The sequence below is a fragment of the Lonchura striata genome, chromosome 2 (assembly GCF_050655825.1).
Source record: "Lonchura striata isolate lonStrDom1 chromosome 2, ASM5065582v1, whole genome shotgun sequence".
Taxonomy (NCBI): Eukaryota; Metazoa; Chordata; class Aves; order Passeriformes; family Estrildidae; genus Lonchura; species Lonchura striata.
The window spans coordinates 139,231,204-139,303,292 of record NC_140704.1 but is presented as its reverse complement, the minus strand read 5'-3'; the positions used below and the strand labels follow the sequence as shown (position 1 = coordinate 139,303,292).

Sequence of the window (72,089 nt, the reverse complement as noted above, 5' to 3'; positions counted from 1 at the left end):
GACTGAGATGCAATGAGCTTATATCTTCACTAGAAAGCCTTTTAATTTGCAAGGAGCTCTTACACTGTAAAGGAAAAACACACCAGAAGGGTTTCCAGTGAGTCACCCTGAGAAAGCTGAACATAACCAGGAGCTGCTTTGCCTTTGGCAGGCTTAAATCAGCCCAAGGCAGGAAGCTGGACCATGAAGACAAAATAGCAGCTCAGGGGGAGATTTTAATGTAGTTCTGTAGTGTTCCCTTAAAACAGAAAAAAATATTATTTATTTTTGTTTGTCATTTTCCCTTTCTTCTCTCCCCTCAAAATAAAGTGGGAGTTAATCTCTCTGCTTTTAAAGACAGCTTGTTGATTTCACTTCATTCTGCATTCGTCGTCACAATTCATCCCAAGGTGTGCTGGCAGCCAGAGCCTGGATATTTTTGAAAATTCTGTGGTAGCTTCTCCAAGTCTAACATCTGCCCTGACTGCCCCTGATGCCACATTAACACTTCTGTGACAACCTGCCTTGGTGACACCTCTGACCTCCTGTTCTTCATCACCTTCACTGACACTCTCCCTGACCTGGCTGTGTTCATTTTCTCCTCATGTTGGCCTGTTCCACATGCCCCTTTGGGCTCTATCATTATGCAGAGATGGAACTTCCAAGGCAGTTTTCTCCCCTCAAACCTGCTCTCAAGTGAAGGAGCGCTGTCTGTCTGACTGTAAGTCAGCTCCCCTTGTTCATACCTCATCTGTGGAGATTCTCCTCAAAGTTTATTCTCAAACAGCTTCAAACAGGCAACTAAAGTGCTTGTAGCTGACTAAATACATGAGGAGCAACAAGACAAATCACACAACCCTTGGCTGCAGCCTTTTCTTCAGTCCTCACACAATTAGCTGTTTCCACTTACTTAATGCATTAGTGTATCTACTAATAACTTAATCTGTGTCATGGAAACACATGTCTGGTTTTGTAGAAGAGATCCCAGTGTGAAAATTACATTATTTTGTAACATGTCAGACTTTTGCACCTCACCTTTTACAAGTGTTAATCAAAAAAGGGCAACCTTTGTGTTTCTATTACTGCAGGCATAATATCACACTCACATTTCATGGAGTATGAAGTTCCTGCAGATCAGAAAATGAAGGATTAGTTATGGCTACTGCTTTCAGTCAAGAAAAAAACAAGAAAAGCCAACCTGAGTGGTTAAAATTAATCTTAGAGAGCAGCGCCACACAGGGAGGGGGACAAATTCTGCTTCAATCCAAGACTAAATACCCAAGGCCAAAGCTGAAATTCAGCTACTATATGTCCCAGGAGGCACTGACATTTTATATGTGTTGCAGTTTCACATGGCTAAAGGTTTGTTGAGAGTGGCTGCATGGTCCTTCTGAGGAGCAGTGAGGCCACTTCCTCAGTCCACAGTGCACCAGGACCTGCAGAGCAGGACTGGCAGTGCCTGTAGCCTCCCCCTCATCATTTCCTTGTCAGCAGGAGAGGGCACTCCCTCTGCCAGGATGCAGGAGAGTGGAGCCCAAAGTCTTCTTTCAAACATCAACTGGAGCCAGCCAAAGGAGCAGCCATATTTTGAAAGAAGGGAATGACCACAGGCTGATTTCCAGATGACTTGCTGGCAGTGATTTTCGGAGGAGAGCTGGAGAACCCTCTGCAGGAGGGAGGAGTTTTCACACTACAGGGTGAAGTGAGTGATCTGGGATGTATCTTTGCCCTGAGCATATCCCACTCACAGGGAGAGGGGTCTGCCCAAGTCAATGCTGTCCACTTTGGGAATGCCTATCCTCATTGCATGCTTTGGAGGAGAACCTAGGGATTTGATTTGGGGGTGTTAGTATGATTTGGAGATGCTATTACAGTCTGTAGCTATGGAGTCTTTAGTGGAGATTAGTGCAAAAATAATGAGATTCAAAAAGATTGCAGAATCCATACAGAGCCAAATATGTTTTTAGCCAGGGGCACCCAAATTGCACTTAAGAGTTTGCTTGTCCAAGTCACTATTAGAGCTAACAAAAATAGATATATTTTTGGTCTAGGAGCTTTAAAAGGAAAGTTGACAGCTGAGAGACAAAATATATTAATTCTGAGACTAATTTTTGGCAGGACTGGGAAGACTACTGAGATTGTCTGAAAAGTCTCTGGAAGTTCAGCACTGTCCTAGCAACCATGCAACCATGAGAATGATATTAAGGAGAGCAGATATAGACCCTGTCCAGACCACAAACCCCACATGCACCAATCCCCAGGTCCACTGGGCTCTTTTAAAACAGCTGACATTATTTTCCAGCTTTTTAAATTTCCAGATTTTTAAATTATTCCAGCTTCTCTAAACTGACATAAATCCAGACAGTGAGTTAAGCTTGGAGACAGGAGAAACATATCCAGTTCTTCAATTCCCCATTGAATGCTGAGATGGGACTTGAACTGGCAAGAGGATTGAATTGAAGCTGCTCCAGACTTTCTGTGAAGCCAGCATACCAGAAGACCTCCAATCCCTAAAGCATTTTTTTTATTACAGAGCAAAATAAGCCAAACATTAAAATCAGTAAATAGGAGAAAACTCAGAATGTCTGGATGCGACTGCTCAAGTAAAAAGCTTTAAAGCAAAGCTCCTTGTTGTCCTTGCAGATGGGATAGGTTCTGTTGTCCTGTGCTCCAGAGGTTTCCTGAGCCATGCTAGCTTATGTCATCCCCACTGATGCTCACAGCTCCTTTCCTTCAGGAGCCTCTGGGACCTTACTTAGCTGTAGACACCCACAGTGATCCTCGCTGAACCTCTAGACCCCAGCTACAGGCATTCTGTTCCCCCTCCATTCCAGCACTGCCTGGGGGTATTTGGTAGCCAGAATCCTTACCCCTGACCCTGGTGGCATGGCAAAACAGTGGCTCACATCTGCTCTCATGTTGGGAGAACTCTCACTTAGCTTCTCTCTGATTCAACAGTGCTGGGCCAAAACAGGCAGATGTGGAAGAGGGTTTAGCTTGCTGTTTCACCAATTCTGCTTCTTGCCTGAGCAGAATGAACACCTGTAAAATAGCCTGCAATGGGGGAAAGAGAACACAAGCCCTCGCTGCTTCTGCTACAGACCCTCTGGCACTCAGATGACTTTGCACATATGCAGTCACTTTTGCTCCTGGTGACCTGTGTCCATTGTCACAGCAGGCAGAGAGATAGACCAACAGGCATGTGTTGGTGGTGGCTCCCGCCTGGTGCTGATGTCCTTTCTCTGAGCTCTCATCCATGTCATCCAGCAAATGGAGACAGTTCAGGTGTCTTGGCATTAACCTTCAAATCCCAGATCCAATATGCTTATTATAAAAGAAAAAGTAGAAGACAAGGATGTAGACTAATTTTCATCCCTCCAAAAAAATTACTGGGTGACATACATCTCTTCTGTGGAGCCACAGAATGAATAAAAGTGGTTCTTGAGATGTTTCCTCTCTTTCCTCAGGAAAATAGTGAGGATTGTGAGGAGATATGTGTGTTTTATATGCAATACTAAAGCTTCTGGTGTTCTTACCCTGAAATCAAGGGGAACACCAAATCCATCTTCTAATTTTATTTGTATTAGTCATAGTGTGATGAAGCTGGAGAAGGCAAAGAAGAAAAAAAGCAGGAATTTAATCTCATAAGAGGCTTTAATCTCATCAGAGAAACTGTTAGTGGAATAAAAAAGTCATCAGTGTCCAGGCTTTATGCTAATGACTATTTAGCAAACTGATAAACAGTGGAACATAGAGAAACATAGTGGAAATATAGTGGAAACATAGTGGAAACATAGAGAAAGCAGTTCTGAGGTAGGAAACTTTGGGCTATGTCCAGTTGAGCAGACACAGATGTGCAAACCAGAGCCCCATGTCCCAGAAGATGGAATGTCCCAGCTGCAGTGGCTGGGATAAAAGGGAAAAATTTAATGGGTGGAAGAGAATTAGGTGCTCTCAGCAGCACATGATCAAGCAATAGGGAATTGTGGAGAGGAAAGGAAATGTCCAATCTGGGGCATGAGAGGTGTCACACAGCCTGACACAGCATATACTGGATGCAAAATATCAGACATCTGCCAGGCACTGCAGGCAGAGCAAGTTCAAACAACTCCCAGGGTAGAATTTTAAGTAAGTGTATTTTGGGCTTTGGGTTTGAAGCAGCCACTGTGAGCTACACGCTGGCTGTGAGGGTACAGAAAGGTACAATCCCCAGTCATTGTTTCAGTTTATCTTAGAAGAGTTTCTGTGAAAAGATGCACAAGATAAAACCACCCCCACTGGCCCAGCTGAATGCTGGTGGAGGCTTCCATTCCATATGTGATATTACATCTCTGTCCTCCTCTGTCAGAGAGTGATGACTGAGAAGTGTAAACACAATGTGTATTCTGCTGGCCTGTGCACTGCTTCAAGCAACCTTTAATACAGACAGTGCAAAAGCTTGAACTAGATTAAATCTACCATAATGAGTAAAAAAACTTCAGGAATTTGGTCTGGTGATCTTAATGAATGGCTGAAGAGTATGTCTTGGAAGACATCTCAGGATTACCTGATGGATTAGTTCTTTACACAGCTCACACACATCAATCATTTTGCTTTTTATGGATCTCTTAGCAAAGTATTCTTCATTACTTGATTTCTACTTTCTGTAAGGATTTATTATCACAACAGAATAATTAATACCAGGCATTATCCAATGTAACCCCTAAAACAGGAATTCACATATTTGCATCCTTTTCAGTATTTAAAAAAATATTTTAAAGTTTTGTATTGTTATTATATAGAAAGAGTTCAGGAAAAATATAGAGCAAGTATTCTCTGTGTCATTTGGATTCAGTTTGGTACACTTTTCCTTCACAGTGCAGCTCAGAGCTGTCTGAGACCATCAAGCTTTATAATGCTTGAAGAGAAATAAGGCTGTGCTGCTTCACAGGGAAACTCAGTGTTGGCAGAGGAATCCAGTGTCTTTCAGGGAAGGAAAACATGTATATATCATCACAGCAATGAAACAGATTCATTTTATCCTTACCTCTTACTAATTCAACATTAAAATCAGATGGGTTTACATGTAGTTCAGTGGACTTATTCCTGGACTCTGGAGATGTGAGGATGTGAGGACCACAATCAAACCCTTAGCTCCAAAAGTTGTATGAATTATTTCTTCCTTAAGGAGGGTTGGTTCTGGGTTTAATTATTTAATTGGGAGAATGTAGCTTATGGGCTGCAACTTCATCTGCTGAATATGTCATCATTCACAATGGCTTACATGTGCTACAAGATAAGATCATGGAAACAGACACTGTTTAGTCCAGAATGGAGAACAGAGGCTGAATCTCAGACCTTGTTTCTGCTTTTTCCTTGGCTATGTTGATATGATGCAAATAAGAACATTCATTAAAATGTTTGTAGTTTATGCACTGCTAGCACACAGCCATTACTGTCACATCAAAGCTACAATTCTGCTAAAATGGCGTTCAGTGATGAATTAATTAAATTGTGTTATGTGAGAAACTGGAAATCACATCTGTGCAGAACATTTATGATACAAAGAGGAGTTTGTGATGAATTACAACATCATAATGATGATTTCAGAGAGAGGCAACCATGTCCTTTTCCACATGCTCATCTGCTCACCACCTTCCTGCACCTGCACTGGGCAATGAGTGCACTGGGCACCACAAGCAAAGTGAGCAGCAAAAGCTGAAGCAAAGGAGTGAGAAATAACAGAGCTTTGACAGCACCCTCAAAGCTTCAGCCAATGCAGCTGAGAGGCTGGGAGCAGACAGTAAACTGACTCAGAAAAACAGGTAGTGGCAACCTTGTTCCTCCCCCAGGAGCAAAAGGGAGCAGGAACTGAATTGTGACTTTCATTGGCAATTTGATCTTTGCTATGCTCCCAAGGCAGTGAGCCCATGCCCTGCCCCTCACCTTAGTGTGGATTGCAAAGTCAGTGCTAAAGGAGATAACCAGCTGTAGGTCTTTCAGAGAGCCTGAATTTAATCCCCCCAGTGAGGGCATTCAGTTATGTATTTAGAAAGGAAAAAGGTTTCTACACGGTATAAATCCTTGCTTGATAATCCCCGAGCTAATGGGGAAGGCATTCAGTAGTAAACTACAGTCCTTGGACAAAGACATCTGTAACCAGACCGGAGCTCTATGATTAAACTCAAATTCACAGATTGGTTACATGCAGCTAATTTTATTCATTGAGAATACATGACCCCCCTAAGCGGATGTTTAAATTAAGTAAGAATATTGATGACAAATGTTCAAAATGTAAGACAGATGCCTGCAACTTTTGGCATGAAATTTGGAACTGCCAAGAGGTTTGGGAATACTACTCTGGGGTCATTAGGAATTTGGATTTCCAAAATGCTCCCCAGCTGCTGATCTCTTCAGAGGCTGCTATACTTGGTCCTGGAAAATTAGAAAATCAGTACAGTAAGTGATGCCATATACATTGCTGGATTGGTAGAACACATAAACTTAAATTGGAGAAACTTTTCCCTTTTTTCTAAGAAAAATGCATTTAAGAGAAGGCTGTTGATTTGAGTCTGTGTTTAAACAGACAGTGTAAAAAAATCATCCCTGTTTCTTTAAAAAAATGATGTTTGAATTGTCTGGATCTGGCTTTCACACTGTTCTGAGCCCAGGCGTGACCACTGGAGTTCAGCTGTGTGTTGTGTTGTCATTTCCCACGAGTACACACAGATCTTCTGTGCTACAAAGCCACCACTGCACCCCTGCCCCCTGCTGCCCTGCTGGTACCTATGGAAAAGGTTCTTTCTCAGGTAAATAAACGTGATGAAATCATTCAGAAAAGAGGGTGAAGGCTTGGTGTGCACCCCACAACAAACATGAGGTAGAAATCCCCAGAGTATCTGTGGGCGTTGGATCTGACACCCAGGAAGTTAAGAGAAGGAATCTCATGTTATTTTAATTAGCTCCACACTAGATCCATAATTGCAATGCTATAAACAGAGACACTTTGCATGGATCAGATGTAAGACCAAAATGGGGAATAGAATCTATGTTTCCTGACTGTACTCTGAACTGCCAGACAATCCTGGTTTTCCGGTGCAGAGTCCCATAGCTCCTTCACCTAGGGACTTGATGGGAGCTCCAGATTTTCCTTACCCATGCCAAGCTGCCATAGGTGGGGCTTCAATCGCAACCCAACATGCACCACTGCTTGCCTAACTGACCTGGGAAAATCTTGCTTCAATTTATGGAGTTATGTGATCTGGCTACACTAGAGCTAGGAATTCTAGAAGAACATTAAGGTGTTTCATGTCTCATTTTCTTGCCAACACCAAGAACAATTTATCCACACATAGTTGTTTCATAGCTATGCTGATAACTGGGAAAGAAAAGGTGTGTGTTACTAATACTGTGTTTTTCCTGAGGTTGTATGAATGTAGGCCAGAATTACAAAAAAAAATATTTCAACTTCGTGTTGAAAAAAAAATATTAAAAGGGCAAAATGCCTCTTTTTTTTAACTACTATGAAGTATTAGTTTTCCACAGTGTCCACTGGCATCTTTCTCAACAATTCCTTTTAATAGTACACACTTTCTGGCAGTAAAAAGGGAGATAGCAACTAATATAATTAAGACTGCAAAACAGCCTCTAAACTGAAATGTGTCTCTCAGCAGAACAAGCATAGGATTGTTCATTACTGTGCTCTCCAGGAATAACAAAAACAATTCCCAAAAATGCATTATTAATGGACATTCCCAGAATTAATGATAAAACAAACCAGATGTTCTCTTACATTTGCCTCATAAATGCAAAGTCAATATGCCAAACCAAAAACCCATCTTTGGAAAGCTGTAGGCTATTTATGAAGGTACTTTAACTGTATTTCTCATTATTGTAAGAGTCAGAATTCCTTATCTATTGTTTAAAATGACCTAGATATGATTCTATATCTATTAATGAAGAAAGGGCTCATGCCCAAGAGAAAATTGTAGGTGAAATGTACAATTTTACATAGCCTGCATTTACTATAGAGCTGTCCATTTCAAATTAGACACATTTTTTATAAAAGAGAAAACCACAACATTCTTACACAAAGAATACTCCGCAATCAGAGTCACAATGTCCTCCTATAACAAATGTTTTCAAAAAGTGATTTAAGACTAAAAAATCCTTCACCAAAAAAGTTTTGTCTATATTTGTAGGTAGCATTTTGATATTTATACATCACAGAACATGTTTATTCATATGGAATGTATTTCATCCCCCTGAATAAAGGTTGCAAAAGTCAACTGAAGCTGAGAGAAATAAAATACTACTGATAAAGAAAAGTACAAAGAAAATTATACATATGCTAATACCTTAATGTAATAATATCAAACATGGTGGGCCATCTGGTGTCTATCATCTGCTGAAGTCAATGAACCTGGAACAATTTGCATCAGATTAAGTTTTGGACTAGTGTACAATATTTCTGTGCACAATATTTCTTAAGAGAATTTTTAAAGAAAAACATTATTAAGAAAAATTACTTTTGAAAAGTTACAAGTGTGCATCAGGAGTGAAGAGTGAAAAGTAATCAAGAGCAAGGGCTGATATCAGAAATTTAGTATCTTTGTAAATAAAATTTGAAGAACATAAGATTTTCAAGCAAACATTAGGTTCCTATTTTATATAAATACTTGAGTCTAACCACTGTTATTTTAAATTATTGAACAGTGTGTAAGTTTTGGTTTTAGTAGCACTTTCAGTTGCCAAGTGACATACAGAAAGAAATGGCAGCATTTATGCTGAAGGATGCTGTAATGACAGGCTCTCCTGCAATACTGTGTGCAGGGAGACATGGAGCTGCAGCCATTGAGGAAAAGGCACAGGTAATTTTGTACTTTGTGAACTTCCCTAACATGCCATAAATTGCTGGGATTTTTTTCAGCATTGTCAGTCTAGTCTCTCTCATGATCATGAGATATGGCCAGGGTCTTGTCCAAAGACTTGTAGACTTTCACAGTCCTTTGGATCTCTTGCAAAGCTGCCCTGCAGGGAAGTGCCACGTGCCCTGCTGCTCCAGCTGGCTGAGGCACAGTGTCCCCTCTGTGCTGACGCCCAGGTCAGTCTATAACTCACACTGCACACTGACCCTCCCATTAACACTCCTGCACTTGTCAGGTCCCACCAGCTAAAGCCTTTCATCACTCCTGGATTGCCCTGTTGCATCTCAGCAGAGGGACAGTTTTCAGACCTTGCAATGCCATAAATTAGCATCTCCATTACCTCTGCTTTGCAGGCCTTGGAGACCTGAACAGTTCTGAGCTACAGGGCAGCTCAAACAACATGCTTTTCACTGGGGGCTGAACACCACACAGCCCACTTTGGGGGTCTCACTGCAATAGGATCTAGATAAATGGTATTTTCTTTCCAGGCCACTGTCATCTTTCCTTCTAGCAGAGCAGATACAGGAGAGGCACAGGTATGTGCTTGGGTCTTACGCTGATGAGGGGCTGAACTGCTGCCAGATTCCATGCTGGGACCTGGTTTCCATGCAGCTTTCCCATGGCCTATTGCTCCTCAGACACCCAGTCTCTTCACAGCAGGCTGAGATAGGCTGCAGGGCACATGGTGACTTCAGAAATAGCAGATCCTGCTGAGTGGTTCTGACATGAGGCCAAAGTCAGCTGCTTGTGGATTGCTGCTGGAGAGGAGCAACATGCTGTGCTTCTGCCCTGCTGCTATGGCCACGGGGCCATACCAAGCACTGAACTTGCTCAATTTCCCAAAGTAATGGCAAGGTGTGGCTGAGAAACATCTGGGACTCCCTGAATCCTTTGCAACTCCACTTTTCAAGATAAAACAACTGCAACATTAATGTCTAGCTGTGCAGATGTTGAGGTCCTCTTGAATACCATTTTTTTCTAAGCCTTCTTAAGGCCATGGACCCTGCAACTTCTGTGTGAATCACAAGCAGCAGCTCTCCTAACACATAGGTAATTTTCAGCCTTCCTCTCCTAAATTCTACAGAGTACTGTAGATACTCATAACAAATACACATGGCCTTTATTCTTATGAGTGGGAACATGGATGGGAAGATGTTAGTCCCTGTGACTCCAACAGAAGATCAGTGGTTGAAATGAAAAACATGGGAAAAGATGCTAAACAGCAGAATAATTAAAAGTGTGTCCCACCTTGGTTTGTATACTTTATATCAGTCAAGAAAAACAGGAAAAAAAGGTGGATGCATTTCTCAGAAGGCATGCATAGAGACTTTAAATGAAAATACTGAATATTGAACAAAACCACCTTATCGAAAATAAATAAGTAATAAAATCCTGTTTCTTCATTTCACAGCTACTGATTACTGCTCAGCCCTAACAAAGTTTGGAAGGACCTATGACAGTCTCTCTGTCCAAACTCTTGCTGAGAGCAGGGTTATACACTGGGGGACATGAGTTGAAGGTTAGTCTCTTCTCCCAGGTAAAAATTGACAGGAAAAGAGGAAATGGCCTCAAGTTGCACCAGAGGAGGTTTACATTGGATATTAGGAAACATTTCTTCACTGAAAGAATGGTCAAGCTCTGAAACAGACTGCCCAAGGGAGTAGGGGAATCATCATCACTGAAAGTGTTCAAAAAGCATGGAGATGTGGTGCTAGGGACATGGTTTACTGGTGGATCTGTCTGTGTTAGGTTAATGGTTGGACTCAATGATTTTTTAGGTCTTTCCCAACCTTAATGACTCTATGATTCTCTGTTGATGTATTTTGCATGCTGTAACGGCTTAATTCTCATTCTCCCAGCTGCATGATCAGTTCTCTCACAGGTGACTTTATTCTGGTGCTTTACTTGAATCCCCCAGGCCTAGAGATAATTAATAACAAATTATTTGGTAGAAGCTCAACTTTTGTGATTAAAACTTATAATGTCTTAATTATTCCATATTGAAAAATATGCAGTCAATAACACTTTTGAACAAAAATATGTATCATTCTCCTCAAAAATCTTTGTGAATTATTTATGTTAATGCCCAGAGGAACATTGAAGCCTTCCACTAAATCTTCCATAAGGACAAAGATTTCCTCCTGAGATGGAAAGGGGCAGCAAATAAACTTCATAAGAGGAGAAAATCCACCACAGCTGCTGTGGTGGCCACCACAGAAACCAGGTCTGATCCACAAACTACCCAACTCCTTGACCATGGTGAGAACACACATCACCCAATCTAACCCACACTGGGACTCAGATTCCATGTGCCACTGCCATGCCCCACAGAGCCACCCAGCCTCTCCAGTTTAAGACCAAGTAATGAACGCAATATTTGTTTTTTCTTGTGCTGCTGCTGTCTGTAATTTGCAGGCATGGGGAACTGCAGAAGTAGCGAGGTGCATTTTGTGCTACAGTGATTCCCAGCACTGGGCAGACCTGCTCGGCCACCCGCCCAGGATGGCCACGATCCCGGCCGGCAGCTGGAGCCCCGGCCGTGGCCTTGCCTGTGCCTCAGGAGAAGGGCAGAGCCGCCTGGGCACGGTGCACCCCAGCTCTGCTGGCTGTCCTCCAGAGCACGGCCAGCCCTGCCAGAGCAGCTGGGTGGGAAGGGGCTCAGCCGGGCCCCGAGCCAGACCCGGGTCCAGCACGGCCGCCTGGAGCTGCCTGCGAGCGCTGGGCGTGCCAGCAGCACAGCCAGCTGAGCGGCAATGTTCGCAGCCCTGCCCTGGCTACTCTCCAGCAAGCAGAGAAATCAAAGGTGCTAGTTTGTACATGGTTGGTTTTGAGGCACAGTTTTCGTGGGCGGACTTTACATTTTCTGACTGTGGCCTGCCGGAATATGCTTGATGAACACAGAAGTTGAGAATATTATGGTTCCAAGGTCAAGTGTCCCTGTTCTCTGTAGTGGGCAAACAGGGGCCAATGGTTTTCAGGTGCAACTCTCCCTCTGGCCACAGGTGAACTGGATACTCCTTTTCATTTTTTACATAGAGACTACAAACAGAACTTTTGCATTTTTGATACAGACGTTGCGATTTTATCACTGTTGCACACATTTAAATATAAGTCTCCAGCAACATTTGCAGTCCTGAATATATGATTTCTTCCTCTCTAAAGTGTCAGATAATTCCTCAGTCTCAGGAGTACCAACTTTTTACACAACCCTGGACTTTTCACCTTGATAGAAGTAATCTCCATGCTTATCCAAATATTTCAGAGCTCTGTCAGCAAACAAAGAATAAATCTTCACAGTTCCCATCATCCAGCCCCAAGGCATTAACAAAAGTTCCATCTGTACCTAAAATGGCAGAGCATTTACTGAGCTTTCCCTGGAGTCTCTTTAGCTGTTTGCAAACTTCCACTTGAAACACTGACCCTGTGGCTGGGACCAAGGAGCAAGAATCAGCTTGGGGGACATCTGTACCCTACAGCCCCTTGGAGGAGGACATATTCCATCCCGTCCTGCCTGCTCCAGGCTGTGACACACCACTCATGCAGGAGGGTTGGGCAGTGCAGCACAAACCCCTAAACTGTCAGGAAGCTGGCTCATCCAGTGGCTCCCGGGGAGACCAAGCAGTGGCAGGAGGTTCCAGGGCAAGTGTCCTTGAACAGTGGTACACGGGGTCTATCTCCTCTTTGTGTTTCTGCTCCCCTCCCTGCCTTACCCTTGTTGGTGTCTCGACAGGCACAGTTGGCAGCTGAGCATCTTTCAGGCAGATGGCACACATGGCACATTCCTGAACAACTTTAAACACCATTCCCAAGCATCTGCAAGAGCTTCTGTGCCATTCCTGGCTGTTGCTGTATCAACCTAGGTGGGCTGCTCAAGGAATTTCCACAGGTGTTTGGAGACTAAGCATATTCAAAGAAACATCTACATCTCATTTTTACTGCTTCTGTCCTCTTTTTGTCTGATGCCAAAGAGTAAAGAATGCAAAGATTGAAATATAGAAATTATATTTATGATATCAATACATGTTCATGCAGCCAGTTGGTAAAACCTGTGATCTATTAGTCAAAATTCAATAATGTGTATGTATGCAAAGCAGCATTGGACACAGAGAAGACATATGACTGATGTAGAAGGACACTAAAGGAATTATCGGAGTCAAAGAAACATAAGGGTTAAAATTACATTTGAGTTTAGTGGCTGGAGAGGTTACTTACAACTCTGGAATAAAATTTTTTACCTATGATCTGAGACATCATAAAGAGAGCAGTTTATGATGCAGAACTCCAGAATGGTAAGTAATTACATGTAATATGTTCATCTAGATGAGGAAATTTGCAGTACTCATAATTAAGGGGAATGATAAGATGCTAAATACCAGATAAGTAACCTCTGGCAGGGAAGGTTGTTCGTGGAACCCGATGAACCCAGGAGTGATCCATTTTCTACACACTTTGAAAACAATAAAAAGGCTTTAACTTTTCCAGATTCTTGTAATGAACTCTTTCATGACAAAAATTCTTCCTGCAGCATACCCTGCACTAGCAAAAATCATATTTGTCAGTGCTTTGGAATGGGAGTTAGCACTACAGTGACCAGAAGGAAAGCATTTGAGTATGCAAAAACACTGTATTTGAATAAACCAGCAAGAAAAAAAGCGATCTTCATAAATATCAAAGCAAAAAGAAGTGTTTTGGAAGCCTTCAGAAAAAATGCCTCATGGCAAGGTGACTTTGACTGTGCGATTCAAATCAGTATAGAGGAGACCAAATTGTTGTTAAGCTGAACTGAGCCATAGTTTGATTTGACTGGTTTTGGGGTTCAGGAGGTTGTCACTGCAGACACCCCAACTCCTTCTGCAATTGGAAGGTGAGCTAGAATAAATGAGCATGGGTTTTGGTCCCAAAATTGGAAGAAGAACTCTAATTCTTGCTGTGGATGGTGAATGTGGTCCCTGGGGTGAGGTAAATCATGGCTAAAACTCTAAGGTAGAAACACTGAATATTTCAGATGCTTTTTCTGTCTGTGACTATCTGTGAATACTGTATATGATGTGATGGCTAATGATTAAATTGTGCCTGGGTGTGCCCTCTGGCAATGAGGCAGTTCCACCTGCACCATCAAATTCTGGGGGTGATATCCAGCCTGTGACATCTCCTGCATCAGCTGAAGGGGCCCTCCAATATTTTCTGAGGTAGGGAGAGCCCTGGCTACAGCCTATTTCACTTGCATAGAGATATGTGTAGACACAGCACACAAAACTGCAGTGTGGTTCCCTTTGCAGGTGACAGTGGTGTGCACACAGCACTCAGTGCTGGGCAGCCAAACCGTTCTTGCTCACCAGTCAGATCCCTCGTAGACATAGCTGGGATCAGGGCAAAGGAAGGCAGGACTTAAGGCAGCACCACATCAGGACTCACACTGCAATCTGGGTGCCCTCACACTTTGTCTAAGCCAACCAGTGCAATACGATTAAGGGATGTAAGGTATCATTTCAGAATGTGAGTTTAAGAAGACATGGGGCCAGCCAAGAAGCAGCAGAGAGGAGAAGCATCACCCCTTCTGTTCCATCCTCAGTCCTAAGCCCTGTGTCTCTGTGGGACCCAAAGCAGCAACACTCTGTGTCTGGGGAAATGAAGCCGTGGCAGAAGGCAGGCTCAAGCTGCAGCAGGAAGGTGTCCATGCTGAAACTGCCAGTCAGCACTCGCCCAGGCAACATTGGGTCACGCTGCGGGGCCAAGGACTCATCCCAGCAGGCAGGAGTCCGGGCCATGGAAAGGACCTGCTGCCTGCCCTTGGGCTTTGGTTTATCAATGTGCTGTGAGGATGGGAGTGCAAGGCACTGCTTTACAGCCCTGCAACCCTCCTGCCTCTGCACCCTGAGCCTCTTGCAAATCCAGCCCAGAGAAGAGAAAATTATCATCTCTACATTTATAAGGAAGTCAACCAAATGTCTTCAAATGTTTAGTGCATTTCAGCTTGGCTTTGTCAGTTGTGTAGTGCTGGCACAACACTACATGGTTTTAAAAAATAAACCCTATCCAATTAGTCTTCTTACATTTATTAAGGCCATTTTCTGAATAAATAAATTTCCATTTTAAGCATGACAAAATGCCAGATTTTGGGTGAAAAACTTTAAATGAATCAAGTACCTTGGAAAACTAAGTGATGATTTTTTTTTTAATCTTTGGGAGCAAAAACAACTAAAACCTTTTTCTCTCCTGTTGTAAGCCAAAGTTCAAATATTGGAGCAAGGTCACTTTTAAACAGACACATTCCACCCAATCATTGTTTAGGTGAAACAAAATGTGAAAGTCTTTGTAGATTTATGCAGTAGCCACCAATGAAATTCTATTCGATATAAATCAAAGAAATTGGATCTATACAGATTGATGGGGATAGGGGTCAGGGAAGCATGCCCATTCCTCAGCAGTCAAAGTGACAGATTGTGTAGGTTTTCCACAAATCTGACGTGGTTTCTTAATTAGAAACATAAAGGAAGCGGATATACAAATCCCACTGGTATCCGGTGGAAATGAGAGGAGAATGCCAAATGATAAACCAATATTTATAGGGGATTGTTTCCAAGAATTTATTACATTGTTTTTCCATTTAATTACCTTGAACTGGTCCTATAGAAATACTATTAAAAATATAAATGTACTCTTCTTTTAAAAAAGTACCAAAGTCCAGTTTAAAATGAGCTAATAAGTCTAAATATGCTTGAGATCTGCTGTGAATTCCCAAGGTTTAGCCTGCTCACAGCATAATCACCTTAGCTGACATCTCTCAGTGGAAAAGTCTAAGCTTTATAGGGCACTGGGAAAGACGATCTCATATATTATTCCAAAATTTACAAATCTCTAGGGAAACTGGTTCCATTTTTAGCAACAACAACAAAAAAAAAAAAAAAAAAAAAATCATACATATTGTATGATTTGTGGTTCATTATTTGAATTGAAGAAACTAATTGTAATTGCAAAAGAAGGAAGCAAGCAGCAAGAAATCCATTTGCCACAAAAAAATCACCTTTTGTTAAAGTAACTTTTCATAAAAAAAAATTTTTGGGTAGACTGACTCTAGATTTTTTTTCCTAACAGCATTCAGAATTAAACAAGAGAAAATATGTACCATTTCCTCTCAGTCATATCTTTGAACCAGATTCTGTTTTGATTTTAGCTTTGAAACAGACATCTTGGGAAATTGCTGGAATCAACACCTATTTTGAGATCAGAAATAGTAGTCAAGTGCTTCTATTCCAGACCAACAAAAGTATAATAGTATATGCAAAACCAGACAAACACAGTGAGGCAGCAGAAGATAGGGTATATTTCCTTCAGAATGAAATAGGGTCTGGTATTTTTCCAAGTAGTGTTATTTTTAAAAAATACTTTGTGCTACAATAACACCTTAGAGTTTATTCCCAGACCTGTCTGATTTAAATATTATATCAACCGTCTTCTAGAAGAATTTAAACCCAAATGCAGAAAAAAAACATTGAGATTCATATGTCCTATTAAAATTATAGCTCTGACAAACTTAAACAAATTTGAAAACCTCATTTTTTCAACCAAATCTAAAGCCAAAGGCAATGGTTTGATAGAGATTGGCAAGACAGTATAACTATGAGGTATGGATAGTCAGTGACATTTCACATTCCTCTAGTTTTCCATAGGTAGCAGGTAAAACAAAGATGTGCATATGGCTGTAAGGAATGGGGCTGTGGATAGAGCCCTGCCCGTGCTGCAGTACAGCCAGGGAAGGAGCTTGGCTGTGTCTGGCTGAAAACCTCTCACGGGGTAATGGAAGGTGGAGTTGATCCATTGTTTAACTGAACAATGGGCAGCATGAAGATTAAGTTTGGAAAGGTTTTATGAACTGAGAGAAAGGAGCTTATTTTTGAAATTATAAATAGGGACCAGGGAAGGATTACAGAGAGAAGTGGCACAGTCAAAGCAACAGGGCTGAAGAATGACCCATGCAGCAATATGCTGATGGAAGCAACAAGCAAGACTGCATTCATCATACCTACAAAAAGTATGCAGATATCAAGACATGAGGTGGTGAAAGCTACAGGGTGAGTTTTAGCCATGCAGTTAGAGAGGACCAGCCATGTCTTAGAGAGGCTAGGCATCTTCAACCTTTCTTTCTCTCTGAAAATTCAGTCTTCTTCCCAGGAGTGAAAACTCTGAAAGATGTGGGGAGGTGATGTGTCAGTTAGAAGGGTGACAGCTGTGAGGTGCTGCTGTCTGCAGAAGTGATGACAGAAGGGAGACTCAGAGCCTGGCAGGCTGCTTTGCGGTATAAAGGGGGCAAGATATCTCAGCTAAATACAGTCTCAATGAACAGAATCAGGTTTCAACCAGAGGACAATTTTTTTGTCCCCAATGTACACGTATCTGTTGCTTATTTTATTGCATACAATGTGCCAGGGTGTGTTTTGACTTTGCACAGCACAGCTCATGTCACACAGCTGTACCCTACCCCTCTCCCCTCCAAGAGGGTGCTCTAATCTCTTCTGGCTTTTGGAACAGTTCCTTGGCTGCCCTGTTCACCAGACTGTTGGGGATGTCCTTTCTGTGGACATACTTCCATGGAGAAACAATGGTTGTCACAGCCCAAATCTGGCTAGAAAATGTGCCACCAGTTACACTGCATGACTGTGCAGCAGCGTTGTGTCTTGTTTAGTTTACTAGGAGTTGTTCAGACTAATTCAGTTTTCCAGACTAATATTACTCTGCTAGAGCCAATCTGAAAGCAACCCTACTGCTGGGGAGAGTGGACAGGGTGGAAGGAAACATGTAGAGGGGGAAGTTTGCAGAAGAAACCTGCTGAACAAATCCCAAGATTAACTAACCCACATAATCTCAAGAAAAGGTTCCCCCATGGTATATGTACTCCTAGCTGGGAAAATTTTACAAGAGCCAAGTTTCTGCATTAACCTGTGGGCCTGGCTTTCCACCCACTGCAGGCTGTCCTATAGCATGTCGTGCATATTAATCAATCAGTACTAGGGAGACATGTGCAAGCCCATCACCCATCTCACCATTAGGACAAATTAGGGCTGGCTTGTTCTGCAAAGCTGTCTGCTCATTGCATGGGTTCCACCTTAAAGCTCCCCTGATGATTAGTATTTATTATCTGCACCACAGTGCAGCCTGTGCACCCCGAGCCTCAGCATATGAGGTGCTAGATACAAAACCAGCACGGAAAGATGTTCCCATGCTCCAATGAGCTTATTCCGATCTGGCTGCTTAGCAATATTGAAATGTTTTGTTGAATATTAAGATTGAATAAGCAGACAAGGTATGTGGCATGTACTCAAATATTTTTTAATGAAAATTTCTGACCCAAATGACCTTTGAAAGGTAGAAGCTGTCATTCCAAGAAATACATAGGGACATGTGTCATCTTTTACGGCGCAGAATCTGACACGCTTTCAAAACGCTGGCACCAAAAGGGAGACTTGGGGACAATTTTTGGCATAAACGTTAAGGAAAAGTGCCTAAACACTGGAAGAAACAGAAAAGCTCACACCTTTTTAAGAATTTAAACTAATCTATGGTGCTTCAGGGTATTTTTCTCTAGAATAAGTATTTTGTCTTCTCTGGTGCTATACAGTACATACAGCAGGGAATACCACTTTTGAGAAGCAAAATAAGCCTCATGACACAAATCCTGCTCACTGCACTCAAGCAAACATTCTTCATATTGAATCCAATATGACAACTTATGAAAAGTAGAGGAGAGAATTTGGTCCATTATGTGGCTATCAGATTTAAATTACACCAATAACTGAGACACATGGGGTATCAGTGACAGGAATACGGGACCCAGAGTGTATGATTACTCAATTACTTCAATGTCTGTTGGATGCTTAAAGGCTAAAACAATTTTGGGTTCCTTCCAGTCAGTGCATATCACTGTCAGCTCTTCAGACAGTTTACCTTTCCCAAGAAGCTTTTGCTTACCTTATCACCTTCCCAGATCTGCTGCCTGCATTCTCCAATTACTGCACTTAACTGCAAGCCACGTTACATATACTTTACACTTCATCTTTATCTGTTCCATTTTGGTGATGTGATATTAGGCAAACATCTTAAACTTACAGCACTGGGCTTTAAGTCACTGACATCTTAGATTTATTTTTCCCAAAGCTTTCACTTGTAGCAGGAGCTCAAATGGAACACCGAGAAAGTGGAGCAGGGAGCTTGTAGCCACAAATGTGAATGCAGTCTGGGAAATTAATGTATTCTTAAAGTGCAAGGCAAAAAGAGGTAAAAATCTTCAGTAGTCTGTAATTCTGACTCATGAAGGAGATTACAAAATTTAAAGTTGAAAAGAAGTTAAAACATAATATGAATCAAAAAGGAGAAACATGAGAAGCAAGGGGTCTAATTGATATAGGTTATAAGAAACCTATAAAAGATAATATAATAGGTGGAAATATTTCATATTACTGTTGTTATTTCTATTTTAAAATAGTGAAGGAAAGAAGCTGTTCACAGAGTGAGTACCTGCAGTACTGTTACTTGAAATGTAATGATCAGGGTAATAACAGCCAAGACATAGATTATTTATAAAAGGAAGGTGCTTAATACTTAATATCAAAATCAATGTGTTTGTTTATTCTAGTTTGTCCCATGGGTCTTGCTTATGTGTGCTGATAAAAAATTAATTTAATAACCAAGTGGATGCTGTTTACATCAATTACACATTTTGAGCATCAGTCATCACTTGTTACAAATTCTCACTAATATTTTTATTAGTTTGTTGTTTCTCTGAACTCTTTCCTGATCCAAAACTAAATGAAGAGTTGTGTAAGACAAAAAAAATCATCAAAGACAAATGGGATACATTTATCACAGTCAATATATGCAAAAAAATCATACAAATAAAGGAAAATACTAAGAAAATCAGCAATTACTAAAATTAATCAAACCATTAATCTTTCTAATTTTTTTCATATTAAAATATGGTTGTAATATAACATAGTAACCAATACATTGAAAATACTGTCTAAAGAAAGTGGGGCTCTCCACACAACTTCATATTTCTTATCCTTATTCTTCCAGGGCAAGAGCTGAGGCTTACAAAGCACAAAATCCCACAGCAGTGGGCTAGAAACCTAAATAGCTCTTCACAGTTAGGCTACAGGCAGAACCAAGGCTCTGAAAGAAACTTTACAGGCACTGAAGGCCCTGATTTAAAACCAACTTTGGGTTACTGACATCCTCAGGAAAGCACTTCAGCATTCATTTGATTATAAGCTAATGCTTAAACAGGGCTGACTCAAAAATATGAGAAAATTTCTTTCTTGAGAGGATTTCAACCTGCTGATTGCTTAGCAGGTTGAGAGAGAAACCTGCTGGTTGCTTAGCAGGTCTGTAAGTCATGTTTTTTAAATATGATTTAAGTTCAAATCATACACATACCCCACCAATGAGTCCATAAAACATAATCATACAGATTCATGGACTGCCTTTCTCAATAAGGCCATATGAACACACTCCATTATTTAAAATTTAAAAAAAAACCCCTCCTTAGGTAATTATATTAATCATTGATTTGAGTTTTGCATAATTCAGAGCTAGTAACCCAAAACCTGTCTCAAATTAGAAAAAAAAATTATATGGTAGTAGTTATTGTTAAGGTAAAATTCTTGTGCTTGAACTATATATCTGGTAGTGTTTCAGATAATTAAACTGAGCTTTAAGTAATATGAAAGGGTAGTTATGGTCAGTTTTTATCTTCTAGCACTGCAGGGCTGTTGAGACTTGAAAATTATATGCAGGCAGGTTTGGAATGGATCCAAGGTAGACCACACTGGACTAAGTAACATCTGGTGTATATGGCTTAGGTTTTTCAGAAGTGTGTCTGGACAGCTGTAAAATAGAAATTACATACATCTCTGACTAAAGGCTACATGTAAAGCTGGCAGAGTTAACCATGTGTTACTTGGAAAGGCACTGCTCTCTTCTCAGAGCTGGGCACAACCATCCTGGAACATGTGCAAAGACATTCCAGTTATGCTGTGAAGAATTTATTTTACATCAAGTGAATGAGAAATATTGTAAAACTTTCATCTTTGACTAACATTTCTCCTACCTCTATTTCATGTTTAACAAGTTGAAAAGTAAACAAAATCAAGACACTTTTAAGAGCCTGGTCTAGCCTCAGGATGTTACCAACATGGACAACATGCAGATGACTTCAGAAACTGTCACTGTGGTATAAAGTGCTCCAGAAAGCACCTCAGCCATCCAGCGCCTTGGGTGTTACTGCAATGACACTGTGAAAGCAGGAAAGAGCATCTGACCTGGCATAAGCCTTAAAAGGTTTCTCCATTTAAAAAGAGGTAGAGGGAACCAAAATGATGCATCTAATAAATTAAGGAACTAACATGTTTAAGTACAAGTCAGGATTTTTTTTTTAAAGAAAAGCTAAACAGCACAAAAACCCTAAAAATTTTTTTTATCATTTGACATGCAAATTTTTGTTGGAAAAGAAAGAAGATTTGGCCAGGAAAAAATGTAATTGATCTTTAGTGAAACAAGTAAGAGGCGGGAAAGAAATTGTATATCTAAAATCATAGTCTGTCTTTAAAGCAAGTTACATACTTAGGTCATTTTTACCATTCCCCAAGGAGAGCTGTTTGTTCCTGGGAGCAGCCACAAGATATATGAGGCTGTAAGGGATAGCCTAAACCTCAGCTTCCCAAGATAACTTCCACCTCCCAGTTCAATGTGCTGAAGCCTTAGAGCTCACAACCACATGGTTGGTTGAGTTAGTTTTTTAGTAGAAGCAGCTGAAATGCCGATTGATCCGATTTGCCTTGTCTGTGCCAGGATGGGGATGCTGGCTGCTTTGGAGTGACTGTAAGAGCAATGCTGGTCTTTGATGGATGGGCTCTCACTCCACCACATTCCAGTGTTTCAGCCACTTTGCTGCTGTGACTGGAGGTGTGAGCACAGCATGGGATTGGGCTCTTCAGGAGGGAGAGGTAGAGCAGTGTGGCTCACACAGAGGGGCTACTTCTTCAGTTGTAAGGAAATGAAAACAAGAATTTCCTCTATAGATCACCACAAAAAATATGCTTTTTCTTTATAATTAAGCTCATAGCTAACCCAAAGGCATGCCTGAGACAGTATGAATAATATACTGTTAAATATAAATAAATAATAAATATGTGAGCTGGTGGTGCCCATAGGGAGCTCCTGCTAAAAGCAAACCTCTCCCACTAAGTATTGGGTGCCCAGCAAAGTTCCAGTTGTGGAAACTAAGTCCAGTCAATACTTCAGTAAGATTGGGCCACAGACGTTCAACATGCCAAGCCATTGTTACTCTTTGAGCCTCTAAGATTTGTATCCTTTTTTTTCTTCTTTGTATGCAACAAAACACATTTTTTCCAAAGGGATGTCTGAGTGCTGTCTCCTACTGCAGCCACCTCCCAGCATGATGAAACACTGGGCTGGGCAGGTTGGTCACACTCTGTCAGGGTGGCTGCAACACCAGCAAATTCAGCTGTCACTCCTGGCTGGATGGAAACCACTTTATGAAGGTTTGTGACCTGTTACTTTCACAGAGAGTCATACTGTAAAACTCCAAGAGACACCCAAGGACAAAGCACCTGCAAAATAGACTTACTCGAGAAATATTTTTTTTCATTTAACAGCATCTGAAACCATTAAGTAAGAAAATAATAGTGTTCCTGAAAGTGAAAAAAAAAAAAACGTCAAACCATTTTAGTTCCAAAGTCTGAAACATAATTCCTAGGCTATGAGTATTGCCAAATTTTATCCCTCAATTACATTTTTGCTCATTTTAAGTCTAAATCTAATGCAAACTGCAACTGAGATTTTATAGCATATCACCTCCATATTTAAAATTCTGTCACTAATTCCAATATGTCAGATTTCTTACAACAGGCAAAATGGACCTTTAAAAGCACTGGTTTCTATTAAAAAGGGCTTAAAGGGCCAAGGAACTCTTTACAATAGGAATGCTCATTGCAAAGGTAAAGCAGAGAGAATTAGAGTGCAAGAGTTAGAAATTGCATGATTTTGTCTTCAGAGCAGAAGGTTGCCTATACAAGTATGCCACTGGCTAGCAAAACATTTCAAGTGACCAAGCTAAAGAATGAGAAAAATGTTACTACCAGAAATGACACCTGGTTACTGGTCCTGTGGAGCTGAAATGACAGCTGGGCAGAGCCCCCTTAGAACCATTATCTGTCTGAGAGATTAAGAAATGCAGAGAGGTGAAGGACTGAAAATATAAAAGAAAGGGCACAAAAAACTTTCTGTGCAACAGTGTAACTTCCAAGTTTTCTTCTCAAAACTCTGCCTTGCTTGAAGCCATGCTTCCACTTTATAAACTGTTTTGCAGTTATTTCAGTGTGGCAGATGTTAACACCACAGTCACACAGCAGTGGTACTGATATGTTGAGCTGCAGTTATTTGCTGGCATTTTACTTCTGCTTCATCACCTTGCAGTGTATGCTTATGCTGGTTACCCTAAATTCAGCTCAGATCAGAGTCTTTAAGCAGAGATAACATCCACCATGCTTCAGTTACTCACCTGCCTGTTTCTGCAGTTCCAGTGCCATAAAAATACTTCCCTCCAAGCTCCCTTGGCAATAGCTGCTGACCTGAGGGGGAAAATGATTCCCTCCTCTGTGCTCTCCAGATACACCATCTCAAAGAAGTAATTCTTTAAAATACTAACAGTTAGTATTTCACTACTTTTTCACTTTTACATGGACAATACTATTAATTGAATTGCAAAGTACTCTCAGCTTTTCTGCATCTGAAACTATTCTTTCTGATTTAAAATATGGGCAGCACATAAGAGGTCCAGCTGCAAACTGAAATTCAGACAAACTTCTAAGTAACACAGTGGCCAGGAATGGCTTCACACTGGCCTGTAATTCAATAACAGCTTGATCAATTTTCTATATACCTAGAAGGTCAAGAAAAAGGCTAACATACTTTTTATAATAAATTTGGGAAGTTTACCTACACCCACATCGCTGGGTGATCTGTAAGTGGAGTCACTCAGGAACTGTGTGATGCAGCTGTGGACTACTGGAGGGAAAACCAGCAGACCTCTGCAGCATAGGTCCAAGGCTGTCTGAACCTACTCATTCACTGGAACTTGCCTCACATCCATGCTGGGTGGACACAAGCTAGGAGGCAACTTTTTTACTTTTGTGACTGAATGCCAGGAGCAAAGCCCTGTGTAGTGTGGGTCTAAGCACACACCAGCCTGTGCCCACCACACACGGAAACAATGTCAGGCAGGCACCTGTCCCATGCTGCCAGGATCCTTCCTTTGTATGGAAAAACCATGCAGCAGGTGACAAAAGGAGAACCCAGCAACATCTCAGACTGACTTTTGCGGAAATACCCTCCTTATAATTTAAGCTTGCTATTCAATTTCTGCTAAAGCAATATTCCCAATAAAAAAAACAGAGGAAAGGAGGATGAAGGTAATACAACACCACAAATAATGCATTGTAAAAGCTTATGGTTGCAGCAATATCTATACAATATTCACAAAGAGGTGGCGAAGCTTAGCCCAAATTCAGCCCAAAAAGCATTAGACCTGTGCTACACTCCTGCTGAACCCCTCCAGTTCCCAGTGAATCCTCTGAGATACCACAAGCACAGAGAAACATCCCTAGCCCAGCGTGCTATTCCAGGCCACCACATGTTCCATGTACTCTGACAGGACCTCAAGGAGATATTCCCCATTGGGTTTGAATGTACAGAAGCCTGGTAGGCAAAAATATCCTGAGTCTACACTTCACAAATGCATGTGGGATTTGTCCCTCAGACAAAAATCTTCTGTATGGCCTGGCTCTGGGGAGAGCTCTCTCTCACAATGAACAGGCACAGCAAGTTTGGATATACTTTACCTCATCAGGTAGATGGTTTATCAGGACTTAAGCCTGACTATACCTCATAAACATGTCCTTTAAAGAGTAACTCATAAATTAGAAACAACACATCCTGCAAAGGAGAAAGTGAGGCTTACAGTTAACTTATTTATTCCTACCTAACATACTACAGACATCCTAATTTTTTCAACATTACATGTTTTGAACCTTTTCAGTGAAGTGAAGGTTTCTCGTTTCAGCCTAACTGCTGTTAATCTGTTCCAAATGTTAACATTGCAAATAAGGTCTGGTTACCATCTCTGCCCCAAGTCGATAATAGGAACAGAGCTGATCAGCATCTGGTTTAGTTCAGAGTACAACTTGCTGCCTAATGCTGCAGAATTTGGGTTGGAAGATTGTTGCATTTCATGAACACCACAAAAAAATTAACTAACAACACTCACATACAGTCATGTGTCATTATTTATTGCTCTATAGGCTTGCTAAAGATGGAATATCACATTACCAATTTTGGCAAATCTCAGCACACATAAACAGGCCAAAACCTCTTAACATAAATTTTACCAGAGCTGCCTAATAACAATTAAAAAAAAAAAAAATTAGTCACTTACTTTTCAGACTTGTGATGGAAAAATAGTTTAAAAATAAGAGAAAATTTTTGATCAGTTCTTTATCTTATCATGTACTTTAAACACTTGACTTGTCATGTGTCCCATTCATTCCAAGGTATTTGGCAATGCAGCACCTTCAATACAGAGAAACCTAAGAAACCTAAGATTATAAATGAAAATGGTCTAACATTATTTACAAAATATAAAGTAGTATTTTAATTGACTATAATATTTGACCTAAAACTCACAGCATCAAGTTCACATTCAGATCAAAATAAAAACTTCTGCTGAGTTAAAACTTCTGCTCAGAGCTCATCAAACTCTCAATATACAGAATAATTAATTTCAGGATGGGCTGTGACCCCAGTAACATTCAGAATTACTTCTAATTTTTTTATTCAAGACCTTTTCATACTTTATTCCACATCCCTTTACTGTGTGATCTATCATTTTGCACTTGATCATATAAAAATTCTGCATACAACATATTTCAAATATATTTCTCTTGATAATCTAAATAGCAGATTATCTTTTATATAGTCAGTGAAGACTACAGGATCAAAAGCTCTTGACAACTATAGAAAATAAACCATGGATAAATAATAAAACTTGTAGGTTAGCAAGACATGCTAATTTATATGCCACAACTACTCATATTGAAGTTCAGTTTGAGCAGAAAAACTAATAACCACCTCAACTATTAAAAGACCATTTTTAAAAATGAATGCATAGAATGCTTAAAACATCTGGAGCCGGTATAAAATGTACATGAATTCTGCCAAATTTACCCTACACTCTCCTGTCACTCGAAGCACTGACTGGAATGACCCACATGACATAAATTTCTTGTTACCTGTGAGAAATTACTTCTTTGCCCAGACAGATTTAGCTTGTTGATCAGCCAACTAGTTTGTGAAGTTAAGCAGGATAAAACTGATAAGCACTGTATTAATTGCATAGTAACACCTATGAGCAGTGATTTTTTTTTTTTTGTGGGAGCAAAATATTTCATTTATTATATTTTGCATTTGAGAAATCTGAAGGAGAAAAACCCTAAATTACTGAATTGAACCAAGTTGCAGAGCCAAGTCAGTAACAAAACTCAGGAAGTGGGAGGTTGCTTCAAGCTTGTTACAGAACTCTACCATTACCCACAAGATTTTTGTCATTAAAAAAGATTAACTCCCATTGCACAAGGGAAAAATAACTAATCAAAGATAATTTCCAGTGAAGTTACCTATTTTCTGCATACAGATTTCATCAGAGGTATTTTAAACTGCCTGGGGAGGGGAAAAAGGAATAACCCCACAGGCTGAATGACTTGAGAGAAAAGACATTACTAATGTAACAAAGAACAGCATTTACACGTGTCTTTTGTAGAAGATTAGGATAATAAAGGAAATTTATCTACACAACCCTGCTAAAATCATATTAAAAATGAAAACCCACCATACTTAAGCAGGTAAGAAAAATGAAGTTATGTTTTAAGATGTCTTTGCAATGGTATGCACCTTTCTTGCCAGCACCAGTTACGTCACTTAAGGACTGAGCCAAGAAATGTGCTAAGTTAAACTTAAAGATTTGAAGATGCATCTGTATGTCTGAAAGATAATTTACTTTATTCAAGCTCAGATAACCTTTCAGTAGTTTGCTGATACACAAAGTTCAGCATGAAAGAAAGGCAAAGTTTGTCTTTTCAAGCTGCCAAGAGAAGCTGTCTCATACTGAGTTCTCCCTTTTTTCCAACCCTCTCTAGGCCAGAGACTTGACTTCACACATGATGGATAGGTCACTTGCTGGGAATACAAGAAACACAAGTTCAAAGTCTCTTGTAATCAGGTAGACAGTATAAACCCTCACCTCCTACCACACAGGGAAATGACTCAGTCAGTAAGTTACTGGTAATCCAGTGTGGAGTAAACCTTGTGGGTGCAGTTTTTTCAGTGGTGAAAAGGTTTCTGTTGGCTTTTCCTTTTTTTTTTTTTTTTTTTTTCTGTTATGGAACAAAAGCAGCAGTCAAACCTCAATTTTTTTGTAAAATGAAATTCTTGCATGCTAGCCAGTCCTCAGTGGTATAACTTCCCATCTATTTAGTCTTCTTCCTTCAGGGTGTTTGTGCTCACCTTCCTCCTACTCCCATGGAGGCACTGAAATGCTGGTCCCACAGATTTCTTCTCTGGGGTATCACTTATCACTGGGGTAGCAATAGCAGACAGACATCCTTCTGACACTTTTGATTTCTCTGGCTCATATACCTGAAATGATCAGAGGTAAGTGAACACAGCCAATACATGGCAGTCTCCTGGTATTTCTTGTTCACTGTCACAGAACACACTCTCAGGTCTCACCCACCACTGAAAAGAAAAACAGGGCAAAACAACAGACAAGCCACCCAGACATCATCTCTCCATCCTCATATGTGTCACAGCTGGCCACAGCACATGGACAGGAACCTGCCCCAAAGAACCACCACAAAAGATGTGACTGGTGGGAGGCAACAGGCAAGAGACTTTGTGTCTCCATGGACATGGAGACACAAAGAAAAAGGACTAGGGCTTCTCCAGAACTCAGCAGTGCACAAACTTTGTAACACCTTCCATACTAAAAGCAGACCTCTAACCTCACTAACATTTATTGCATTAATTTTGTTTAAAATATTGATCTTAACTGCTTTAGTCAGCAATCACTTTCATTGCTTTCTTTCTCCACTTTAGGTGCAGATGGCTGTATTTGAAATGTTATTCGTCAACTGCTTACAAACACAGAGCCAGGGTATTCAGACAACTATCTGTTCTGCTTCCACTTAGGAGTCTGGCAAATGAAGGACACTAAATAAATTAAAAAGAAAAAAAAATGGTGCCTAAACTTAAGAATAAAATCCATGTCTAAGCACTTAAGCACTTAAATATGTGGTCTGATTTAAAAAAAAAAAAAATTGGAATCAAGAAAGTGCCAGCAAGGCCAACTGGGAAGTGATGACTTGGAGAATTCCATCCCTAATTTTGTTGTCTAAATATGAATCCAGGAATAGGGCCCAGGATCTCATTTTGACCAAGATATTTGTATGTATGCTGCCTAGAGCTGGAAGGAATAAATTGGATCACCGATCTCCTCTGAACAGGGAAATCACTGGAATTTTTTTAAAAAGCACTTTCATGTTATTACATTCAGAAGATTGAATACGATGGGCATTGAAAAGACACAAGAAAGTTTGTTCTCATTCTCACCACAGATGTAGGAGCAGAGTACCAGGCCCTACTACCTCGGCACAGGAGACCCAGGTGTTATCAACCCAGAACTAGCATAAGACACTGCTCCTTGCACCGACTCCAGCCACCCACCAGCCTGTCAGGCTCGTACCCCCAAAATTCACTGTTATATAGTTAGCTGAAACACCAAACTTCCTTTTTCTTCAGCAAACTTCACACTACAAAAAAGGGTCTAAAGAAAATAAGATATAAGTCTCTTGCTAGGCTTCTCCATCCAATTCCAATGATGGTATCATGTATTGATTTGCTCTCAAAGATACTCTCAAATGAGCACATCTACATCTCCACTGAGAAGATGGTTTGGTTTGCATGTGGAAAAGCCTTGATTTTCTTTGAAACTACTCTAATAGTTGTAGCTGTTTCTTTCATATGGCTATCAGGCTCAGAATTACCTGAATATGGGAGCTTCCCAAGAGGAGCAAATTATCTGTATTAGCAAAGGCTCCTTTCTAAGTCTGGGTGGTGCCTACACTTAACCAAATCAAATTTTACTTAAAAGCTTTTTAGAGCTTTTGGCTCCATGTGGACATAACATTTCTGGGAAGTTTTGATCAAAAAGCTTGGCATGACTACAATTACAATATTGTTACAAGGCACTAAATGGTATTGATATGTTTAAAACAGAAATTCTGTGTTCATTTTATATACAATTTATCTCAATTGCATAAATACCTGAGTATTTGTAGATTAATCAGTTTTCATCCTCTCCTTGAATCTTTCAAATATTCACGCTTACAATAAAACCTAATAATAGCCAAGCAGCCCATAGAATAATCATTTAATTAAAAAAAGGAGTAGCAACACTGATTTCAGAATTGGACAGCAGCTATTGACTTTTAATAGATCTATTAATATAATTTTATAGTTTTCATTCTTGATTATAACTTAAACAGAATAAACTACAACAGTTGTCCAGGGAAAGAGATATAGTTCTACTGGGTAGTTTTCGTATACTGCTGCCCACTTCGTGATCTATTCCCATTTACATGGTTTTCAATGTTTAAATGAAACAAACATTCTCAGATGGGCAGTGACAGCTATGAGTGTCGTAACTGTATTTAATGGAATAAAAAACACAAACTAACTTGTCAGACACACCACGGTGTCAAGCTCAATTACCAAAATAAACAGAGGCAATGGTTAATTTTACTTGCTGCTCACTTGAGACTGCTTCACTGTTGATTTTTGCAGTCTCTTCCTGGGAGGATTACATCTGCCTGGTTTAAAGTTTCACTTCCAAACATCATGTCCAAAACCTAAAAGCTTGCTACAGAAAAAAAAAAAAAAAAAAAAAAAAAAAAAAAAAAAAGTATAAATTTGGGAAAAGATCCTTCCTTCTCCAGGGAAAATTAGCCTGGATCCTTAGAGGAATGTTATTTAAACAAGCCCCATCTATGAGACAAGAAGTGCAAACAGGTTGTAGCCTGCCATGATGGAAGCCCACCAGAAACTTCCCATGTGAGCAGGCACAATAAATGTGTCTTTCTCCACTGCCTTGAAGTAGATGCCTACATGCCACCCAAATGTCATGAGGAACCATAAGATCAAGTTCACATTGAGAGCAGTTAAAATACACAAGGATGATGAGAGAAACATTTTTTCACCACATTATTTTTTTTTTTTATTTTAAACACAAGCTAGCATCTATCATTATTTTGGCAATGCAAAAGTGCAGCAGATGTTGTCACCTACTGCAGGGCAGAGAGCTAGTGGATCTCTGCTTACTCACTCAAGCTGAAAAGGTGGCTCATCCTCCCTCCAGCCATTCCTTTGACTTGGATAAAGAAAGAGCCTCCCATCTGGAACTGTTTTCCTGAAGTGATTCACCCCATGCTGTTTCACACACTTGCACAAAAAGACCCAGTGACTGTGAGACCCAAACTGCAGTCTCATCACCATAACGGATCTTGCTACTTCCAGGTCATTCAGCAGAGATCACATCCAAACTCAGACACACTTTGACAAGTACCCACAAAGGGTTTGACCAGACTCAGTCCAAGGCAAAAGTTCACATGCTGACCTTTAGGCGTGCACTGGTCACTCAGTGCACTGAAGCCAATAGTGTGCAAAACCTTCACAGAGGCAGGATCACTCCAGCAACTGATCCATCTGTACCTTCACTTCTACAGTCCCAAAGCAAAATCAGAGCTTCTGCAAGATTCTCCAGCTGTGGAAATGCCAATGGGAGAAATGAAAAGCAGAGGACAGAACAGTCCTTAGCAGGAGCAAGATGTGGGGAGACTTAGGGACTCCAGGCAAAGTGCAGCCCTAGGGGCAGCTGGGCAGAGCTCAGGCACTGTGCTGGGTCTGTGAGCACATGGCCCTGAGCACCAGCTCTGCAGGCTCTGGGCTGTGCCAGGCCAGCCTCGTTTAGTCCTTTGCACCATGACTGCTGAGCTCCGGGATCCCGAGTGCAGATAAATGGCACGTTCTTTGCAACATGCCAGTGGAAACCCTACTTTAGCATTGAGTTGAACAGGCCTGTGTGCTTCTCTAGCCTTTCTTCCTCCCTGGTAAGCATTGAAAAGATTGCATTGCTTTGTACAGGAGACTTCCTCATCACAGGGCAAAATAAAGTCACCTATGAAATGCACTGATAAAGGTTTTTCATTTCACATCCAGCAGCTGAAAAACAACTTTACCAGCTTTACCAGTGGTGTTGGTGGGGTTGATTTATTTTTGTCCTTTTTTTCATTTTGTTGGTTGTTTTTGGTTTTTCTGTGTTTTTTTTTTTTTTGTTGTTGGTTGGGTTCTTATTATTGTTCTGGTGGGGGTTTGGGTTTTTTGTGTTTTTTTGGGGGGAGGGGTTGGGTTTTGTTCTTTGTGGCTTTTTTTTTCCAGTTTAAGAGGCACATTAATGACCCATTTATTGCTGGTAACTAGTCTCTGGGTAGACTCAAATAGCCTGTTGTACTACTATAGACAGTAGTACAGAGGACTACTTGCTGTAGGTTAAGCAATAGTCCTGACATTCTATTCATACACTGAACTAAGCAATATTTTGAGAAATACTAAGCCACATTAATTTTATAGACAAAACCACAGTCAAAAACTGTACTAATGGTCCTCTACTCTGACACCAACTTGAAGGAGGGTGGGCATAGTCCTTTCCTGCATAGGGGTATGTGCACATCACATAGCACTGTTTCACTATCTCTATGGTTTAGATTACAACGGAGTTTTGAGTTTAGAGCTGAATATATAGAAGCTCTTAAATTACAAGAATTATTATTGCAAACTTGACTGCAGCTACAGTTGGTGTTCTTGGAAGATGAGAGTGCAAGTAACAAGAAGCTAACAAATTCATGCCAGTAAGTCAAGTTTAATTTGCTTTCCTTTTCCCCTCCCTTCTAAAGCTGGCTGAAATACAAGTTCCACTGTAAATGCAGTGACTAGCAAACATGGATGCCATTACAAATACAGCAGTGCCAAGAGGAAGTCCTCCGTTGACTAATAACAGAGTTTCCAATGGCAACCGTAAGATATTCTGGGCACTGAACTGAAGAGATTTAGGGATACATTCTAAACAAGATTTGCTTTTTGCAGCTACATAATATGAATTGTATAACATTTGGACAAAAAGTTTTGACGAAGTTACCAATAACTTGTATCACAAAGGCAGAACTGGAGGTTTTGGTGGCTCCTCAATGACTTTTACATCATCAGGTAACACTGAGCTCTCCTTGTCAAGCCTATTACCAAAGTATGGTTGAGAAAATAAAGATAGTCATTGCTACATAGCCTGGCATTGCAAATGTCCCAAGCTTTTGCTGTCAACTGAGACAATATGAACACATAGACTTTTATTTTGGAAAGAGGAGACTGAATGCTTGATAATACTTTTGTGTAGCATTTGTCACTGTCAGAGCACAATACAGAACATAATGAAGTTCATTTGTTAATTAAGTAACCCATTCTCTGAAAACCTATTCTTTAATGCAACACAGCATCTGTAACATTACAAAATCATTTACTAGAATTGGAAAATTACTTTTATAAAGATCATAATATATGACAGCTTCTCTTCTCAGCAAGCCCTTTCTTGCTGAGTGCAGGGCATTTCAAGCAGTTACTGCCCCTGCAGAGGATTTTTAAACTTTATTTTTAAATTTCAATATGGAAAATACTCTCAATTTCCATTGCTGTAATTCAATAGTTCTGTTGGAGATTGCCCATGCATTTTCATTGGAGTAATTTATTTAACCTTTGAAGTAAACATAAATTTGTCAGAAATATTTGCAAGGTTGACTTGTAAGCTCTACTATGTGGAAATCTTGCCAAAATACAAGCACAAATCAGAGTGCTAAATAGTAATTTCAAAGAGATGCCAAATGAAAATGAGAAGGTGCTAAGCAGCCAAATGACATGAAAATTGTCATCAAATAGCTGAAAACAAGAAACAGAACAAATTTCCTTACAGAGAAACTGATATACTAAATGCCCAAGTCTGACACTGCTTTATTAAAAGCTGCCTCTGAACAAAGCTTTATATACATCATATTTCAGCAGAATGTGCCTGCTACACAAAAATACTGCATTGCTGGTTTTTAACAGCTTGGAGGTAATTGTTATGCACTAAGTAATTTTAACTTTCCCACCGAGTTTCATTTTAAAATGCAACTAAGTTACACGAGATGTAAGTGCAACAGAAAAAATTACTAATGAGGGCTTAAAACTCTAGATGGCACACTCATACAATCAAACGACTACAACAGAAATACACAGCACCAACTATGATATCTTCTGACTTTGATGTTTTCCACCCAAAGCACATATAATCTAGCCACACGTACTGTTCTGAGGCCAGTTTGTGAATTATTATTATAAAAGGATATGCACCATTTCCCCAAGTTACAATTGGGTGATTTAATAAAACATTATGCAATATCTGCAGTTTTGTATTTCAACAGCAGTGATTAAGCTATTTTATGATTCCACATACAATTAATTCTCATGTCATGGCATCCGTTCTGTCACACTCCAACCTACTTCGTGGATAAAACTGAGATCCTACATGTTTCTTGAAGGCCCAGTCTCATGCAAAAAACAGCTCGGTTATACACATTTACAAGCTTTGAAGGAAGTTTTTTTGCTGGTTTGTCTTTAAGAAGGAACTCAGCTGTATTTTATTACATCAAGTCCAGGATCATAATGAATACATTTCAATACACAGCCTTTAACCTATCCATCTATATAAATCAGGCAGTATAAAATCTAAAAGTCTAATCATCCTGGATGGTTGTAGCAGCCATGAAAACAACATTGCAACACTGGTATTAGAATTTGCCAAGGGTACATTGATGCTGTTATACAATCTTACTGAAGCTGTAGTAAATGAAATGATAGCTGTGCTTCTGAATTGCCACAGTGCACATCTGAACAACACCCAGAATGATCAGAGGTGCAAAATATTGAATTAGGGTGTTTGACTCATTATCTGAGGAAATAAACCAGTGCCTGAAGACAAAAAGACCACAGTTTTACAGTGTGCTGGATGCTTCGTGCTGATGGTGTAACAAACACTACCCCTCAGAAAGTGCAAGGCACCTGAACAAGCTCTCATGTCACCCTGTCAGTGCAGTACCCCTTGCTCCAAGTGGAGAAGCACCACAGCAAATGGGTGCCCATACCAGGGACACAGAGCTGTAGAGACCAGCACAGAGCCCCAGCGGAAATTCACCATGTGGAACACATGTACAAGAAAGGAGACAGAGAAGGAAGAAAAAAAAAAGGAATATGCATACACCGATCAGAGAATTATGTGGGCATGGAAGCATTTGCCCACAAAGCCACAGAGAAAAATGTCTTTGCCCTTAAGCCAGTACAACAGCATCCTGGAAGCAAAGTCCACAACTAAGTTTTCTCCATTTCTACAGTACTAGATATGAACTCATTAAGAAAACCCTTAACAAACTCTGTTCTCTAATAAAGTGTACTCATAATCACTCCTTGATGTATTTTCCAGAAAGTGTACCTCTGTAGCATGTTTTTACTCTTAAATGTGCAATTAAGAAAAATATTTAGCATATGTTATTCATCTACATATATAAATTTAAGTCTGTATTTTTTTAATCATTTAATAAGTTTATTTCTACAAATTATGGCTTAGAAGCAAGTACTGTACATACAAAAATCTGAGTATACTGATGTGCGGCACGTCATTTCTTTGTGTTGTTTATGTAGATAAGTTATTAATTTCAGTGGGTATTGATCACATTTCTTATAGCAGCAATAAATAGGCATTTTACTTTTCATAAAATGTTATTTTATATAGCATGTAATCAATACAAAATTAACTTTTAACAGCACTAGAGTAACATAACCCACAGGTCATTACAGGTTGAGTGTGGTATTGGAAAATTTCATATTAGTTCTCTGTGCCAAGCTAAGACTGAGTGATTTGCAGGGTCTCCAACATGTCTTCCACTGCCTTCAAGGAGTATTTAGTTTCTTTCTTACTGCGACCTGCAAACTAAACAGGAAAGAAAGAATTTCAGATATATGACAACTAACAATCCTATGTCTAAATCCTGTGGAAATAACAGTTATACACAACAAATACCAATAATTAACTCTATTTACTAAAAAATCAAAAGCACAAAACTAAACCTCAGATTTTTTACAAGAATACAAGCTTTATCACCTTCTTCTATGAAGCAAAAATACCTTCTGTTAAAGGAAGACAGAAAAAAACCCTACTTATCAAGATTTACTGTAAAATAATCCAGACAACACACAATTATATTTTATAGTTCAAAGTAGCCATGTGGGATAACATTGTACTTGACTGTAGCCTCCTATTAAAACTCCAATTTCAGAGAACATTTGAAATAAAGTCTGTCTTGATAAGAAAGAAAGATACAGCTTAACAAATACTACTAGTGGCTTTAAAAAGGAAGGAATAGAAGGACAGGAAATGTTGACCATCCCATGTTGAACTCAAAAGGGTTTTTCTAATGATACTGGCAATTGCCATCACTCATAAGCCATATCTAACAGAGAGGATTCATTGACCAGGTTGGTCTTTAGTCAAATGAAACTCCTAACCATTTTTAACACACCTGCACTAAAAAGTTTTGCATTTCAGGTTGGGAGGGGTGGTAAAGAAATTACAGAAACAGTAACTAAAACTTGCTTTTAGTAAAACAGCCTATCCTCTACTTAAATGTTAACATCTAAACACTCAATAAATTTTCAATTTGAAGTTTTTTATTTCAAATACTACTGGTGTTTTGCATAGTTAGTCCTTGATTTATAATGTGTCCCTTCTCTCTTATAATTAACTTAATTTAGCAAACTCTTCATGACCTGTTAAGAAAGATTAAGTCATCAAACTCAGGTAATATCACACCAGCAACAAGCTGCAGGACCTGTTAACCTGCTTTTGACCCCTAGGCTACAATCTAGCATTGCAATTCCCAATCAGCACTGAGTTTTTTTTAAAAATAGTTTTGGCACAGTAAATAATAAGCTATCTCAAAGAAAAGTTAGGAGAAATTTTGTTACTGTGACAACACTTTACAGCTTAGAGATGTACTGAAAACACTGTCTTTTTCATGTTTTAGATTTCCAGGTGATTAACTGGTGTACCACGTTTTGATTCTAGTAATAATATATATATATAAACCCATTCTTCAGGTTGTGCAGTTTCCAAAGTGACATGCAATAGCCAACTTCAGAGGAAAATCCAAGATTTCTTAAGATATGTCAAGGTGAAAGCAGCAACTTATGTTTTTATCTGATTGAATAAAATATCCTCTCTTTGTCCACATTAAACAGACACTTGGAAATTCCAAATCCTTTCACAAAAATAAGCAAGTTTAAAAAACACAAGTCAAAAGTTTCAAGTGAAAAATTGCTTTCAACTCAAAGCATTCAGAAATTTCAATAAAAAGCATAGAAGCCTAAATGTACTGTGGTCAAAAAGCACTTGGCAAGACACGCAGAAAGCATGCAGACAAAAGCTCTAAAATAAAGACAGATTTTACTTATTCTCAACATGGACACTGGAAGCAAAATTGACATATGACATTAGTTTAAAAAAATGCTACTTGCTAATTTCAAGAGTGGTTGCCTTCATGATGCTGACATGTAGTTTAAACTGAAAAAATAAAACCAAACTCTACGTCATAACAACCAGAAGCACACTTGGAAATGTAATCACTTCAAATTTGCCCTGACGAACAATTATTTTGTCTATTTAGCCATTACACAGCAATTTGACTGATTGAGCTGGAATCCATTTCTTAAATCATGACTTAATTTTGTTTCCCAAATGGTTAGTAACAAAATCACCTCTCTCCAGCCATAAATAAAATGTAGATTGCTAACACAGAAGAGTTTAGCAGTGTACCAAAGAAGCATGTATCTGGAAAATTACTGTGAGTAGGATCACATTAAAGATTTTTGTGAGCATTAATCAAACTCGCCTTCCTCTGCTGAAATGCTTCTACCAGAGGACATGCTAAACCAATTACCTAATTGAAGAGCACCAGGTAGCTTTATTTTGTTTTGGTTTTAAAGTAACTGTGACTCATGTCCTCAGAACAGACAGAAGTTCTTCTCAGGGTCTGCACATTTGGACTTATCCAGTTTCCCAGTCATAAGGCAAAAGTAACCTTGTAATAATAATAAACTTTAAACTAATTCTTTGAATAACGAATTCTTAATTAACTTCTGAAATAAAATATTAAAATTAAATTTTACTTGGGTCTTTTTTTCCACCCAGTCAATTAAATTTAAGAAGCCTGGAGCATAATGACTTTTTTTTAAGAGGATGTGTTAGCAGCCAGGAATTCCAGCTCCGTACAGCAGCCCTAGCTACAAAACCTTTCTGTCTTCCTGAAGAAGTTTACATTTCTCCTAGATTAGATACAGATGAGAAGTACTAATCAGCATGGATGGTTACATATTTAACATAAAAATAATTATATTATCTAGCTGCAGTGTCAAATATCTGTACATTTCAGAAAATTTTTTAGCCATTCTTTATCACCATGTTTTCCTCTAAAGACAGTGCTGCACAGTCTAACTAACATTGGTGAAAAATGTTTTCTTTCTATACTCAAAACACTGCTTTCTTTAAATGACAATAAACTAAGAAGTTCTTCTGATTTCAGACAGGAATGCAAAGGAAAACAAAAATCAAGTGCCAAAGCACACTGCTTGAATGACAGAATAAAATTAAAAAAAGGGACCGGTAAAAATATTTCAAGTAAACTGCACACAAAATACACTTAAAAATAATTAAATCATTTTTAAAAAGCAACTGTAGCCAGTTGTTTGAAAAAATAAAGGCAGTTTTCCAAAATTATTGAGCAAACTCCTGGTAATTCAAGTTCAAATCCAAACTGGAAATGGGGAAAGATCTCATTGCAAGACAATTGCTCAAAATTAACTTTTTGCATTAATAACTTGGAATTTAAAGTCACAAATTCATATAATTTGTATAGACGTTCAAATCAGGATTCTAAATTCATCCTGCTCTCTAGAACATGCACCTGAAAAAATTCATTTAGCAGTATGAGAATGTCCAACCAATAAAACAAGTCAATGTCAAACCCAACAAGCTGTTAAGGCTCTTACTGCACTTTACAGGTGGATAATGCATGGAAAGTGTGGAGAATTTACAGAGATCATATAAATATACAGCTTAAAACCTGTCTAGACATACCCTCCCACTAAGGCAGGAGCACTGTATGGGCTTCTCCTGGCACAACTGACCAAGATTTCATCCTCAGGTCCAAATGGTGACAATTTCCAACTGCTCAGCTCACAGAGCAGAGGAGCAACAAATCAACACTGACATAGGGGAACTGCCACATACTGCATCACCCAACACCTCTGGCTGTAGCTGCTGGAGGTTCTGAGTCTCTGACACAGAGACTGGGGCAGCCAAAAGCTTCTGCAGCACTGTAACAAGGTCAGGAGGGTGGGCTGGGGATGTCCTGCCCAGCTGGGCTCACTGGAGCTCCTTGTGGTTCTTCTGGGAAGAGGAATGGGGGCATTCACCCCATTTATTTGTCAGATCCTGGCTTCAGCTTCAGTACTTCCATTTTCTCAAGAGCTGGATTTCCCTATATCCCAAACACCTAACAAGAGCAGAAAAGGAGGCTATATATGTATGTACATATGTATATGTGTGTATCTGTATATGTATGTATGTACATTAGGTGTGTTAACACAGCCTGTTCTGGTAAGCATCAGCCAAAAATGCTTAATGTAGGATCCAAAAGAACTCCACAAAAACAGTAATAGGAATTTCAAACTAAAAGAGAAAAAAAAAAAAAAACAAAAAAAAAACCAACCCCAAACAAACCAACAATCCCCCCGCAAAGCCCCTAAACCCCCTGCACTTAAAAATGCCCCCAAGCACTACACCACTCCCAATAAAATTCATTTTATTAGAGACATTGTATGGTAACAGAAAGATATGAGGAGAAAATAAGGAAAAGGAAAAAAAAAAACAAACAGGTGTGCTTATCTGGATGGGAATCAGTTAACTAGAAACTGTAATGATTAAACATCCATTAAATTTAGAACTAGGAGATGCCTATTTCCAGGTCCTCTGTGCCATTCCACAGCCTGCACTGGTTTTAAATTTCCACCCAGATGAACCCTGAAAGGGACTGTTTCCCAGAAGTGCTAACAAGTCTCTACCAGTACTTTGAACTCCAGTCACAATATTTACTTAAAACATATGCAAATCCACTCTATTCTAAGCAACTGATTTTATTAAGATGTAAAACATGGAATACTGGTTTCCACTACAAATTCACAAATCTTTTAAAATCTGTTTTGTTCTGTCAATTATGAATCTGTGGTGTATTCCATTCTTTAATATTTTTTCTAAGTGTTTGGCTGTTTTGGTTGAATTTGTGTTAGGATTTTTTTCTGTTTCTTTGGGTTCTTTTGTTGTTGTTGTTGTGGGTTTTTTTTGGTTTTATTTGGTTTTAAGCCTGCAGTACTTGAGTTTTCCATCTTCGCTGCGCTTACAGGAATGTCAGGCATACCTCAAGTCAAAAGAAGCCCTGGTTATTTACAAAACATCAGACAAAGTAGTTAATTCATACACACCTTAGCATCATGAGCTGGTAAATGGTTTATTACTGAAAAACAGAGCGATTTAAAGAGCAGAAGAGAAATAAACTTTAGGCACGTAAGTATAAAATGCTTCATTGTCCCTAGAGATACAATGCTCTTCACTGTACAGTCAGAAGCTACAGGCCCAATTAGGAGAAATGGAAAATACCTCTAAGTTGGAATATATCAAAAACACATCAGCCACAAGAAGCTGCACACTTGGCAAGGAACCGAAATGCAGTTAAGTATTAAGAAAACAGCACTGTCTGTAAAAGGAAAATCTAATTTAATTCCATAATAGATGCTGCTTGTAAAAAGGCCATTTGGTAGTATTAACTGTGAAATGGTAGCAAGAAGAAAAAAATTAAATATTGGGTTCCAATACTGAAATATTGCAGGGAGAAAGAAGAGCTACATGTATACAAAGTCTTTGCATTTAACATCAATACTTTTGCTCAACAAAAAAGTTGTGGGGAGAACTGGACAGTATGCTGTTGATGTCCAGGATTACTTATGTATAAACTTTGATTGGCAGATCATTAAGAATAGCTGTAAGGGAGAAATATTTGGGAGAAACAGACAGCAGAGCCTATGAGCTACAACATGTTTTCATTCATATTTATAGAAAGAAATAGAGGCTTATAACACAACAGGAAATATAAAAGTTTAAACATAACTTTTTAAAAAGTTGGAAAGACTCCAAATCACTTCAGCAAGTTTTGATTATGGCCTACAAAGTCTACATTTTCACAACTCAATGAGCATTTCTCTACAAAACTACACAAAACCAACTTCAGACAGGAATATTAAGGCAATTAAATATGATTTTGAAAGGTTAGAGTAAACTCAAGGAAAAAAAAATCCTAGAAGTTTCATTTGTTTTCTGGTAAAGTAGAAGTGGATAACAAAGTTACTCTAAGAATTAAGACATAGCAAGTTTTATCAAAATAGCTGTAGAACCAAGTCTTGAAGGTCAATATTACAGTAATGTACATTCAGTTAATGTTAGTAGGAAAAATATGCTTAAAGCTATTAAGTAAATGATAGCAATTAGTAACTGTAAAATTATTAAGGTTTCCAGGAAACCTTAACCTTTTATTAATTAAGGTTTCCAGGAAATCAAACAGAAGCAGAATGAAAAAAATATAAGCAGATTATGCTGATTTACATGTCATATTTAACCTCTTGAACAGTAGCTGATAAAAGTGCAGAAAAGAACTATAGAGCATGTTACGAGTATCATAAAGCAATGAAGTACTAACCTGGTATGCTCTGTTTATTTGGTTTGCAGCCCAGCTGGCATATTTCATATTATCTTTTTTCATTTTTGCACTTGCTTTTGGATTGGAAGCAATATGACTGGCAGACTAGGAATACAATAAAATAAGTGTAATTATAAAATTTATGTGCATGAAATAAACTGAGAACACTGAGCATCTCCTTACAGTCTAAGCCCTATGCACAGTGATAGTGGAAAGAGACAAAAAAAATGCTAAAAGTTACCAGAAAACAGCATCCAGGTAAGAATCAGCTAGACTTTTAAAGATATTGTTTGTTCTATTTAAATGTACATTAGACTTCAGTTCAGTTCTGTACTGACTTAAGAACCAAACCTGGACATGATCAGCTAATCCAATCTTCTTTTCCTAAAGTGAGAGTTATGAATTAGTTTTCTACATTCAATTTTTTACCAGAGACAATATAAAATACATCACTTGTATGTCCAAGCTGCCATTAAAAACATTACATGTTTCCCTGTAATATCAGAAAACACATTTTAAAAGCAGATAAGACTCTACATAAAATATGCCCACCTTCACCTGAAAGAATAAAATAATATTATTTAAGAACCAAATTAAGTTTTGTACTTATATAAATAAATCCACTGTGCAAAGAACCACTGCTACTATGCTGGTGTTTTTCAGCAGTCACCTTCTAGAGAGGATGCATGACTTTAAATCCTTTTTGAAGAAGTTACCTTCCCATGCCAATAATGATAATTCTTTTGAAAATACAGGCAAGACTTAAAAGTTAAGAGCACTTCTGTAAGGAGTAGTTACTAGCACAGAATTATCCCTACTCAAATAGTATGTAAAATACTCTGTATTTTAGAACAGTGTTAATCATCTGAGCTATTAAGCTAAAAATCAGGGAAAAAACAAAACAGCAAACAGCAAAGGATAATATACATGCATAAACAAATTTAGAATGATAACATGGAAAATACCTAATCATGCTTACCATGTAAAGTCCAAACAGAGCTCTCATATTTCTGTTGTTAAGCTTCAGTGCTTGTGCAAAATACTTTCTTGACAGCTCAAGGTTTTCAAGCCCCCCCTGAGTATATTTAACCTGTAAAAATGGTAAACTCCTGAAACTTGCACGTCGTTCATACCTCAGGCATTCAATCTCAAGCAACGATACTACAAAAATTTACTCCAAGTTTGTTTCACATGACATTTCTAATCACGTGAATCCTATCAAAAGCCTATCAAAATATATATCTTTGCAATATATACATTTAAAAATATTTAACTATAGGAGAAAAAAACACAGCATTAATTTAATTAATTAATTGCTACAAGATTAAAAAGTGATTATTTTCACCTATAAATACTTGAAACCTTGGGATTGTCTCTTATAAAAAGTAGCAGAAATTTTAGATCTAAATTCTGACTACTAGAAATCCATACTGACTCTATGTTCCCACAGCATGCATGAAAACAGTTCGCAAAACAACACAATGACTTTCATTATGTATTCAAAATAGCACACAAAGTTTAGAGGATTACTCCATTATTTTTCTATTCATTTTTCCAGATATTAGATCAACAAAAAGAGGGAAAAATACTAGAAGATATGCTTCAAAGTCTTTTTATGACAAAGCTACTTAGGCTTTCAAGTTTTAATGTCAACCCAATTTTACCCATGTTAACTAAACAAATTAAACCCAATCTAAGCAGTTAACACTATAATTTAGGAAAAAAAATAATCTGGAAAAAAAAAGACAAATTCAAATGGCTAAAACCTTGAGCTAAAACTTCTAATTTTACCTCTAACTTTTACTTCACTTCCACCAGTGCTCCTTCAGGCAGAAATTAGTGGATTCAAGTATCTGAGTCCACAGTAAGAGGCAATACATCATAACCTCCTAGGCAGCATTGTTGTAGAGAAGTTTAGCTTCTCATGCACTTAATTTGAGAAGTGCATAAAGACTTAAACAAGAAGAGTTCATTTAAAATTAGCTTTTATCTTGAATAATTCCTCCCCCAACTCTTATATTTAGCTTAGTCACACTGTGACTGAGTCAGAGTATGAAAACACAATTTCCAGAACATGTTCAGTTCTATGAGATGTTAGCATTCTCTGTGAACTCTTTTAAAATCTCCTAGGGAAAAATTAAAGAAATCATTTTCACCACTTCTGTAACATAAAAACAGAAAATGTAATCAAACATAATTGATTTTTCTGAAATACCTACTTCAGCATATTGTTGACAATATAAGTGGTTGTGAGGATTAGTCATCATAAGCTCCTCTAAGCAGAAGGCTGCCTTTGCATAGCTGAGAAATACAAAAACAGTGATAAAAAGGAAACATGAGTACACAGCTCTTTGCTTCAGTTTTTTTTACAGCACAATACAAGTATTACTTTTCCCCCCAAAAAATCACATGATTCACAATTAAAATGCTTCATTTTAAAATAAAGTTTAGAACCAAGTTACTATTTTTGCATCATAAACAGAGGAAAAATACACAAAATCTAATGGAAGAGCTCACGAAAAGCATTTAACATACTAATCTCTTATTAATAAGTGCCAGTTGTTATCAGCAGGAGTGATGATAGGTATTAGGTACTGTAAGACACTGAACTGAGACAATAAAAATAATTCCTTTTTTTCATAAGAAAATTCAACTACCTGAGGATTCATAAACACAGCTACTGTTCACAGCATTTACACTGTCAGTTAACTTTACCTGCCAACAGTTAACCACAGAACTAAGACAAAAAACCAACAAACTAAGACTATTTCTAAAATTCAAACAGTCCAAATCTATGTATGAAAATAGCATCAGACCTCTCCAAAATGGGCATATCCTTATCATTTGAGACGGCTAGTCCTTGAGTTTTTTAGTGAGAACTTTCAGAGAAAATTAAGAAGTCAAGCTCAAAATGCAGGTTTATTGAGAAGAATCTTGGCTTTTTAATCTGTCAAATAATGGAACTGCATGCAGAATTTGCATCATCTAGAGATATGTGATAGCACTATTGCACAGTTTATTGCATAGGATTCCAAAATTCAGAGATAGAAGGTTTATGATGGCAGTGTGGATAGATATTTAATATTGCAGTAAAAACAATTTAGCAATTATGAGACCATATTAAGCCATATTATCTGTAAAATCTTGTATCCTAAAATAAATATGCTGTGGTTTTCTCCAGTGCATGTTATGATTGTAATGTATCTGTATCACTTATTAATCTGGAGATACAAGGGCAGCCACCTCATTCTCCAAAAGCAGAAGCCAGAGTCCTCACTGCAGAACAGGGTAGAACTGAGGACTGTGTAAACCTTGTATATCTATGTGTGCTAATGAACAAAAATGAGAGCATGGTGATTTCACAAGCCCTGTGACTTGTGACCCTGATAAAACATATAAGTTGATGAATTGCATTCTTTTTTAAAACTTAACTTTTAGTTGCTTTTAGCTAAGATCCCAGTTTTTCCCTATTAGCACAATAATAATAATGATGCTTATGGAAGTATAGAGAGGACAGTGAATTCTTTCCATGAACTGAAGTTCTACATATTGCTTTTCATTGGAATTACAGGCCAAAACAAATACAAGCAAAAGCAATTTCTTTCTCAGGTTTTATTGCACAGTTTCATAATAAAGATTATAGTGAGAAAAACACAACCCAATAATGGGATACATATATTTGAATCACTCTATCATTCACTTTTGTACTGACAGATTGGCAAGCTCAAATATCTTTCCAGAAAAATTTTTTTAGTAGCTATTTTCTTGGAAAAGGGGCTGGTAGATCTCCCCAAACAAATGGAAATCTAGGTATCAAAATTCCTAGTTTATTCCTGAAGTCATCATTTAAAAGAGTTAAATGACTATTTTCTTTGAGAATGGGATACAAGGAAAGGTGACTGGGGAACAATTTTTCCCTCACAGTGAGAATAACTTCCTTGACAATTTGATTCTTTTACTACCCTCTGAAAAGGAAAGAAGGAAACAATGTGATAGAATTCAGGCTGGCCTGAAGAACCAAAGAAAGAGGGAAAAAAAAAAAGATATGCCTTTTGGTGGAGGTTTGAATTAATGCTGTGATATTAGAAAACTTGCACTAAGGCTTTGGAGCTAATCCTCTCACACTGGGATTTCCTCCTGTCACTACAGCAATAAAAAAAGCTAACAAAAACATTAAATATCCAATAAGCAAGTTACTACAACATTCAGCATTCTTGATCGCACTGGGTTTTGTACCCAGGCGACCAGATGCCTCCAACTCTCGATCTATGTTTTGCTTTGTGGGTTTTTTTAAAAAAGGTTACTAAAAGTTCTGGGAGAGGTAAGCTAAAAGAAAATTGGAATATTGGTTACTGTGATCAATTGATTTAGAAGTAACAAGTAAAATACATAACTTGAAGAAAAAATTATGGGAAGTAAGTGCTGTCCTCTGCTGCACTCAAACCACTTCTTCCAAACATCAGATTTTTAAAAACTACTGAAACATACAGGTAATTAAGTAAACTCTTTTTGTTTGAAAAACAAATGCCTTCTTAAAGTATTTGCTAGCCAAATAAGCCCGGTAATTATTTCCAGTTGAGACCTAGTATATTGGAAATGAGACAGCATACTTTGTAACACTAGTCCTTATAAAAAAATCACTGTGGTTTTTGACGTACACAGAGTGGGTTTCAAATTAACATTTTCTATGCAGACTCAGCAAACAACTTACTCATGTTCATTGATGTAAAGTTCTGCAAGTTCATGCCAAGCTTCTTGGTCACCAACAAATCTGTATTGAGAATACAAGAGAGGGAAAAAGGAAAAAAAGAAAGAATGTGGAAGGGATTCTGTAAATGACTAGCACTGAAGCAAAAGCGTAAATTAAATGCAAATTCCACTTTAATTAAAAAGATTTATCAGAACAGCAAAACACAATCCGTATTCTTTTAAGACACTCACTGTTCCAGATACTCATTCAGCTCTCGGATGGCCTCGAGATTTTTCCCCTGGGCTTTTCGAATGGCAATCTTACGCTTTCTTGCTGCCTATGGGTTGACATTAATAAAGGATTAGGCCTCATAATTCCCTGGGTTTTTGTAAGGAAAGCAATTTGACTGTGCAAATTATTATCTCAATACCAGTGGAATTCCACTGCAGAGACACTGCCAGGTTGAAGTTTATAAACATACCCTATCAGATCCCACTGAGAGACTGAAAACCTCTTCTTACAATCACATTATGTATGCTTTTCTTTGGAGGCACAAACTGTATGCATTATTTCATTCAGATAAATGACTGTCCAGATTCTGATAATTACAAAACAGCAGGGGATGCTAATCTTCAGCCATTCCGACTACCCCCACCTTGTCATTCACAAGATCCATGACTGTAGAGGAGAAATGGTGACTGAGCCCTAGAGAATCCCACAGATGCATCTTGGTTGTCTCTGTGTAAGTATGGCTTTCAGCCATATTATTGCTGAAGTGCTGAATGGCACCTTTAACTAATGCTAAATGCACACCAATTCCCTAAACAAGTCTCTCATCATTCTTGGAGTACAAAGTAGGGTCTGCAATGAAAAGGCAATACAAAATAGCTATTTCAATGCAAAAACCAGTACTTTGATATGTGGGTAAAAAATGTATTTTGACTTAAACAATATAAAATCGAGTTATAAGAATTATAATGTATTTAAATTTTGAAATCCATAAAAGTCAGAGACCAGAAGGAAGAAAGATACAGAGGATTGTACTGGCTGATTATTCTTTATTTTAATCCAATATTCCACCTTCTGAATGATGCTGGTTACAGTTTTCAGGACCCACAAGGATCTCATTGAGTCCAGCTCTTACAAGAACGGTTCTAACATATATAAAACCTGTGACCTTAAGAGTACCACCACCATGCTCAAACCAACTGAATATCAACAGACACCTGAGGTGTGATTCAAAACAAAGGAATCTTCCCAGCCAGGAGCAAACAGCACACCTCAGCCAGCCTGCAAGTCATCAGATCAGAAATCTAACAGAATGGAAGGAAAACACAATTCCAGCAGAACATTAACTCAAAAAAGGAATGCCATTAGCCTCCTTCTTTGCCTCTAATCCCTGTGCTCATGGGTGACCACAACCACTGAGGTCAGACATGAGACAACACACGGGCTGGTGTCTGTGACATCAATATGTACACATGCCCTCTCGTTTGTCATTTCTCCAAGAGATAATATTGATGACAAAAAACATAAAGAACACTTCTCTGGTAATTAAGTCCCACTCTATCCCCTTCATAGCTCTCATACTATTTCGTATCTTCTAAAGAGTTTATATAGGTGGGTATCATCCTTTGGAAGCCTTGACAGGACAACTCTTCAACAAAATATTGAACAATTTTAATCTTTGAATTTCAGATAGCTCTGAAATACATTTCTTCATGATGTACCCTAAGTTCACAATCACATATGCCCTTCAAGAGTTTGTGTATATTTACATAATTTTAAACATAATTACTCTCCTAAATAATTTTTTATCCTTTAATCCATTTCAACAAATCAATTGCTTCCAAAACAAGAGTGGTAAATTAGTTCAAGCACCCAAATAGAAAAGCTAAATTATTAATTTCCTTTTAATTCATCCCCTTTATCTCCCTCACAAACACGTATTCAATAGAAATTCAGTGAAAACAACTCAAGTGAGAAAAAAATATTTCACCCTTCTGACTAAATGTAAGACACAGACAGAGAGAAGACGAATCAGAGGCCAAATTAGAACTCAATGAGTATGGCTGCCACTGCTTCTTTGTCAAACTGCAACCTGTGAATTTACATACATCATTATACTTTTTCTGGGAGACATCTGGCTAAAAGCCGTAACAAGAAATTTTAACTGCTGACACATTTATTACTGTAAGAATAAAACACTCTCTATTTTACTTTTGCTTTTCTAAAAATTAAGGTAACAGCATAATTAAACTTATTTTCTTTCAATTCAAAAATAATAATCCCACATGCTGATCATGTTGCTGTAACAAACAAAATAAAATAACACCACAAAACAACAAAGAAACCTCAACCAAACCATTGTTTTCTGTCACATTTTATGGAGTTCTCAAAGCATTTGTATAGCAGGTCACCCCCTTCTATGGTGGGGAACACCAGGGCAGTGTTCCCACTACCCAAGGCTGACATTATACACAGCCCAGTGACCTGCCCACTAAGCCTGAAACATGAAAAGAGGAAAAGTGGGGATAACAACGTGCACAGCCAAAGAAATGCATCAAGCAATTACAGCCTAGGAAGACAAAAGGGTTTTTGCAGGTAACAGACTATTGAGTTTACAAATGTAGCTCCTGCAAATAACTCAGTTATTTTCAAAATCTAAAGAAATCAAGAGCCTGACTAAAGTAAACCCTTGAGAACTAAAATAATCCATTAAATATATAAAATCAATCAGTGCATATGAAAACTTAATTTGCAATGGCAAACAGGAACAGTCTACATATAAATCTCTCCTCTCTATTTCTAATGCAACTCCTTCAATTGCATCCAAGTCAGTCCTCCAAGAGAGTGTGGAAAGAGATTTTTTTTCCATAGCTGCTTTATTTCTTAACCACAGCACTCATACGAACATAAATCATAGGAGCCTCAAGACATTAATTTATGAAAAGCTATTATTTTTAGTCACCAATATAAGCTGATGTTTACCTATACCAAGCACGTAATCTAATGCAATCAAATAACAAAGACAAAAGCATTAGACACAATTAACATATACCAGTGGGAGCACTTAGGAATTAAATTAGTTTCATTTACATTTGACAGAATCTCCCTGCTGCACCAAATCCCAAGAAATTTCTTCAAAATCACACTTTTACAACTTTTAGAACTGCCTTTTTTTGTCTACCTTCCTCATCACCAAAAATATAGCAGCATCTGGGCTTGGAATCTGCACTCTCCTCAGCCTCAAAATGCTGGGAGATAAGTTTATTTACAGAGAACTCCAAGTTTACAAAAGAGAGGCTCAGACAGTCAAAACAGTGCTGACATCCTGAGGAGGAACAAAACGTTGTATAGTAGCACAGAATTTCTGAAAGTCTTTTAAAAAGTGCTGGAAAGAATTCAGTGAAGATGTAGAGTTTTTTTTAAAGCAGATTCTTACTTTTTCCATCACATGAATAAAATCATAAAGCCAAGAGATATGCACAGAGGTGTTCAGTAGATCTGTGATTTGCAGAATTGATATGACAGGTGAAAAAATGAAGATATGAAGACAAACTACTATTGCTTTTATTGGTATTCACAACTCTCCTACCTGACTTCCTAGTCCAAGTTTTTCTTTCAATCATTAGGTATATCAGTTTTTAAATAAAAATAAACTTCAATAATTCCAGGAGTCACTACATTAAGAAAAATACATACAAAAAGGCCTGCATTACAAACAAAATATGGACCACAGTTTGTGTGCTGTAAAGTTCCAATTCTTGTTCTCATTTATACAGCCCCTGAGCTCATTGTGTGAGTCAGCTTAAGTGCTGCTCTGTGAGCTGGAGTTCACACAGTTTCCTGAGCATCCTGAGGACAGCAGCATAACTAATGGCATTTACACTCACAGCATCAATTTTTCTTTATTTCCACACAAATTAGACAAAATTCTTTACTGCACAGAACCACTGCCAACACTAATAACCACTTTAGCATACAAAAATAGTTAGTTTTTAAGTAAAGCCAGACTAACACCAATTCTTCAGAAGCTTTACCTAGAATTTATACCATATTTCCTATTTATTACCTGCCTTACAACCAGATGATAAAAAAAAAAAAAACAACCACAGGCAACTTCATGTTCCATTATGTTGAAGGCCCTCTTTACCAAAAACCTCACATCTCAAAACACAAACTCATTTTTTGGGGACCTATTGCAAGATACTAAAAAACTGCAAAATGGAGAGTACAAATTTGTTCAATTATTGATTTTAAGTCCACCAAGAATATTCTTGAGAAATTATTTTTTAAATACAGGGACTTGAAATTATTTTGAAGTCTAAAAAGTCTACTAAAATAGTCACAAATTATTACATTGATAAAAATTTTTAAAATAGCATTCAAAGGGTACATTTCTGTTTGTCACATCACAACAGTAAGACTTTCTAGAGCAAGCCTCATACAAAAACTAACTCAATCTTCTTTCTCCTTCCACCTTAAGTAAAAAGGAAAAGGCAATTCCTCCAATGCTGTAACAAGATCTGCAGGGTTTGACCACACAGATACTATGACACAGACTTCCTCCTCAATTTTCCAAAGTTTAAAGCAAAACACTAGAACGGTTTTTGGCTAATTCTCTAAATCCATAATTCTTTATGGAAAGATATATGCATCTTAAAGGAATACTTAAAGAATTAGTATCATATGGACTAAGCTACTTCAGTATGTACAAATTTATTAAGGAGTGAACCTTTCTAAGGTATTTCTTTTTTAAAGGCTAGTAATTCCCAATCTGGCATAAGAACTAATCCTCTATTTGTCATGATTCTTTTTAATTAGCATTAAGTAGACTCAAAATGAAGTGAGGACTTAACATTTATCAACTTCTGCATTTCATTAGTAAAACATAGCAAGAGAGAGTCTAACATTGTTCTAAATTTCACGGCTGTAAATAAAGTATTAGTAGGAGAATTTTCAGGGATTGAGCCCCCTAGGAAAGGAAGAATTTTTTTATCTGTCTAACTACTACAGCCTTAAACACATGATACTTTTAACCTTAAAAAGAAATTTTTCTTTCCTTTTAAGGTTTTAGAAAATGTGTATTTGGTCTAAGAGTTTGATCCACTGAAATATTTTCCTTCAAAATATGCAAATCAAAACAGAAGTGTAAACAGCTGCAACTGAGATACAGGGAAAAAATTACACAGATGTCAAAAAAGCACATAAGCAATGCCAACACAAAATCAGAAAATCCACAATAACAAATTTATTCCTACCAGAATTCAGACTTTTTTCAATGTTAATCATGCAAAACAGTTAAAATCTTGCAAACCTATGCAGGCACAGAGCTACTGGTTTGAAGCTGTTTGCTTAGGAGCAACCTCAACGCAAAACATAACTTTTTCTATCAAATAAACAGCCTATAAAGTCTAAGACCAGCACAGAGCAAATTGGTAGGAGGTGTATAGACTGAAAAACTAAAGCCTGGGATTGGCAAACATGAAAAATGGTATATACCAACAAAAAATAAGAACAGTTTACACAGAGTAAAGTCAGGCTTCCCTTATCTAGGGGAGTTCTTCAAGGAGTCCCTAAGTGTACATAAATAAAGAACCATGTAAAAGTCATCTTTGACACAAAATATAATTTCAACAGGATTTCTCATCTTGATGCTGAAAGCTCTGAGGGAAACTAGAGTTACCAAGCCTAACAAAGGAAGGTTTTCACATGGATAAATAAGTCAAAAGATATGAAATAGAGAAAAGAGTTCTCTGCACTGAGAATCACAGAATCACCTGTATTAAAATCTACTGCTCAGCCCTCTTGATAAGAGATGTAACAAGGGAATTAATGGTGATGTAAAGTTAAATGATAAGGACTTATTTAAGTATAAAGAACAAAAGACAAGTGCAAAGAATAGCATTCACAGCAATGAATCATAATGAATACTTTTACCAGCACAGTAAAATGACCTGTGAAATTTAATCTACATAAATGGCTGCATATAGAGTCAAACAATGCTAATTTAATGTACACAAGAAACCTGTCTGAATTTGTCCAGTTAGGAGGGAGATACTGGACTTGTAATAAACAGTTCTACAAAACATCAATTCAGTCTTCAGAAACCATCTTAAAAAATCCAAAAACCCTGCCCCAAAACCCTAAACTGAAAATACTGTGATATTGGAATTATCAGAAAAGAATACAGAAGAGATATCTGTAGCATCACTTTGTTATTTGTAAGTTCACAATGCTCCTGCATTTTTAATACTGACTGCTGTTCAGTCCTTTCATTTCTCACCAAAATATAAGAAAAAACACAGAAATTACATGGAGAACAGCAGAGTTTTAAGGCACAGAATGGCAACAAGAATAGCTGCACATTAAGACTCCTTAGCTCAGAGGCAAGAAAAGTGCAAAAGATCCCTAAAATCATGAGCATTAATAACGTGAAAACAACTGCTGAACACCAACAGACAAATTCAGAGGCATTAAATAAAATTGTTAGATTGAAGGTGTGGGAACGGAAAAAAAACACCACAAACAAGGGAGATTTACACAATCAATTAAAAAATTACAACATTTAATTTCTCAATTATGTTGTAGATGTAGGCATGGCAAACAAGAAACTTTAAAAGTAAATCTATGCAGAAATTTCATGAAGAGCTATTAAAAACAGAGTTAACATTTCTGGCACAGGAAAATTGCAACATGAAGGTGAATATGAACTGGCAGAACAGACCACAGTATATTGTCATTGCCCTGCTCTAATACACTTCTGGTATCTGCAATAAGTCAAAGCCAGACACCGGACAAGTAAAATGGACTTTTGCCACAACTGCAAAAGTACAGCAGCTCTTCTGTTCTCAAATACTTAATTTCAAGAGACAGAATCTCCATAACATTTAAAAGTGCTACACGCACAAAACATGGGACAAATGGTAGAATGCACTCTGCTCTCTCACTTCACCAATCACGACCAAGAAGCAAAAAAACCCCACAATGGTAAATGAGGCTCTGTCAAAAGCAAAAAACCAATTTTTTAGGACCACATAGGGCATTCTCAGCTTACCCATCAGGTCCCATTGGGAACTAACTGAAGCAAGAACAGCTGCTCTTCACAACTCTCACCAACTCCATCCTGTGTCAGTCAGTGCCAAGCTATCGTGTTCAACTCCCTTTAAAACTATCACTGTACACACCTATGTTTAGGTCTAGTTCTGTCTTTCCTGGCAGAGTGGCCAATATATTTCAGGAAACACACATCACCGCATAAAATTCTGCCCATTAGTAGATGCTTCATTTGGTGAGCAGTTTTCCCTTTTGCAACCCAGAACATCCTGTAGATAAATGTATAGAGTGGCAAGATCTTCACAGGTGGTCCCTGTTAAAAATGAATTCACAGCTACTGCAGCAGTTTTAAGGAATTATCACGGTTCAGATGATAAACAGATATCCAATGCTCAAATTCAGTGCTTATGATTCTCATCTGACTTAGTGGAGACAGGGAGGTAGGGAAAGAAAGGTTACCTATACAGTCAAGATGGCAGTAATGCAGAGTCACAGAAAGTGATGAACTCAAATATTCATAGTGTATAACTGCTGCCTATTTACATGATTCTAAGATATTGCTCTGAATCCTTCTAGTATTATAGAGGTCTTCTAGTATATAGAGGTCTTCAACCACCTCCTGTGCCTCTTCTGAAATAAGTCCAGCTCATCTACAAAAAGAATCTCAAAATAGTAAGAGAAAGGGTATCTTCATGTGACCACATGCACACAGTTGTTCCTGCCCACTTCAATCAACAACAGAGTTGATGAGAGAACAATCTTATTACAAAAATTTTAAATTCTTCATTCACACAATTCTATTACTAAATCCATGATGGTAATGAGACTATCCACATGTTTGAAGCTAAGAAAGCAGACAGAGTGTCTTGCATGAAAAGCTTGGTTGAAAATGTGGCAATAAAAACAGTTGAAGAATAATCCTAATAAAGACTCCAGATTTTCTATGGATTAGAATTAAGGCAGAACTCTGTGCCTTAATCTCACTTTCCCTTGGTGTTGACCAAGTGCTCTGCAATCTTCTTGGTGGTTGAGCTGAATAATCAAGAGAAACTGCAGATCCACTACAATGACAGTGCAGTGGGTTAGACACCAATCTAAGTCTTGAATACATGAACTTAATTTCCTTTCTCATCAACAAGCTTCTCTACTCTGCTGAATAGACCACCTTGAGAAGAGCCTGATTGATGAAAAATATTTAGCTGTCTAACTAAAAGGTCTCCCCCTCCAAAGCAGAGCAGGATAAGGATTTGTCAATGAAATACAAAAAGAGCAAAAACTAACAATAAAACCCTTTCTACAAACACTACTAAAACACAATAACTCTCTTTTATTTTGTTCTGAGAAACAGAATAAGCATTTTATCTGAGTATCTACAAACAAATCAGTCACTGTTCAGCATCACTAGAAACGTTTTCAATTGGACACTACATGAAATTTTAATTAATAAAAGAGCCCTACAATAGAAAATACTATGCAGCCTTAATAAGAGGAAGCTGTCAGCTTGACCTCTAACATGCCATCATTTCAACCCAAACAGACAAAAATGGAAAAGATTCTAATTCTTACCCTATTGAAATGTATGCAAGTTATGTATTGCACAAGAGTCACACTTCATTCCTTAAAATCTTTAGGAAAGAGACTATGAGTCAACATCTACATACTTCGAAAAATGAAACAAAATCTCTGAGGTGACATTAACACTATTCCATTGTCAAATAAATCATCTTTTTCAGAAAATAAGTGCAGAGTGAGATAAAACTTAGAGATGATCCTATTTTAAAAAATAAAGACTATTTTGAATTCTATCCTAAGAAATTAAGTAATTAATGTTAATTTCAGCAATGAAACTTCACACGAAAGTGTAAATGTTCATTACATAATTTGAGTTCAAACTTTACTTTTCATAATGGAAAATTTTGCTATGTGTCTAAAAGAAGTAATTTTTTGGAAAAATCTTTTTCCATACTACTTTTTGATAAGTCAATGCAAGCTATGATTTTTACATTGTTTGTGTGAACAAATATCTATGTTTCACTTAAAGCACTTGCCAAAACATCTAATGTATATAAGCAACTCCGTGTGTCAGCAGACCAGAAGAAATTTCTATAAAGTTTGGTGAGAGCCAAGACAAACTCAGCAACAGTTGCTTTTCTAAAAGCTTGAAATATTTATTTTCCTACAGCAGCCACATGTGTGCATGGAAATAATTAACAGGTAAATGACACAAAGAAATCTATACATGACAACTTATCAAAACTTTTTACTTAACTTTCAGTCTTGACATGCAAAAGCCTTACCCAACCAATTCTAGTTATATAGCAAGGAACTTTCCTTTGCATTTAACATTCGCCAATTCTATTATTAGAATGAAGAAATTCAACCACACAACTGTTCTAATATTTACAATTTATGCTTCTAAATATTACAAATTTATGGATCTTTATGATTTGGTTACAGAGAAAATTCCAATAAAAAATAAGCATGCATTTTACTTATTTAAATATATATTTTGCTTTGTAATGCCATCCAACAAAGCACTCAGATGATGTTAGCTATGTTGTGATGAGCAAAAAATAAAACTGCCAAAAATGTATACTTCGAGATCTGTTGTCCATAAAAGTCACTGCAATAGGGTGCTCCATTTTCCACCAGTGTCAGCAAAAGATCATAAAACATGTACCAAGGTGACCCATTCTGTGATTTCACTGCATGTGGGTTCCATATTGGTCCAACACAACTCTGAAGATTTCATGTCAAACTCTTTGGGCCATGTACTGATAAAATCCACCATTTACTGTGGACACCAATGTACTCAAAACTTTGTTGAGCTCAAGTTTCTACTCTTTCAGGGAGAGTGAAAAAAAAGAGTCTAGAACTGAAATAGTTCCTTTTACCCGTGCACAAAATCTGTGAGCTCTAGCACTGTTAACAGACAGACTTTAAGCTACCACTGTTATCCAAGTGCTTAACTTGGTATTGTTTCCACATGTGTTGCCTCAAAAATAACATTCTGGTGTTTTGGGGTGTTTTTTATGTTGATGCTTGCTTTTTAAATTTGTTTTGCTGGATTTTTTTTATGGTTTACTTAGTTAAAGGGATGGTGCATCATCTATATCCAGCTCTGGCATACCCTAGTTAATCCCAGTTATCTGTGTTTCTGTGGGTTTTCCCCTCCAGAATAGCCAACCACATCAAATAAGCTGACCAAGGAAAGGGAGAGGTTCAACACACACCTAGGAAAATTTATGTCAGATTGCCAAAACATCTGAAATAGCCCAAGTATTACATTTACATAGAAGTTTACCCAATAGACAGTTACTCAAAACCAAGTAACACATACACCCTCAACGATTAATAATATTTTTGATTTTTCAATAAATAATTATGTCATACAAAAATCTGAAACTCCATAGTTTATTCATTTATAAGTTTTACCCTTGTGGGTAAAAAAAAATAACAAAAATATATTGCTGCAAGTTTCTCTAGACTTTTATTTTCCCAGCTAGTAGCTCACAGTGGCTTTTACAAACAATACTCAAAAATGCTTAGAAGAACACTACAGTCTGTCTCAGATTTTTTTTTATACAACTGGCATGCTTTATGCATTTTGATTCAAGAGCTAGTAAAATGTCCCAGACATGAATCAAAATAACTGCTATTCAAGCACTACCTGAGTGTATTAATAGTTAATCCTTAAGTAAGATTAAGCATTAGGAACATAGAAGACATGTGACAGACTCTATTAGTCTTTTAAATACTCCATATTCTGAGAAATGAAAGACTTTAAAGACCCAGCTCTAAACACTACTTAGACTTCTGGAAAGATCACTAGTTATAATCTGACTTGAAAAATCAGTATTTAGGAAGTATTACATCACATCTTCCCATCATGAAATGGTAACACTGGTTATTATAACAGAAAACTAAAGGAAACAAATACAGCAATACAGACACACATTTCTTCAAACTGAAACAGAAAATATAGTCATAATTTCAAACAACACATGAGTGAAGTTTAGAATTATCTTTTAAACTTACTGTGTTAGTTGAATCTTCTTGTAAAATTCTGTCATATAACTGGATAGCATCATCATACCTGTACAAAGAAATCATTCGCATTTATTTCTGCTAAGACAGAACTTCTGACTTTTTGACTCTCCTTGCAATAGCTAATTACCCTCCTGCATTTTTTTATACTGAAATATAATATACATATGCTAAGCAAACTATATTTATACAAAACTATTTTTGGGAGTGCTTAGTATAAACAGCAGTATTTTTTGTCAACAATTAAGAAAAACACATGTAAGTTGCTTCATGAAACACTGTTTCAGCAGCAACTTGGATATTTTACACCCAGCATCTCACTCTCCTGCTTGTTCTCTTGATGTCCACCCAACAGGTTCAACCATCACATCCCTACTCCCTCTTTCACATCTCCCAAGAAATAGAAGCTCCAAAACTTGAAAAGCCATCCAAAATAATGACATTCCACTTCACTGTTGTAACTTAAAATTTCATGTAATGAAGTTCCTTCTGTTGTGACTTTAAAAAGTATAAGCAGCTGCATACAGCAAACTGAAAATATTCCTATAGGAGTCTACCAAAGATTATAACATAAATCTTTACAGAAAATATTTTCCACCATTCATCACTTTTTTTTTTTATCAATTAATTCTCCTAGCTGAAGTGTGCTTGAAACAGGTAACTTCAGGTGCTATGAGCACTTCAAACCTTTGAACCTTCTGGTAAACAGCTCTGTGTGTTTCCCAGCAAACAAACAAAATAATTCAATTCAAACCACATTTCACTACACAGCTGTTGAACTATTGCCACAGAACTAGGCTAGATGTTGTGTCTTCATGTGTAGTTTGACAAGCAGTATGGCAGAGATACTGCTGATTGATTTCTGATGCTCTACATTCCTTACACATCACCTTAGACACTCATTTACATCCCTGCACTGTTCCCTAAGCACTGCTGACACTACCACAGCTCAGCTCTCCACTCCAGCTACACTAAGGTATAGGAATAATGTGAAAGGAAGCACAAAAGCAGAAACGAGTGGAAACTGACGGCTACACACCTGAGCAGAGTAAAATGCTCTATTTGTGTTCTCTGTTAGTTGCTGCTTTGTCAAATGCATTTTAGAAAACTGAATCTGATGACTATAGTCCCAGCTTTACATGGTGAAGTTTTAGAACATTTTTTTTTTTTTATTAGCAAGTGCCTTCAGGGATGTCTCAGTCTCTGGGGATATTCTTCACTGTTTCCTTTTCCTGTTGAGGAAAGCAGGATACTCCCTAGATCCTACAAGTCACTTAGAATTTAAAAAGAAGTTCACTTCAATGGAAGTGAAACATGATGCCTGCAGCCTAAATCTTTCTACATTTCTTTTATAGTCAGGGGAGACGGACACACTTATCTAGGGCAATGGTTAGAGCACCTGCAGATGGGTTCCTGTTCAAACAACCCCAAGCTGAAGCCTCCTTCTGCTCTGGCTTCTAGAGAAAACCTATGGACACAAAACTTCAGTTTTTGTTACTTTCTCTGGTCCTTGATAGTATGATCTCAAGGATCTGATCTGACAGAGACATTTTGTTAAGAACTTTGATGAATGAGCACTTTCAGAAAACCATGGCTCAATAGTGTTTAATTGCTGAAACCACACGGTGTTTGTGCAGCAGTCATCTTCCACAAAGATCAAGTCCCATGCAGTAACATCTTTAATGTAGTCACATAAGCCTGAACAGAATTATGATCTATAGTACTTCTGAATAAGTTTCAAGAAGGGGGAAAAACTTCTGTAATTCTCTGTCTTCCTACCCTATATAAAATGAAGACAAGAGAGATAAGTTTAATGGAAATCCTTCACAAATACACACCTTATATAAAGTGAGTGTGAAACAGAGCATCTGGTTGCCCTGAGATGGCTCCTGTGAATGGAGTCCACTTATCCATTCTCGTTGATCCAAGCAATGGACATTTATCAGTGCTTCATATCAAATATTATTTTAAAAGCTAATTTTGCAAGAATATAATGGATGAAGTAAGTATGCTAAGTATCTTTTAAAAAAGCATTTAGGCTGTATTTTCAATTTATTTTTATCAAGATGGCCCAAAGGCTCAAAACTCACCAACTCTGTTCAAAACGTGGCATGGAACAGATTTCCTACCATTCAAATTATATCAAATATCATTCTTCACATCCAAGACAAGTGCCATAGAACAGAATGTTGACAACTAAGATGCATACAAGGAGAAATGTGTACAATAAAGTTAACCTGCAAGTCCTGAGGTCATTCATCTGGAAAGTTGCAAAGTTTTGATCTGTTCATTATTTTAATAATTTCTGTTGAACTTAGTATGTCATAACCCTTCTACATGATATTGAAAAAAGGTCTGATTTTTATGTTCAGCCATTCTATTCCATTTGTTTTTTGATTTGTTTCCATAACAAACTCTATAGATTTAATCTTTTTTAAGTTAATTTACCCACACTCAGGAAATAAGGGTAAAGAGCTGCACCCTGCAATAATCAGGAGTATAGAAGAACAATTAAGGCAAAAAAACCACTGGCACTGATTTTCATATGCCAGCCTACATCTCCGAGATGAAACCTACACCTCACAGAATTTGTCAAAAGCTTCTGCAGTGTTTTGCTGTATAATGAATTATGCTGTGAAGTAAGAGATCCTTCAGGTCTGTGACCTCTGATGGGAAGATTGAAAAAATGAAACACTGCATAGTATCTACAAAAATGCAATAGAGATGTCTAAAAGTCTTAATATGATCATGCACACTGTTATTTCCTATAAAGGAACTGCCCAGCATTATTTAGCCATTTTGCAATGGCTGAATGCTTTTTTAAGAAAGAGCAAACATTTTTTCAGACAGAAAGTACATTTTTTAAAATTCAGGTTTTACCTTTCCATGGCTTCAAATCTCATCCCAGTTAATCGCTTAACTCTGTGGCTCCCAGGAAACTGCCGCCTCAGTTCCTGAAGACAAAACTATACAAAGAACCAAAAATACTATTGTGAATATAATTATCTTCACAGAAGCTAGAAGAAGAAAAAAACATTAAAAAATGGACTTCACTCATAATTCAACTATCTACCATCCCAGTTCTGAGTAAAAGTAAATACCAATTTTTGAAACAAGCAATAAAATGCCTTGACAAGGAGAAAAGTTGGAAAATGAAATTCTGTCTGTTAGGTGACTGATTTTAAGAAGTATCTTCCATACAGGGCATTAGATTGTCAGGCCCCCTTGGAAATAGTTATGCTCCCAGAAAATTACACTCACCTACTAAAACAGCTCTGGCACTACTAAAACTTGAATTCTATTTAGTTGCCCCAGAGTAACACAAGACAGTAAAAAAAACAAAGACGGTAAGAGCTTAAGTGATACTTCTTTAATAAATGGATATTTCACAATGGAACAAACTATGCTAATATAATGCTCTGTGTTTATTTTTAAAATACAACTTTGAAATCCAAAGAAAATGTTTGCCACTGGCTTGGGTACAGCCTGCTGGCAGAAGAGGCATAATTTTTAACTCCTGAAATCAATGAGACACCTAGGATGGATAAAAAGAATTCATCAGGCAGATTTTTCTGGATTAGCAGAGAATATTTGGTAGAGGGCCTGAGTCACAACTTCCCCACAGTAAGCTAAGTCATAACCGTATCATGGACATGGCTATTGTGAAGTTCCTAACTGACTCATGACAGTGGGAGGCAGGACAGTCCATAGGCTCTCAAAACAGACCAGTGGTGTGCATCATGTTAAAAGCTTCATGCTGAATCCTCTTCTAGGCACTTATTTATGCAACTCAACTTAGGAACTTGTTCTTCAAACATAAGGTTCTTAGCAGAGACCTACATAATCTGTTCCAGCTCATCAAATCCACTGGTCAAAGGACAAAGTACAAATCAGTAACAATTAGGATCCCTTTTTGTTTCTGTAGATAAACAGGTTGCTAAAGCATATCCAATAGGAATATCTGCATCTCTCCTAGATGCTAAGAAACAGAAAAGAGAAATGCAACAGTGACCAAAGTTGTGATGCTTAGCCTCAAGCAAGAACAGACTATTTTCATCACAATTAACTTGACTTGCAATGAATCAAGATACTAACAATGCAATTTCATGCAGAAAGGCTCAGGTTCAGCACAGAAATTGTTTACTGGAACTTTGAGTGATGTCTAGGTGAACTGCTGTTGCTCTAGTCATAAAAAAACTACATGTACTTAGCAGTATGTTACATGATGACTGAACTTTTCCTGTCTCTTAAGAATGGTCAGACTGAACTCTGACCATTCTTAAGAGACAGAAAAAGTTACATGAAACTCCAGAAAAGTAGATATATTCCAGCTTTTAAAACCCAGACAACCCTGTAGACATTAAAAAGAACTTTTGCATACAATAAATCCATCCTGTGGTCTAGTGATCAGTGAACCCTGAAGGACAGTGATTTTTATAAACACATGTACTATTTTTCTCCAAAAAAAAGTACAAATAAAAAATTATAACATTTGCAATACTAAAGTCCACAATCTGTAGATAGGCTTTTACATCTAAAAAATCCTCATTGACAATATGAAAGTAGTGCTCAAGTGCAGGAGTAATGCAAGATGAGAATTGCTCACATTAGATCTCGTTACACAACCATTACTCAACTGAATACAGCAGTCCAGGGGTCACAATAAACTCCTGTAGATTAAGCTATCAGACACAATACAGTGACAGGAAAAGTTGTAGGAAAGTCATGAACAACTCATTGTAACACTGATAAAACCAAAAGCACATTAATAAACTACACCAGCTATATCTTCAAAATGTTCTGGACTCAGCAGCACTGAATGTCCTCTTTTTAAACTGGGATTTATAATCCCCATAATAATTTATTTTATTGAGGACCTGTTTTGCACCACGTCAGTAAACGATCTACTTGTGAGATTTTCTCGGTTACAATGGCAAACACAATTTGCATGTGAAACTTAACTTGCACTTCATTTGCTTTCTGAATTTTTAAACATCAGACAAAGGCCAAAAAATATAAACCTGGACTTCAGCAGGTAAAACACTAGTAATGCAACTGCTGCCAACAAAAGGTGACTGCACTAAACCACCTGTGTGAACTGACTGCCTGGCTGCAGCAGGGGCATGCATTACACATGGATTTTTGGTGCAGGACAAAAAGGGCAAAGTAATAAATAAGGAAAGAAAAAGAAAAAATGAAAAGTCATAGGAATTACTCTGAAAACTACCTCAGCTTCTCATTTGGAGTAGATACCTATCCCCCTAAGCAAAATGCATCCCAGCTATCAAAAGCTCACTGCTAAAAAAACAGAAAAGCCAAAACTGTTTGTCTACTTTGGAGTTACAGCTGTAGTAAAATGCCACAGGTGATGTAAGCTTGTTCAAATTAACTACTTATTTATTATAAATTAATAAAATTTTTAAAAAAACCCTCTAAGTTTCCACCTATGCTTTTAATCTCATCAAGCTGCATACAAAATGTTGCATTCCCTCATCTCAAGCAATATTCCTTAAAGGACATAGACACTGAAATTTAAACTCCCTGCTAGGGTTAGTAAAAACAAAGAACGTTTCACAACTGATCTTTCAACACTGGCTCAGTCAACAATTTTGTGAAAGTCTTCTTTAAAAGACCCTGAAAATAAAGACCAAATCTGTTTTACATATAAATCAGGACACAAAAATGTATTTATTTAAAGAGTAAGTCTATTTGTTTTTGTTTAAACAAACAGCTATACTACAACAGTATTTTCTTCTGAGGGACAAAAGAGAGGGAAGTTCAGTTGGGTTCACAAGTTCAAAGTCTTGTAGTACATTTTCCAGCATATTCCATTTCAACATATATATATATACATATATATACATATATATGGCCAGATAACCCTGTCTAGTTCTGCCTACTTTCAAACTGCCCTTCTCCAAACTTCATCCTCTAGTCTGACCACTTGCAGTAAGTTTTACCAAAATGACATCACATGAACCTCAAAGATTTTATGAGGTATTTTGTCATCTGACAGAGAACAAGGCACTGGAGGAGTAGTTGTGGTGAAGGATCTGGAGCCCTGAAAATGGCTTTTTACCTAGGATAAGCTCAAGCTTGATGGCTTTCAGGGCACAAGGTAAGCCTCTGTTTTCTTCTGACTGTTTTGTGAAGGAGGGGTGAAAAGATTAACATTTTCCTGTAAGACAAACTTTTGCCTCTTTCTGTTTTTGCCTTTAAAGGATCAACTAAGCTGACTGGGTTGCTTTGTTTGTTTCAGTGTCTTTTTTTGTTTTTAATTTAACAAACAGGTTACAGTTCAAAATAAGTTAATTCTATCTCAATGGTTATTTATATCATTCAAATAAATCTGCATACAAATTGATTCAAATATCCATTAACAATATTTTTATCAACAACCACCAAATAACTTGGATTGCAATGGACTTTTGGAGATCACCTGCTCTGAATCCCCACTCAAAACAGAGCCAGTTTCTAAGGGAGTTCAAAGCCATATCCCAATCTATTTTTACGCATTTCCAAAGGAGATTTCGCAGCTTCAATGTGCCATTTGTCATAAAGCATGCAATAAATTTTTCATAATATGTAAGTGGAATTGCCTTTGTTACAGCTTATGCCCACATTTGTCTTTTGTTGCACACCTATGAAAATATGTGCCCAGCTTCTTTATACCTTCCTTCCCATCAGTATTAAAAAATCCCTTCTTGGCTTTCCTAGGACTTACCACAGACCTCCAGCCTTTTCTTATACACTATGCAGTCCAGCTCCTTATTAATCTTGAAGACCTGCTCCAATATGTCAGTGACTTTCTCTTATGGTAGCCAACATGACATATAATATATGTAAGATGGGTCATTTTACCTCAAAACATTCAGAAAACCAATATAATTTGAGAGGTTTTCAATAAACAAACCCTCTCTGTACAATATGGCAACTTCAATATTATTCTTGACCTTTAGCCCATACCAGAGTAGCTGTAAATATTTTCATGGCTATTGGAAGAGATGTGATCTGTCTAAACAAAAGTTATGCCTTAGACGAGGTAGGTGGTGGCAGTTTCTTCATAGCTGTGCACTTCTTGACAGATATTCTTTCTACCAGTCCAAGCCATGGAGTCAGAATATGCTGTAACTTCCAAAAACAATCTGGAAGAGACACCCAGGATGAATACATACAGTGTGAAAGCAAAGTCAGCTTGAAAACTTACCAGTGCCAAATCATCTCGACTACAGTCCAGGGCAGCAATCATCACCTGTTCATAAATTATCCAAACTGGACACAAAGAGACAATAAATGCAGATAACTGTTTTGGGTTTTGTTTAAGATAATAGGAAGCACCTATCATGTAAACAGGAATAGTTAATTCTGTCTGTACATTTTTCCCCTTCTACTCTCACAAATCATGGCTGAAACACAAACAAATTAAGAAACTGCTGGAATTAATCAACAACTTATTTAAGCAATTTAGCACTTTCAGTGCCAAAGTACTTTCTGATATCTTGAAAGACAAAAAAGCTCTTATTCTTTATTTTTCCCAACATCATAACTGCCATGTTCAAGACAGATCCCTGTGAGGACTTGCTTCAATCTCTGTCACACAGTTGAAGATCAGAAAATCATGCAAATAATATCTTAGTAACAGTTTCAAATTAAGTTTTCACATTGAAGTCTAAATACTAATATAGCACGCTAAGAGTTCTATCAGGTAATTTTTAGGGCTGTTTTCACTGCAGCATACATTTGGGAAAGAAATAAGCTCTTGGAATTCTGGAAGCCTACTAGACTAACAAAACAATATATATTTCATCAACATCAGCACATCCTGGAAGACAACATAAAAGCTGTTAACTAAAATACAGACTGAAAAAAGAAAACATAATCAGTCAAGGAAATTTTTAAAATAATGATTGTTTACTTACTGTCATCTCCAAGTTTAGATGCATATTCATTAATTAACTCTTCTCCAACATCCACTATCTGTTCACTGTTTCGGTAGTTTTCTTCCCTCCATTTCCTCATTTTATCACGCATATCTGTGGGCAAAGGGGAGAAAAAAATTGAGATTTTCAGATAGTAATGGCATTTGAATGTGCATATGATAGATAAGATACACATCTGAAGAATGTGATTAAAGAGCAACAGAGCTAAGAAAGTGATTTCTACTAAAATTAAAAACTACTAGAGAACAGATCTCTGAAACCTTATTACCCAAACTGTGCTCATGCTCTAACATTATCAATTCAACTTCTAAGTTAGCAGTCTCTCAGGACAATTACACATGAAATAAAAAAATGTATACCTGGTTATCCAATAAATAATAAAATTTATCCATTGTTAGCTAAAATAGGCTACAAGAGATTTCTCCTGAGTATTTTCACACATCTACAAACAACACTAAAGTTGCTTTTTTGCTACATGTGGATAAATTTTCACCTGAAATTTTAGAAAAAACATTAGAACTTCCACTCTGAAGGAATCTCCCCATTCCTAGAGAAAGGAGCTCCAATAAAGGAGCTTTGCATGGATGCAAAGGCTTTCTACACCATGGAAGTGTCCAAAAGTACAAAAAATATCACTGTTTACCTAGGCAATGTAGAAATGACAGTTTATTTTATTATTAGGATTTTTGTTTCAAGAGTACATTTCAGATCTCCAAGAAAGCAGGCATATTCATTAAGTCAGGTAGAGAACACTACCTTGCCTGAGCTTTATTTATCCTCTAGACCAGGAAATGGCTAATAATGAGATTTTATATACACATACATTTATCTAAGTATAGCTGTTCTATACATAAGAACAAATTTTGAGCAAACTTAAAAGAAAATAGTTTTCATTACCAGATAGTGGCTTTACTAATAAGAAGGTACCAGGATAACTGTTGCTAGTATTTATTTTAAACTTTACAACAGCTGAAAAAACAAATACAGCGATATATCTAAACACTGTCAGTTTTTCTTGCACTTCACAACACAGAGTTAACATAAATGACAGTTAAAAATTAAGCACTGAAAGTTGTTCCATCTACCTGAAGTGATCTCGGATCGCTCATAAGACTGTTATTGTGCTACATTTTGTATTTTGAAATTCAACCAAAACCACCACAGGGTTACATTTCATATACATGGGCAAACTTAAATGGTTCTAGACATATGATGGTCCCTGGAAATTCAACGTTAGACGGCAAGAATGTGAGTGAACACAAACATTCACAAAAGCTGACAAGCTAAACGCCTAAAAATAAATAAGCTGTCTGATTTCCACCCACTCATTTACTTGGAAATTATCAATGCCTTCATTCCAGTGTGATTCCAAATGGAACAGTGTCTGAATTATGTATTAACAGAAGGTACATCTACCATTCCTCACACAAGTACATTTACAGCAATGGAAAAAACCTCTAGGACAAAGAATAGAACATCAGCTGATGAATGAAACATTTATTAATTTTAAAAAACCCTGAATTTTCTGTAAAAGGTAGAAGAAAGAAAACACTAAGAACTGCAGTAAAATTATACAAGTCTTTTTACAATGTTGTCAAACAATGAATTTTTTTACTAAGAAATCTATCAAAAGAGACAATAACAACTCAAGTCTTGGAAACAATACAAGGCTGGGGAGACATAATTAGGGATTTTAGAAGAAAAAGACAAGTAAGATAAAGAAATGTCTACATTTTAATTAAAACTTCTGTCACCTATAGGCTGGTACTGAGCAATTGATATATTTGTTTTTAGACTTGGGTTTTTCTAAATTGGTACTTAAGGCAGAGGTAAATCAAAATGGTACAAGGTCTAAGGAACAGAGGCACCTGGGACAATGTTTGCTTTTGCCTAAAATCATGCAAGAAATCTACCGCAAGCCAGGAGATGCAACCTGTGTTTCATTTTTGTGTCTAGTGTCAGTTCATTTGGCCTGAGCAACCAGGTATGAAATAATCCTCCTCTAATTACCTACACTTCCATTCATTAATTGGATCGTAGTTATCAAGTCCTTGATATCTAAAAGCACCTGATTAAATGAAGGAAATCACCACTTTGGGGCAGGCAGAAATTGCAAATTCAAGAATATCTCCTTGGCATATTGCTGCCACCATGGCAGTCGCTCAGGGACCCCGCAGGCATTATATTTCCAGAGATCATTTGTATATTGATTCTCTGTTACAAACAGCAAATCTTCACCCACAGCCCACCTCTGTGTATTCTCATCTGGCAGGTGCAGGCTGAGGCACAGGTGTCATGCTGGATGCTGCAGATGCTGCCTCTAACCCTGGCAACTGTGCTGTCAAAAGGGCTTCAATTAAAAAAAAAAAGAAAAGAAAAACAGCATCTCACCTTTGCCTGTTATAGTCCCATAAATCCATATATAAAACCCAGAGTAAACTGATCTGACCCTTTGATTACAACTGAAAATTAGGAATAGCTAAAAGAAAGCAAAGACAGCACAGAACACAACAAAGCTATATCAGAAAGAGTTAATTGCAGAAAGACTATTACAGAGATTAAATGCTACACTGTTTCCTATTTCCTAGAGACTTGCTATACAAACTGAATATTAATTCATTTTCTAAGTCACAGAAAGGGAGTTTGTCACCTAACACTAAAGATAGAAGGGCTTGATTTTTAAATTAATTTGGAATTTTCTCGTTTTGTATGTAACGTTTTCCCAGATACACATTTACAAGAAATACACACACTGGTAAACTTCACCTTATAAAGCATTTTATGGTATTTTCAAAAGTGACAAAGAGTTCCTTGAAAAAAGTTTCACATGAACATGGCAATGAAAAGTTTTAAAGTGTTACTATTGAAGAAGTGCAATTTTTAATACAGAAAATAGAAGTACAAATTTAATTTAAGTTACAGATAACTTAAGCAAGGGGCATTCAGAGCTAATAAAAATCTAAAAAAATACTTCTTCACTTTTTCAATTTATATCAAAAGAAATCTAGTTTAAAGAATATACCATTCCTGTCTCTTTTTCATTTTTCTAACCACTTAGAAGAATTACTGACTGAAACAAGAGTTGTCGTGACGGCCTCAAAGATCCCCACAAAGCTCAGCAGTGACAGCCGAAAGGCACTGCTTCCCTTTAGCAGGGTGTGATGTGTTTAACATCATTATGCTGCTGTGCAAGGTTAAGAAAAGAAAACCTGGCTCATTCTGTCCAATTCTGACAATATGTAAGATGCATTTTCAGTGAAAGTCAACTGTTATTGAACTGCTGTCTGTTTGCAGATTGTGCTACTTTTACACTTGTGTACTCCAAAATCTGCTCCTAAAATTTAGGTGTTTTTTTAGTATTTCCACTCATGGGACAAATTCCTCTTTAATGTATCATTTAAAATATGATAAATATTTATTCTACGAAGTTCTACATAGCTTAAGAAAGTCCTAGTAAGAGGCTACACATCACCAGGTACCAAGTGATGTGCAAACCTACTACATCACACTCCTTGGCTACACCCTCAGTTTTTGGCTTCTTGTCACTCCACATAGTTTCTTTTTTTATGAAGGAACAGGAAATATGCCATTTTCTCTAGAATAATTAGAACCAGTATTAAAAAAAAAAAGGAACAAGATATCACCTTTGTCTCAAGTAAATAAGCGTTACTGTAAAATATATGTTACATAAAAATATATAAGTTCCTCTTTCAATACCACTGCACTCTGTGGTATTGGATCATCTAAGCCCATTGATCAAGACCATGAAGTTGAACAAGATGTTTTCCTTCTACACAGATTTCTAAGTATACTTTAAAGCTTGAGATACAGCAACAAAGTAAAGAAAGAAAAAATAAAAACCACAGCTCCCACACTGGAAAACCCAGTTATTTTCAGTTATCTTTCCTAACCACCTGTACCATGCCATGTACCTAAAAAAAAATTAACCATGGTTAAACTCCTAGCTCTGTCTCAAAGAACCTGAGTGAAAAGCAAAGCAAGGTACAAACTATTTAATTTGTTACATGTTTTTCTTCTTTCCTAACCTTGAATTGCAGATTCATCTTTAACCAATATGTACGTATAAAATGTCTTGTTTAGAGACGCCTGGGTATATAAAGGACATATGAACCATATACCTAGTTTCACATAAATTAGGCATTTTAGAGATCATTCAAAATGAGCAACATAAAATTCCTAGAACTGTGCTCAAGCTCTTTGCTAGGAACTGGGTCACAACACTGCTGGGATCACCTCACCCATGAAAAGCTACGTTGCATCAGGATCTGTTAAAGCTCACACAGAGAAAATAGAAAAGCTATCTTTTTTAAGAAGAGTCCTTCCATAGTCTGTTGCAGGACTCCTTTTACACTTTACTTTTCATCTCTTGTAATAGAGAAAAAATAATACAGAATATTTCAAATGTGTGCTTCCAAAGTGGAGACAGTCCCTTGTACCAACACACACCAGCCTTACATTTGGATGAACAATTGAAGAGACTAAGAAGTCGATAGATAAAACTCATAAGCTGGTCCTCTGAAATTTCTCATTCAACCCCATCCATACATGAAATTCTACAGCTAGCACAATGCCACAACTGTCAATCAGAATTCTTGGAAACAAAATGTGGAGGTTATTTCTAAGAGTAGGAAGCTCACCTCAGTATGAATTAGCCAAATCCAGAAGCATTAAGCTTGAATATCCTACATCTGGCCTCTATGTTAGAGTATAAACATACACTCTCCAACACCCTGGGCCAAAACAATCTGGGGCTAAACATACACAGACAAGTTCACAGTGTGTGTTGCCCACCCTGTGAAAAAGCTCATTGCTCTTTTCCGTCATTGATACTCAAGAACAATCGGGAAAATAAAACCAAAAAAACCCACAAAAAGCCATAAACAACTAAGTCCCTGCATTTTGTAACAACATCTGGTAAAGAATAATAAAAACTGAAAAAATTTTCAACACAAGGTGGTTTAGGGCAACTTCTGTGAAAATCTTAACAGCAACACCAGTAATGATCTATATGATCTCCTTTCAAGCTGAGCTTTACAAGAAAAGATAAAAAAGAATGGTCAATCAAGGTTTTCCCAAAGTTTATCCTGTTAGCTACAAAATCAAACTAAGCATTAATTAATGACTGGGGAATTATTCTACTGCTCAATTATTTCTTCACAGATTGGCAGTACATAAATGAAAACCCAAGATGACACAGCTTCTCTCTATGTTATCTTCTCTACACTATAATGTTTGCAGTGCATGGTACATAGCTAAAGGTTCCCCTTTATGGTCAAAATTGTTACTATAAACCTTTCATTTATTCTTGATAGGAGACTGGAAAGGGCTTGAGTGCTGTCTTGAGCTCACACATTAATACCGGTTATGGAAAAATAACCACTGAGAATGTCAAGTAAAGCTCAGACATTATTGCTATATGAAAAATAAATCACCATTATGATCGAACACACGAGAAAGCTGTAAAGACCCGGAGGACGGGATTCTCAAAAACTTTTGTTACTTAAGACGTTCTTGAAGTTTCCCCACAAATGCTTATGACCTAGTTTTACTTATTTTCAGTTCACCGAAAGATGAGCCATGACGCAAACTGCGGACCCTGCCAGACCACTCTTGCCGGTAAGCGCTGTCCCCAAGGGGGAAGGCGGGCAAGCGGCGACGCCGCGGCCGCCGCCGTGCCCCGGGGACGCGGGATGGGTCCCTGCGGAGCGGACCCAGGGGAGCCCAGGGGAGCCGAGGGGAGGCTGGCCCGCCCCAGGGGCGCTCCGGGCCAGGTGCGCCTCACCGTCCGGGGACCTGCGGGCACCGAGGAGCCGAGCGCAGCTCGCCGCTTTGGCGGCCCGGCTGCCCGCAGCCCCAGGAGCCGGGCGGCGGCTCCGCGCTGCTGTTCCCCAGGCCTGGGCACGGCCTCCCGGCGCCGGCCCGCGCCCGCCGCGCTCCGGGGGCGCCGCCCCTCCCCGCGGCCGGGGGCCGGTGGGGCCGGCACAGCCCCTGCCCGGGCGGGGACCGCCGGCTGCGCGGCGTTACCTTCCCAAGTCACGTCGTACATCTCCGACACCTTCGCCATCTTGGCGGCCGCCGTGACGCAGCGCGGTGACGGCTCCGGCCGTCATTGGCGGAGGGCGGGAGCGGGGCCGGCCCGGCGGCAGAGCCGGCGGCGGTGCGCGGCCGCCTGATGCCCGCAGCGCTCGCTCGGGGCTCCTTCCGTGCCCGCCCTCGTCGCCCCGGCGGCCAGAGAGAGCCTCGGCCCGCTGGAGGGGAGCCCCCGAAGGGCCGGAGGTTCAGGCATCCCGCGCCTGGCCCGCCGGGCCTTGGGCTCCGTTAGTCCTTGCTGGCGTCGGGAGCGCACTGTGGGGCCCCGCGTGGCCGCCGCCCGCGGCGCTCCGCGCCTGTCCCGCCCGTGGCACCGGGGTCAGAATCTCGGAGCCCAAACTGCAGGTGGCACTAAGCGCTGCACGTTAATTCCGTGTGTTACCGAACGTTACAAACTGCCCAGGACCAGTTCGCATGGCATGAGCCGTGTCTTGAACACACGCCGGGCGCAGAGGTGCCCGGTGTGGTTTGGGTTCAGCGTGAGAACTGCCAGTATTTTTCCTGCCCCTGGCATCCTGGAGAGAGGCACGGACCGTCAAGGGTGAACCATCGGTTTCTCTGTGCCTGGTTTGACACTGGCCCATCGCCAGGCACCCACGAGAGTCGCTTGCTCGCCCTCCCGGGCCACAGCTGGGCAGCAGACATAGAAAAAAAAAAAATTAACAAAATGTTCATGAGTGAGATAAGGACCAGGAAGAACACTTCAGTCAAAACAGTCTCAGCTTTAAGGTTGCAACGTGAAGCGTGTTACTAACAGAATCAGAGGAGGATAATGAGAAGTAAAATAAACTCTTAAAACAACTTTTTCCCCGCAGCATTCCCTCCTTCCCACCGACAATGGAGGCAGACAGGGCACGGGGGTTTGGTCAATTCATCACCAAGATTCTCTTCCGCTGCTCCGGGAGAGGAGTCCTTCCCCATGGAGTCCCTCCCACGGGAGACAGCTCTCCGTGAAATTCTCTGGCGTGGGGCCACTCCCATACCATACCTGCTGCAAACGTGAGTCTCTCCTACAGGCAGACACTGCCTCCAAAACTTCTGCAGCGTGGGTCACTCTTGCACGGGGTGCAGTCCTCCAAGGACTCCTGGGAGCAGGGTCCTCCACACCGGCTCTCCCAGCCCTGGAAAGCAGCCTGGATAACAGCCCCCTCCAGGCATCCACCCGCTCCGGCATGGGCACCTCCCCATGGGCTGTGGGTGGATCTCTGCGTCCCCTGTGGATCCCCACGGGCTGCGG

At 38.3% G+C, this 72,089-nt stretch overlaps 1 protein-coding gene across 1 annotated transcript; it reads right to left on the bottom strand.

The window, feature by feature from the left end:
• Window positions 1–31,967: 31,967 nt before the first annotated feature.
• On the bottom strand, window positions 31,968–70,846 carry EMC2 (ER membrane protein complex subunit 2). Its single transcript, XM_021546574.4, has 11 exons — window positions 70,787–70,846; window positions 64,721–64,834; window positions 64,009–64,073; window positions 59,682–59,767; window positions 56,793–56,850; window positions 45,947–46,032; window positions 45,717–45,776; window positions 43,225–43,306; window positions 41,985–42,095; window positions 41,006–41,110; window positions 31,968–35,133 (listed from the first exon to the last, which is right to left on the bottom strand). The coding sequence occupies exons 1-11, from the start codon at window positions 70,824–70,826 to the stop codon at window positions 35,047–35,049; spliced, it is 894 nt and encodes a 297-aa protein (XP_021402249.1). The 5' UTR covers window positions 70,827–70,846; the 3' UTR covers window positions 31,968–35,046.
• Between the last annotated feature and the right edge of the window lie 1,243 nt (window positions 70,847–72,089).

Bases quoted from the DNA above. Each gene is read 5' to 3' on its own strand.
- EMC2 (XM_021546574.4), bottom strand. From the start codon at position 70,826: ATGGCGAAGGTGTCGGAGATGTACGACGTGACTTGGGAAG. The intron at 46,033-56,792 runs GTAAGTTTAAAA...GTCAACCCATAG, and splicing joins AAGAAGATTCAACTAACACA to GCAGCAAGAAAGCGTAAGAT. The intron at 35,134-41,005 runs GTTAGTACTTCA...TTTCCTGTTTAG, and splicing joins AAATAAACAGAGCATACCAG to TTTGCAGGTCGCAGTAAGAA.